This window comes from Bubalus kerabau, chromosome 18 (assembly GCF_029407905.1).
Source record: "Bubalus kerabau isolate K-KA32 ecotype Philippines breed swamp buffalo chromosome 18, PCC_UOA_SB_1v2, whole genome shotgun sequence".
Lineage (NCBI taxonomy): Eukaryota > Metazoa > Chordata > Mammalia > Artiodactyla > Bovidae > Bubalus > Bubalus kerabau.
In genome coordinates, this window is record NC_073641.1 from 2,145,577 (window position 1) to 2,215,977 (window position 70,401).

Below are 70,401 nucleotides of genomic sequence, written 5' to 3' on the forward strand. Positions count from 1 at the left end.
CCTGATGTTAATTTCAGTGATTGAAATTAACATCACTGGTAGTGGGACAAATAAAATTTTCTGTGCCTCGGGGATGCACTGAGAAACACACAACCACCACTGCTCTGGTATTTGTGGCTAGAAATGCATAATCTGAATCTAAACATGAGAAAACATTAGATAAACAAAAAGTGAGGGACATTCTAGGGAATAAATGGGCTATATGCTACAAAAAACTTACTCCTTAGAAGGAAGGTTATGACCAACCTAGACAGCATATTAAAACACAGAGGTATTACTTTGCCAACAAAGGTCCATCTACTTAAGGCTATGGTTTTTCCAGTGGTCATGTATGGATGTGAGAGTTAGACTATAAAGAAAGCTGAGCACCGAAGAATTGATGCTTTTGAACTGTGGTGTTGGAGAAGACTCTTGAGAGAATCCCTTGGACTATAAGGAGATCCAACCAGTCCATCCTAAAGGAGATCAGTCCTGGGTGTTCATTGGAAGGTCCGATGTTGAAGCTGAAACTACTTTGGCCACCTGATGCAAAGAGCTGACTCATTGGAAAAGACCCTGATGCTGGGAAAGATTGAGGGCAGGAGGAGAAGGGGACGACAGAGGATGAGATGGTTAGATGGCATCACCGACTCAATGGACATGAGTTTGGGTGGGCTCTGGGAGTTGGTGTTGGACAGGGAGGCCTGGCGTGCTGCAGCTCATGGGGTCGCAAAGAGTCAGACATGACTGAGTGACTGAACTGAAATGAACTGAATCAGTAAATATAAGAGGAATGAGAGAAATGGAAAATCACCATTAGATTACCACTGTAATTCTGGAATGAGAAGTCAAGTGGGCCTTAGGAAGCATCACTGGGAACAAAGCTAGTGGAGGTGATAGAATTCCAGTTGAGCTATTTCAAATCCTAAAAGATGAGGCTGTTGCCGGGGTCCAGCCCCTGTGGATCCAGGGAATTCGAAGCGGGGACGGCGTCGGTGAGGATCAGGAAACAACTGCTTAATTAAACTTTAATTAAGGATATAAAGAGTAATAGAATAAGGATAGCTCAGTGAGGAAATTCAGTGGAGAAAAGAGGCTGCAATAAGGATAGCTCAGTGAGGAAATTCAGTGGAGAAAAGAGGCTGAAATAAGGATAGCTCAGTGAGGAAATTCAGTGGAGAAAAGAGGCTGAATAATTCAGCCAGAAGGTGAGAGAAAGAACAACATAGGGAGACCAAGTTTCAGTGAACAAGGCCCGCACTTTATTTTCCAAAGTAGTTTTTATACCTTAAGTTATGCATAGAGGATAATGGGGGAAGGGGCAGAGTCATGCAGTAAGCCAGGCTTTCTTCCTGCAAACTTATCATATGCAGAAGTTTAGGTGATTTGCATCATCTTCTGGCCTGGAGGCCTGTTAACATTTTAAGACCCTTTCTTCAGAAAACTTATTTTTCTCTAAAGGTGATTAGTCAAGCGCCACCCTCCAAAAGCATTAGATAAAGTTGCATTCCTACAGAGCAAAGGTGTGGTGGGCTATAACAAGAAAAAAATTAACTCAAGGGTCCCAGGGTACAAACATTAAAGCTACTATTTACACCAATTATATTAATCAATACACTGCCAGGGACACAGCAGGTAAGGGATATGGAGACTTAGCAGCAAACATTGGCCCAACAAGTGAAAAACCCTTCACCAATACAATTTCTAATCAATCTTTTAACTGCTCAAAGGAATCTGTATTTAGACAGTTTAGAACATGTCATGCCTCTCACAGTTGGGAGGCTCTGAGCAATCACATGTGGCTGGAAAAACCTATTCAGGCAGGCTAGAGGATTTCCAAAGGAGTTTGTAGGTTGAAACACTGTCACACCCAGGAATTATTAACTGGAGCTGTAAGCTAACTCTTTTTTCAGAGAGAGGTAGTGAGGTACAGCCCCCTGTAAAGTCAGAGGTGTAGGTGAAAGCACAAAGCAGGAAGTAGGCAGACTCTGGTTTTGGGGGTAGATGCTCGAGAATTTCCAGGGGGACTCCTGAGGCTCGATCCCACCTTTGCGTATGCCGAGCCTCCTTCCTCATGACCTTTGCCACGGGCGGAGCTCACTCCCCGCAGGCTGTGAAAGTGCTGCATTCAGTATGCCAACAAATCTGGAAAACTCAGCAGTGTCCAAAAGACTGGAAAAGGTCAGTCTTCATCCAATCCCAAAGAAAGGCAATGCCAAAGAATGTTCACACTACCGCACAATAGCACTCATCTCACACGCTAGTAAAGTAATGCTCAAAATTCTCGAAGCCAGGCTTCAACAGTACATGAACAGTGAACTTCCATATGTTCAAGCTGGATTTAGAAAAGGCGGAGGAACCAGAGATCAAATTGCCAACATCTGCTAGATCATCGGAAAAGCAAGAGAGTTACAGAAAAACATCAACTTCTGCTTTATTGACTATGCCAAAGCCTTTGACTGTGTGGATCACAACAAACTGTGGAAAATTCTTAAAGAGATGGGAATACCAGGCCACCTGAACTGCCTCCTGAGAAATCTGTATGCACGTCAAGAAGCAACAGTTAGAACTGGACAGGGAACAACAGACTGGTTCCAAATAGGAAAAGAAGTACATCAAGGCTGTATATTGTCACCCTGCTTATTTAACTTATATGCAGAGTACATCATGAGAAATGCTGGGCTGGAAGAAGCCCAGGCTGGAATCAAGATTGCCGGGAGAAATATCAATAACCTCAGATATGCAGATGACACCACCCCTATGGCAGAAAGTGAAGAGGAACTAAAAAGCCCCTTGATGAAAGTGAAAGTGGAGAGTGAAAAAGTTGGCTTAAAGCTCAACATTCAGAAAATGAAGATCATGGCATCTGGTCCCATCACTTCATGGCAAATAGATGGGCAAACAGTGGAAACAGTGTCAGACTTTATTTTCTTGGGCTCCAAAATCACAGCAGATGGTGACTGCAACCATGAAATTAAGACACTTGCTCCTTCAAAGAAAAATTATGACCAATCTAGACAGCATATTACAAAGCAGAGACATTACTTTGCCAACAAAGATCTGTCTAGTCAAAGCTATGGTTTTTCCAGTAGTCCTGTGTGGATATGAGAGTTGGCCTATAAAGAAAGCTGAGCACTGAAGAATTGATGCTTTTGAACTGTGGTGTTGCAGAAGACTCTTGAGAGTCTCTTGGACTGTAAGGAGATCCAACCAGTCCATCCTAAAGGAAATCAGTCCTGAATATTCATTGGAAGGACTGATGCTGAAGCTGAAACTCCAATATTTTGGCCATCTGATGCAAAGAACTGATTCATTTGAAAAGACCCTTATGCTGGGAAAGATTGAAGGTGAGGAAGAGAAGGGGACAACTGAAGATGATATGGTTGGATGACATCACCGACTCAATGGACATGAGTTTGAGTAAGCTCCAAGAGTTGGTGATGGACAGTGAGGCCTGGTGTGCTGCAGTCCATGGGGTCACAAAGAGTTGGAGATGACTGAGGGACTGAACTGAATTGAATCACTGCAAGCAAAATGGTTGCTCAGTGGCAAAGAATCTGTCTGCAATGCAAGAAACACAGGTTTAACCCTGGTCCAGATAGATGCCCTGAAGAAGAAAATGGTAACCTACTACAGTATTCTTACCTGTGAAATCCCATGGACAGAAGAGCCTGGAAGGCTATAGTCCATTGGGTTGCAAAAGAGTCAGACATGACATAGCAACTAAACAACACCAGCAAGAGTCACTTCTGGAATACTAATATTATACTAAAATTATACTAAAATTCACTTCTGGATACTAAAATTATACTAAAATTCACTTCTGGATACTAAAATTATATTGTATATGCAATAGTTTGAGGAGAAACAGAATGATTTCCTAGTCTCAAAACATCCTCCCCAGGACTTTTGTTAGTTATAAAGGGAAAGATATTAACTTCATAGTAGCTTAATTCAGCAGATATCACTTGATGAAGTGACCAAGGTTAACATCACCAGAAATAAGACATGTTGATGTTGTATCCTTTGATATGGTTTCTATTTCTGTTAAGACAAAGTGGTTTTAAAAAGAGAGAAAATTTTATGCAAGCTTTCTCTCTAATAGTTTTTTGCTCTTTGACATTTTGTTTGTTTCAGTCATTAAGCTAAGGACATTTAGTAGATAGCAATTGTAAGAAAATCCAAAGGTATTTAACTTTCATAGTTACCCATAGGAATTATGGGTCAATAAAGAAAAGAAGACCATTCTTGTGGGTTTTTTAGCATTTACAATAAACTCAAATTTCAGTAAAATTTACAGAAATATAACAGCAATACAATTTGAAATTCATTGTATTTGTAGGAAGGAAGGAAATATTTAAATTTCCTTTTGATAAAAGGAGAATTCTCATGGTATTGCCAACTACAAATTGGCACTTGCCATCTACCTCTACAAGCATTAAATCATGTGCTACTGCTGACTTTCAACATCCCCTGAAGGAAATCAAGGTGGAGAGCAGAAATGAAGACTTTGTGCTCTGGGAAAACAGGCTGAACAGGTCTTCAGATAGATATTTTCAGGAACCAATTTTTTTTTATCCCAATTCTTATATCTCTTTGTATCTAGAAAAGCATTAAAATGCTTTTAGTGGTGACGACTGCTCCTCTTGACTAGTAACTTTCGTGAGACTAGCAAAAACCTTCTTCAAAATATATGTGCTTGATTGCATGGATTCCCCTTTCACCAAAATCACCTATATACTGAACCCCCACCCCAGCAGATTCTCAAAGCTATCTTAAATGCTGTTTCTTGGACTATAGTTCTCATTTTGCCCCAAATAAAACTTAACTTGCAACTCTCATGTTGTGCATTTTTTAAAAGTCAGTCATATCTTGACCAAGCTACCTTCAAACCCATTTCCAAAAACTCAGGTAATATCAGATTTATGTCCAAAAGCATAAAGAAGTTGCAAGCATAAGAAGAAAACAGAGAATTCAGGTTCTTTCAAGTATCCATAAAATATACATGAACATTGATAATCTATTAAGCTGGTGAGAAAATGTCAATTTCAGAAGTAGAAGAAATGTTATATGTTCCGATTACAACACAATAAAGCTAGAAATTAATTACCAGATCAGGAAAAAAATTTCTTTGCCCTGGAGATTTATTAAAATGTATTTTAAATAATGACTTGAGTCAAAGAGGAAACATCAAAACATCAACCAAAGTTGGACCTTTGAGATGGATTTAAAGCATAAGGGCAGTCTCTAGCCTCTGTGGTATCATTGTGTGGGTTAGAAAAAGTGGTTCCTTCTTCAAGTTAAAAAAAAAAAAAAAAAAAGACCAACACAACTGCATCTGTGGATAGTTATAAGGTGATGGCCCTGAGCCCAGCTAGCTGGAGGTTGAGCTTGACACTCAGGAAAACTAAGTCAAAGTGAGTTGGGAGCTGTGAAAGAAAGAAAAAACAAACAAACAAAAAAAACTGCTAAATAATGAGTTTTCCCTTAAGACTGGAGGCAAACTTCTAGTTAGTAAAGTGCCTGCTAAGCTGCTAAGTCACTTCAGTCGTGTCCGACTCTGTGCGACCCCATAGACGGCAGCCCACTAGGCTCCTCTGTCCCTGGGATTCTCCAGGCAAGAATTCTGGAGTGGGTTGCCATTTCCTTCTCCAATGCGTGAAAGTGAAAAGTCAAAGTGAAGTTGCTCAGTCATGCCCGACTCTTAGCGACCCCATGGACTGCAGCCCACCAGGCTCCATGGAATTCTCCAGGCCAGAATACTGGAGTGGGTAGCTGTTCCCTTCTCCAAGGGATCTTCCCAACCAAGAGATCTTCCCAACCAAGGGATCTTCCCAACCCAGGGATCGAACCCAGGTCTCCCACATTACAGGAGGATTCTTTTCCAGCTGAGCTGCCAGGGAAGCCTGCACTTGGTTTAATACTCAATTACTGTTCTATAAGCCACTGTAGGATTTAACAGTTTCAATACTTTAGGTAAATTTTGCTATTTTTAAAAATTTCTTGTAAAAAAGTAATTACATCTATAACACCTGATGCAAATGATTCAGAAGCAAGCTTACTAAGCTTGTCTTAAAGGATGCCTGCATTCAAACCCAAGAAATTCTCAATTTGTAATTGTGTTGTTAAAAACCATTCAGATATTCTCTGATTAGAGTAGAATATTTTTTAATGGAGCTATTCCTAACATTATCTCCCTAAAATCACAGAAAGACTAAAGCATTTTTTTGTGTTCTATTTTGTAAGGATTACTTTCTTTTGCAGAAGCACCTCTCCTAGAAGGGAAGCAATAAGGACTCCAGGCGCTATGAAAGAATAGGGACCCTCCCAAGGGACAACTTCTCTCAGCCATGCACTTAAGTGGTACAAAAACATACCACAGTCGAAAACAGGTTGTGTATGGTGGGGATAAGGGGAAAGTCAATGAATATGATGAATATGAAAGTCACTGAATGAGATGAATAAAATAATTCTCCCACCCTCCAAAAAAAAAAAAAAAAAAAAGGGAAAGACTGGTGTAGTTCTAGGTTGGTCTTGAGTCACCAGGTGGGAGTTTAAGAACCTTCTGTTGAGACCCAAAGGAGACAGAATCTAGAGACAGGCCACAATGGTGCAGTGACAGAATAAAGACCTGGTTGCTAGGGTCAGGGAATAACCACCAGAGGCCTGGAAGAAGAGAAATGGAGCCCTAGCTCCTAGTCCCCTTTCGCACCCTCCTTCCTCTTAGGTTGTGTGAGATGTTACCTTTCACCTAAACATCATCTTCCTGATTTCAGACCTTTTAACTCTGGTCTCTGAGTTCTGCTTAGTTCCACATTTTCTACCCATTTGCACAGAGGACCACCACCTCTCCTTTCTGGAATCGCTAAGGTTTTCTACTTCACTTGTGACCTGGTCATCAGCCCTACTAATTCAGCTAAGATGGAAGTGCCCACCCTCTCCAAAACACTTAAGCCTCCTGATCTCAATGAAGAGTCTTTGGACCCTAGGATTATGATTGCCTTATTTGAAATTGGATCAATTTCCCCAGTTTCTTGCAGTTCTCTTCCTTCACTAAAAAGTAGTGACCACGAAGCAATTGAACAGCGAATTGCAAAGAAGTTTGAAAGCCTCTTAAAAGAAATTAAAGATATTGTTAAACATGTGACAAGTTATGAACAGAAGGTCACAGAAACAAAAGAACCTTTTAAGGAAACCAATATGTTTGAGGTGTCAGAACTTAGAGAAAAAATCATAGAACTTGATGAAATAAATAAAGAACTAGTGAAAAAACTGCTTGCTAGTTCGGACCTAGGGAAAAAAGAGAATGCAAAGAAACAGGAGATGAGGTTGGACAACCAGAACTCTGAGGACACAGTGCAAGACTGTTCAGGGGATTTGCTAAATTGTTCAAAAGGACAAAAAGCCCTTCCTGAAACTCAGCTAAGTAAGGAAAAAGCAAAGCACGGATTCCCTCACATTCAAGAAGAAAATATCAGACTGAGGAACAACATGGAGCGGTTACTACAGGAAGCAGAACACTGGAGTGTGGAACATACTGAGCTCAGCAAACTAATAAAATCCTATCAGAAATCTCAGAATGACATCAAAACTCTTAAAAATAATGGCAACCATTCCCCAACTCAAACAAATAATGAGTCAGCTAAGCAAGAGCTGGAGGAACAAGTGAAGAGATTGAAAGAAGACACATATTCATTGCATTTGATTGCAACTTTGCTGGAGAATGAATGCCAAATCTTAGAGCAGAGAGTAGAACTGCTTGATGAACTCCATCATCAGAAGGAAGAACCTCAACAAGGGGAGCCAATGCAAATAAATCATGAGCAGAGCGACAGGGAACAGAAGCTACCAGAGGCAGAGAAGGTCAAAATACATGAGAAAAACATGCCAGAAGTGGAAGGTACATTTCACAAAAGAGATCAGTTCTTTACAAGCCTGGATATTTGTCATAATAAGAAAGCTCATAATAACAAGTTCAATACTCGTATTGCAAAAAGAGCTCTTGTGGTAAAGAGGCCAGCTAGCAGCTTAAGTTAAAAAATACCAAAAGTAGAAGAAAAGGCAGATCTTCAAAAAACTACATAGTACATCCAGCTCCAGGCATATCAATCATCAAACCTAAGAGAGACCTGTTCAACCAAGAAATAGCCATAGAACAAGAAGATTAACAATTAACATTATTCATTACCTTGATGGTTAGGTAAGTTTGGTCTTTAATGACCATCAATGTCAACTTTTGCTCACATTAGTCATCTTTACAAGCTGGTTTTGTAGTTATTACACAGAGATCTATGACACTTTAACCAAAAGTGAGAATTTACAGGTCCAAATAAGTAAAGATCTAAATAAAAACCACAAGCAAAGGAAGGGATTCTTTTTTCTTTATTTAATTATTGCCTTGGGGAGAGAAGTTCTGGGGGAGAAAGTATATAACACTTTAATTGTGAACCTTTCAAACTCCTTTCAAACACATATTCCTTTTCCTATTTATTATCCACTCAAGTGTGGGCTGTAGTGGAGTTTTAAAAAAGCTGATAAGTCACTCCTAATCTTCTCATAAATTTCCCTGTTCCCTGGATCTACTGTTACTAATATTCCCTTCTTGCTCCTCAACTAGTAAATGGTGGGCATACCAGGCAGCAGAGACCCTTGGGGAAGGACACCTTGGCTTCTGTAGAAGAATAGATGTGTCTCAAGATTTTGTTCTGTGCTGGAAAAATTCCTCTTATTAACCCAGGTGAGGATAATTATTCAGAATTACTCAGGGAAAAAAGCATTATCATCTGTTAAGAGGACTGAACTTCTGATTCCAGGAAAGATGGAGCAGAATCACTTCTCCCTGTTCCTCCCAATCAGTTCAGTTCAGTCGCTCAGTCGTGTCAGACTCTTTGTGACCCCATGAATCGCAGCACTCCAGGCCTCCCTGTCCATCACCAATTCCCGGAGTTTACTCAAACTCATGTCCATCAAGTTGGTGATGCCATCCAGCCATCTCATCCTCTGTCGTCCACTTCTCCTGCCCACAATCCCTCCCAGAATCAGAGTCTTTTCAATGAGTCAACTCTTCACATGAGGTGGCCAAAGTATTGGAGTTTCAGATTTAGCATCAGTCCTTCCAATGAACACCAGGACTGATCTCCTTCAGGATGGACTGGTTGGATCTCCTTGGTTGAGTCTTGGTTGAGTCTCCGAGGGACTCTCAAGAGTCTTCTCCAACACCACAGTTCAAAAGCATCACTTCTTCGGCACTCAGCTTTCTTCACAGTCCAGCTCTCACATCCATATATGACCACTGGAAAAACCATAGCCTTGACTAGATGGACCTTTGTTGGCAAAGTAATATCTCTGCTTTTTAATATGATATCTAAGTTGTCATAACTTTTCTTCCAAGGAGTAAGAGTCTTTTAATTTCATGGCTGCAGTCACCATCTGCAGTGATTTTGGAGCCCAGAAAAATAAAGTCTGACACTGTTTCCACTGTTTCCCCTTCTATTTCCCATGAAGTGATGGGACCAGATGCCATGATCTTAGTTTTCTGAATGTTGAGCTTTAAGCCAACTTTTTCACTCTCCTCTTTCACTTTCATCAAGAGGCTTTTTAGTTCTTCTTCACTTTCTGCCATAAGGGTGGTATCATCTGCATATCTGAGGTTATTGATATTTCTCCCAGCAATCTTGATTCCAGCTTGTGCTTCTTCCAGCCCAGAGTTTCTCATGATGTGCTCTGCAAACAAGTTAAATAAGCAGGGTGACAATATACAGCCTTGACGTTCCCCTTTTCCTATTTGGAACCAGTCTGTTGTTCCATGTCCAGTTCTAACTGTTGCTTCCTGACCTGCATATAGGTTTCTCAAGAGGCAGGTCAAGTGGTCTGGTATTCCCATTCCTTTCAGAATTTTCCACAGTTTATTGTGATCCACACAGTCAAAGATTTGGTATAGTCAATAAAGCAGAAATAGATGTTTTTCTGGAACTCTTTTGCTTTTTTGAAGATCCAGCAGATGTTGGCAATTTGATCTCTTGTTCCTCTGCCTTTTCTAAAACCAGCTTGAACATCTGGAGGTTCATGATTCACGTATTGCTGAAGCCTGGTTTGGAGAATTTTGAGCATTACTTTACTAGTGTGTGAGATGAGTGCAATTGTGCAGTAGTTTGAGCATTCTTTGGCATTGCCTTTCTTTGGGATTGGAATGAAAACTGACCTTTTCCAGTCCTGTGGCCACTGCTGAGTTTTCCAAGCTAAAAACCCTGAGTGTTATGTATTAATATGAAATGAATGCAAGAAGACTCTGAAAGATGGAGAAAAGGAGGTGTAATGGCCAGGGTCCCCGAGACTGAATGAATGACGTACTGTGTAGTTTCCTGAGTTTTCTTTTGTGTCTTATATATGCTGGGAGATGATAACCCAGAAATGCCAACACATTTAGACAAAAAAAGCAGGCACGACCCCCTCACCCCCCAATCCAGGCCTGCTTTCTCTTGACAGAGGATAAGAAAACAGTCTGGCAAGAAAGAAACTTTTTAAAAAATTGCCCTGCTCTGGCCAAACTGCATAAAATTGTCTTGCTTCCACTCTCATCCTTATCAGCAAATACTTAGCAAAAACACTAGGCTTTAACTGTTGCCTGCCAGTAATGAAGCACTCTTCTGTATTCCTTCCGAGGTGGTACGTACAGAGGTGGCAGAGAAGAAACCTTGGAGTTTCTCTCCCACCTGATGGTAACAAGTTGCTCCTCCCTCAGCCCTTTTCCCAGTAAAATAAAACATCATAGAAGGCCCTGTGGATAGCCTAGATTTCTATACTCTTCCCCTGTTTTAAACCTAAAACAAGAGGTTTAAGTAGGATCCACAGTCTCAGAACACAATGCCCCAAATGTCCATAAAAGATAGAAAAATAACTCACTCATTATACAAAGAGAAAATCTCAACTTGAATGAGAGAAGATGATTAACAAGTGCCAACAATGGCATGATACAGATGTTGGAATTATCTAACAAGAAGTGTAAAGCAGTCACAAAAATGCTTCACTGAGCAATTGCAAGTACTCTTAAAAAAACAAAAATAATAGAAAGTCTCAGCAAAGAAACAGAAAATATAAAGAAGAAACAAATGGAAATTGTAGAAATAAAAAATATAATATGTAAAATAAACTCAATGAATGTGCTCAATAGTAGAATGTTGATGTCAGAGGAAAGATTCCGTGAACATGAAGACAGAAAAATGGAAATGACCCATTCTGGCCAGCAGGAAAAATAGGCTGAAAAAACTCTCACAGTCTCAAAGCTTAAAATAAAAACTATCTAACATTGGTGTTATCAGAGTACCCCCAAAAAAGGTAGAATGTGGGCTAAAAAGTATTCATTGAAAAAAAATGGCTGAAAATTCTACAAATTTAGTGAGAGGCATGAACCTATATATTCAAGAAACTGAGTGAACTCTAAACAGTATAAGTTTAAACATATTTAAGGCACTCATAATCAAATTTCTGAAGCCTAAAGACAAAGTAAAAAAGCAGGTGCAAAGAACAATGATGGAACAATGATCCAAATGACAGTGACTTTCTAATCAGAAACCTCCAAGGCTAGAAGGAAACAAATATTTTTCAAGAACTGAAAAAAACATCAACCCAGAATTGTTTACCCAGTGAAAACAGCCTTTAGGAATGAAAGTGAAATCAATACATTCTCAAAGGAAAACTGAGAGGATTTGTCACTATTTGTTGAGAAAGCTCATTTGGCTATACATCTAATTCTCATTTTTTACGTTCAAGAAAATGAGTGTTCCTTTTAGCCTCAGGCTTTGTCTTATTCTATTCCCAAAGAGTAATTTCCTATCAGTTCAGTTCAGTTCAGTTCAGTCACTCAGTCATGTCCGTCTCTTTGCGATCCCATGGACTGCAAGCAGTCCAGGCTTCCCTATCCATCACCAACTCCTGGAGCTTACTCAAACTCATGTCCATGGAGTTGGTGATGCCATCCAACCATCTCATCCTCTGTTGTCCCCTTCTCCTCCCGCCTTCAACCTTTCCCAGTATCAGGGTCTTTTCCAATGAGTCAGTTCTTTGCATCAGGTGGCCAAAGTATTGGAGTTTCAGCCTCAGCATCAGTCTTTCCAATGAACATTCAGGACTGATTTCCTTTACGATTGACTGGTTTGATCTTTCAGTCCAAGAGACTCTCAAGAGTCTTCTGCAACACCACAGTTCAAAAGCATCAGTTCTTCGGTACTCAACTTTCTTTATAGTCCAACTCTCACATCCATACATGACTATTGGAAAAACCATAGCTTTGACTAGATGGACATTTGCTGGCAAAGTAATGCCTCTGCTTTTTAATATGCTGTCTAGGTTTGTCATAACTTTTCTTCGAAGGAGCAAGTGTCTTTTAATTTCATGGCTGCAGTCACGATCTGTAGTGATTGTGGAGCCCAAAAAGTAAAGTCTCTCACTGTTTCCGTTGTTTCCCCATCTATTTGCCATGAAGTTAATGGGACTGGTTGCCATTCACACAGGAGATGCTAAATGGATGAAATGAGAAACTACAACATAGCTGAATCAAACAATCGCTTCTTACACTTCAGCTTGTTTATATGCATTACCTGAACAAATTGTCAATATCATTTGTTTGTCAGATGTTAGGAGTTTAACTTTCTAATTCTTCATACAAGCACTGAAACTGCTAATTACAGGATTTTCAGATTTTTGAGGGAAACGCTGCAATATGCAGCATTTGTTGCATACAGCACAAACTCTAGATAGTCAGAGTGTCAACTTTAGATTTTATGTAGCACCATTGTCGTTGTTGTCCAGTCACGAAGTCATATCCAGCTGTTTGTGACCCCATGAGCTGCAATATGCCAGGCTTCCCTGTCCTTCACTATTTCCCAGAGTTTGCTCAAACTCATGTTCTTTGAGTCGGTGATGCTATCCAACCCAGAAGTAAAATTTCCATTGGTGAGAACTCAGTCACCAGGCCATACCTATCTGAAAGCAACTGGAAATTGAGGTTTTTAGCTGGGTAACTATGTCACCCAGGCAGAGGGAAAATTAATTTTGGAACACTGTGAGATGGAGAGAAAGTATTTTTGTGTTTCTGCACTGTTTGGGTTTTCCAGGCAAGTATTATGGCAACTTGAGATCCTAGACTCAAAGGAAGCTGTAGAAGATATTTTCCCACTGCATAAATAATAAGAGTTCAAAAGAGTTATCTAACTTTAGAGATAGATGTTAACATTTTAAGTTGGGGTGCCTCACCCCAACTGGGATTTGGAGACGTGTTTTGTAAAGCTGGAGACACTGAAGTTACCTAATCCCCCAAGAGATTTACATTATAAAAGGCTTAAGAGTGAGAACCCAGGATCCAGAGGGTTTTTTTCCTCTCTCCTCTTAGAGGGGGAGAAAACAGCTGTCTTTTTTTTTTTCTGCATAAATGCCTGGATTTCTTCCCTCATCTTTCCTCCCCCACATTATAGGCCCCAGTGCTAGGGTGACATCTGGTTCTCATCTCTCTCCAGGGGTAAGAATTGGAGCAAGAGGAACTAGCACAATTACGATGATGTAAGTAATAATCATCTGTCTCTGATTCAAGAACCTCATGTGTCCATTCAGGATAAAATAGAGATGAATATTAAACTCCAATAAAGTCGATCAGAATCTCCACCACAGGTCCTATTATAAATGAAGCATAGGGCATGAGAAATTTTCACATATTGTAAATACAGAAAATGTAATTTGAAATATTGCTTCCTACTCCATAAAAGTTTTTTTTTTCCCTCCTGTCTAGAATATGTATCATGTTATAAATAATCTAACAGAGGAAATTTTCCTATTACAGCCCTTAGTAAAAGAAAATGATTTCCAGTTAAACATATTGAGGTACCAAAAGAATCACTTTTTTTTTTTCCTTTTGCCTTTCCCTCTAATGGAAACTACCATCCACTCTATTCTATTTTCCAGCCATCTTGGTTAACAAAACACTGTGCATTTCTGCTATACTTTGTCAGACATGTGGTACATGTTATCAAGAAAAAAAATTTTTTTGCTTAAATAAATTACAGCTTTTTAATTATCAAATACAGTAAGTAATTTCTGCTATACCAGACCTTCTAGATTTGGTATTGACTTTAAGATTTGGTAAGTGTAAAAAAAAAAAAAAAAAAAAAAAAAAAAAAAAAAAAAAAGATTTGGTAAGTGTAATAAAATTATTCTTCTGCCACAAGGTCATATATATTTTTATCCAATCCTAAACATGTAAATGAAATTCCTGAAAACAAGTCATTTTTAAGGGTGTTTCATGTGAGTTCCAGTGGGTAATAATCCATTATATTCTTTCAATTAATGTAAGATTTATTTGGAGAAGTATCATGGCATTTTCTATGTGGAAGGATCTTCAGGCCATCACTTGTTGACAGTGAAAATCTGGAACGATAATTAGTATTGACCTTATTGAGTTCTTTAAGACAATATTTTCTCATATCTGTCAAAGTCCAATTAAAAATTGAACTATTTTTAATTGTTCAGAGGTCCAGTCTTATCATCAGTACACTTCTGTCCAACAGTGATAGTCACTTTTAAGAAATACATTTTTGGTTAATCCTCTTAGGAAAAAGGGGAAATTCATACAAACTTCCTAGTCAAATAAATTTTTCTTAATAAATTCTTCACAGTAATGAACTAGATTCTTGATTTCAGAGTGCTTGGGTCCCTATAAAGTTTTTCCCATCAAGCCATAGCAGTGCCACAGATCATTTAAAGTTCTTGACAACTTATGGGCTTCCCTGATAGCTCAGTTGGTAAAGAATTTATCTACAATGCAGGAGACCTGGTTCAATTCCTAGGTCAGGAAGATCCCCTGGAGAAGGGAAAGGCTACCCACTCCAGTATTCCGGCCTGGTAAATTCCATGGAGTAAAGTTTTCCCCATCAAGCCATAGCAGTTCCACAGATCTTTTAAAGTTCTTGACAATAGTAATAGTAATATTTTAGTAAAAACAAGCACCTTGTTTCCCCTTTAAAATATATTCCATGAGCCAAACATTATTTTTTTAAAATTTGGTTTCCATTCAGATCATTATTTACTACCTTTTAACTATTTAAAAAATTATGAAATATGACAAATATAGAAAGGCACATAAAACTCATATGTACAATTAAACAAATGATTAAAAATTAAAAATCTATGTAATCACCCATTTGGTCATATCATACTGTTTTCTAAAGTGTGGCCACCCCAGTTTATGTGTCATTATCACTCTAAGAGCATTTCTATCGCCCTATAGTCTCACTTAAATTTAGTATTGTCAGACTTTTTAATTCGATGGTCATGCAATAGTACCTCACAGTGGTTTCAATTTGTATTTCCTGATTACTGAGTTTAGTCAACTTTTTGTTTGTTAGCCATTTGCATTTCATTTTCATGAAGTGCCTATCTTTTGCTTCAAGTTATTGATACGTAGGAGTTCTTCATGTATTCTGAGCACTGTGATGATTATGAGTTGCAAATATTCTCTCACTCTGTCTGTGGTTTGGCTTTTTTACTTTTCTGCATTTCTTTTGCTGAACTGAAATTCTTAATTTCAATGTAGTCCAATTTATTAACCCTTTCCCTTTTAATTGTGTCTATGTTTTGTTTAAGAAACCCTTACCTATATCATGTATAAAATTATTCTAAAGTGCTTTAATTTCTTGCTTTTTCACCTATTTCTCTAATCTCTCTGAATTGGATCTAGACAGAGATTCATCAGAGTATTTAGGTTGGTTGTGCAAGGATTCTGTAATTATGGATATGTTCATGTCCTTTTCCCATGTCTATGCTTTGGGGGTACTTTTAATCTAATAAGAAAACTATTAGAACTTTTATATAAAAAAAATAAAGATGATAGAATGAAAGAAGTATTGCACAAAGAAGGAAGTGATTCTGTATCCTAACTCATCTGGTTCCCAACTGCTCCTTTACAAGGTGGAGATAGTAATTTTCTTTTGGACCAAGGACCAATGCTCAAAGATTCTCTGGCTGTCTCTGCTAAGGTCTTACTGCTCTCTAAGAAGTAGGAACAGATTAGATGAGAGCATTAGAAACAAACCAGAAGCAAGCATGGCCAAAAAGGAAGAGAACAATAGCAAATAATCTAAATATAGAAGATGTCTGGAAGTTGGGATCATGGATATTTTGAAAGTAAAAAAGAAAGATAATTGCATATAAAGGAGAAAGGTGTACCAGATCAAAGTGAAGTAGAGAAGTGAATTTATTGTCATCATACCATCATCATTATTATTCTTAAAATATTTTTCCATAAACCTGGTCAATGTAGCAAGTAATTTTTAAAATATGTCTTAACACAAGTAAAGGCCTCATACAAAGATTCATCATAGAAATGTCACAGTCAGTTGAGTGTTCTTTTCTAACAATTACAGTTTTCTCGGGGAAACCATGAACCACTAATCATATTTAATTGTCTTCTGTGAACAGGAAGGCATTCTGTACAGCATTTTAGTTGGCACTGGTCTGTTATGAAGCTTCATTGTGAGGAAGTAGGTGCTAATGTTTGCGTTCTATTTTAAAGAATCTTTATTTAAGAGAAATGTACCATTTAGTGATTCTCAGACTTTTCTGAGGAAATATCCTATTTTGCTTATTTATATCTTTATCCTTTTTCTTTTTTTTTTAATTTTATTTTATTTTTAAACTTTACATAACTGTATTAGTTTTGCCAAATATCAAAATGAATCCGCCACAGGTATACATGTGTTCCCCATCCTGAACCCATCCTTTTTCTTGATCTATCATACTAGTCTTTTCCAAAAACTGGATTTGGGTTTGTTAATCTTCACTATTTTCTTTATCCCATCGCATGTCCTTGTCCTTATTCCATCTCCTTACGGGATGTCCTTATTATTTCATCTCCATGTCCTTGTTTTGAGCCTATCCCCCAGTTTTTAGTGATTTGTTCTGCTTTTTAAATTTCTTGAGTTGAATCCTTACTGTGTTTATTTTTAAATCTTCTTGTTTCCTCAAAAAACATATTAAAAGCTATAAATTTCCCTTTACAGACTATGGATGGAGATCATAGATATTCATAGGAAATGCTTTCATTATTATTAATTTTAACTTTAAAAATTATTTTTAAATTACTTCTTTTATAATTCAAACATTATTTTAAGCAAGGCAGTAGATATACTGGTATGACACTAAGTATTGTTTTTTAAATGATGCATAGATATCATACGATGTTTGTTAGTATGTTTGACATATTTCATAGGAAAAAACTTACAAGAAAAGAAAGAATATATGCTTCTAGACCATAAAATTTATTTATAGACACTATAGAAATTCTTGCACATGAGCAAAAGTAGACTGTATGATATATAATATTCTTTGCAACTTTGAAATATTTGGGGAAATAAAACCTAATCTATTAGTGAAGAATAGATAAATTGGGCTATATTTATGAAAACTAATAATATATAAATTAAAATGAAGTAAATTTACATGTATCAAGATGCAGAGATTTTTTTGGACATCTTTGGTCATAACCCTGGGCTGGTATCAATTATTATATCTAATCAAAAGAACATTTTCTTATTCTAAGAATTTTAAATTACAAACTTTAATAAAACTAATTACCTAAAGTTTTATATATCAAATGAATATAGTATTTACACAATTATTTTCATAGCACTATCATTTTTTTGTTGATTTTCTTATTATATATTTCTGTCAACAGTAAAATGCTATTTAATATTCTAGCATATTTAAACTCAGTTTTTTAAAAGAGAAAATTCTCTGAGGAAGAAAAGAGAGTGGCAATTTTAACCAGTCATTGTATTCCACATATATTGCTGTCACTTGTGACTAAATTTAGCTTTTCCAATAGTGTCTTTTGAACACACCATATTTAAAAAGAGGACATTACCACCTCAAGTAAATACACCCAAATGTGCCTATAGCCTTTTAAAATTAGGATACAGGTCTATTCAAGGGAAGCATTATATCTATAATGGCATTTTTTGAATCCCACACGCTGCAATAAAGATCGAAGCTCCTGTGTGCCCAACAAAGATCAAGTGCAGCCAAATAAATAAATTTTAAGAAAAGAATAGGGACTTCCCTGGCAGTCCAGTGGTTTAGACTCCACACTACCACTACAGGAGGCCCAGTTTCAATCCTTGGTTGGGAAATTAAAATCCTGCATGCCTCGCAGAAAAATAAATAATTGGTTTATTTGAATTCTCTGTTTTCAAAAGATGAAACCTGTATTAAGTATAAAGAGAGAAAATTATTTCTAGGCTTTTTTTTTTTTTTTTTTTTAATTCCTAGGCTTTAAGGACTTTACCCTTTGGTTCATTAGCTATTTAGAGGTCATTTAGTACATCATGCAAAATGCCCCGCTGGATGAATCAAGATTCATTCACAAGCAGGAATCAAGATTGCTGGGAGAATATCAACAGCCTCAGATACACAGATGACACCACCCTAATGGCAGAAAGCGAAGAGGAACTGAAGAGCCTCTTGATGAAGGTGAAAGAGGAGAGTGAAAAAGCTGACTTAAAACTCAACATTCAAAAAACTAAAATCATGGCATCTGGCTCCATCACCCCATGGCAAATACATGGAGAAAAAAATGGAAATGGTGACAGACTTTATTTTCTTGGGCTCCAAAATCACTGAAGATGGTGACTGCAGCCATGAAATTAAAAGACACTTGCTCCTTGGAATAAAAGCTATGACAAACCTAGACAGTGTATTAAAAAGCAGACACAATACTTTGTCAACAAAGGACAGTCTAGTCAAAATTATGGTTTTTCCTGTAGTCATATACAGATGTGAGAGTTGGACCATAAAGAAAGCTGAGCACTGAAGAATTGATGCTTTCAAACTGTGGTGCTGGAGAAGACTCTTGAGAGTTCCTTGGACTGCAAGATCAAACCAGTCAATCCTAAAGGAAATCAACCCTCAATATTCATTGGAAGGACTGATGCTGAAGCTCCAATACTTTGGTAACCTGATGCAAAGAGCCTACTCATTGGAAAAGACCCTGATGCTGGGAAAGATTGAGGGCAGGAGAAGGGGGCAAAAGAGGATGAAATGATGGGATGGCATCACCAATGGACATGAGCTTGGGGAGACTCTGGCAGATAGTGAAGGATAAGGAAGCCTGGAGTTCTGCAGTCATGGGGTCGCAAAGAATTGGGCATGACTAAGCGAATGAACAACAGATTCATAAGGAAACCCTATTCAGATTTGAATTTTACTGACTGCATTGCTTATTTATGGTAATTATGGTTTTGAATTGGGATTATTACAATGGATACTACCTGTGATTATTAGGTATTTGGATGAAAAATTGTGAAAACAAAATTAGACAGGATGTCTAATAACCTGAGGAACTGAATTAAAATTCAATGTGACCCTAAAAAATAGTACTAGTGAGGTGAAATTTATGTAAAATATACTTAACTGGAAAACTAAAACAGGAATAAGAATAGAGTAATTTGCTTACAGGGGCTTCCCTGGTAGCTCAGCTGGTAAAGAATCTGCCTGCAATGCAGGAGACCCTGGTTCGATTCCTGGGTCCAGATCACCTGGAGAAGGGCATGGCAACCCACTCCAGTACTCTTGCCTGAAAAATCCCCATGGACAGAGGGGCCTGGTGGGCTACAGTCCATGGGGTGGCAAAGAGTTGGACACAATAAGAAGCTAAATACAAGAACAAGCACAATATGCTTCTGAAGGAAAAAAAGGTTTAGAGGAAAAAAATGAGGGGGAAATGCTATTGTATCACATCACTTGAAATATATTTTGGGTGATTCAGAGATCTTGTATAACCATGTTGAAGTAATGTGAAGTAAAAACCTATTTAATACTAAAAATATTGCTGTCATCATTCTAGATGCTAAGAACATAAGCCCAACAATATATCCATCATTCAAAGACAGCCACAATTAATGATGTAATATATTTCATCCCAATCTTTTTGTCTATTGATTTTATTTAAATAGCATAATACCATATATTCAACTTTTGGTTACCTGTGTATGATATATATATTTTCTGTATTATATACAGAAAAAAATTATCACAGTTCATGTTTTCTTTCATAATAAGCTAAGCTCTTAATTGTTATTTATCAAAAACTATAAATAATTTTAATTTACTTATAAATTACCTACCATCTTGCTGTGGCTTCTTCTTTGTCTTTAGACGTGGGGTATCTTTTTTTGGTGGGTTCCACCATTCTCCTGTTGATGGTTGTTCCACAGCTAGTTGCGATTTTGGTGTTTTTGAAGGAGGAGGTGAACATGTCCTCCTGCTCCACCATCTTGAACCAGAAGCAGACTGCCTGCTTTTGTCTTGTTTTGTTTGTTTATTTTTGGCTGTGCTGGGTCTTCATTGCTGTGTGTGGGCTTTCTCAAGCTGTGGTGGGAGCTTCTCTTCATTGTGGTGCATGGCTTCTCTTTCTTGTTGCAGAGCACAGGCTCTAGGCACGAGGGCTTCAGCAGTTGCAGGACATGGGCTCAGTAGCTGTGGCACAAGGGCTTAGCTGGTCTGCATCATGCATGATCCTCCCAGTTGCTGTTATTGTTCAGTCATTCAGTCGTGTCCAATTTTGTGACCCCATGGACTGCAGCACACCAGGCTTCCCTATCCATCACCAACTCCCAGAGCTTGCTCAAACTCATGTCCATCGAGTCAGTGATTCCATCCAACCATCTCATCCTCTGTCATCCCCTTTTCTTCCTGCCTTCAATCTTTCCCAGCATCGGGGTCTTTTCCAATGAGTCAGTTCTTTGCATCAGGTAGCCAAAGTATTGGAGCTTCAGCTTCAGCATCAGACCTTCCAAGAATATTCAGGACTCCCTTGGTATCTGAGGGACTCTCAACAGCCTTCTCCAGCACCACAGTTAGAAAGCATCATTTCTTCAGTGCTCATCCTTCTTTATGGTCCAACTCTCACATCTGTACGTGACTACTGGAAAAACTATAACTCTGATTATATGGACCTTTGTCTGCAAATTAAGTGTTAGTTGCTCAATTGTGTCTGACTCTTTGTGACCACTAGACTGTAGCCTGCTGGGCTCCTGCATCCATGGCAAGAACACTGGAGTGGGTTGCCACTCCAGGGGACCTTCCCGACGCAGGGATCTAACCCAGGTCTCCTGCATTGCAGGCAGATTCTACTGTCTGAGCCACCATGGAAGCTCTACAAAGTAACGCCTCTGCTTTTTAATACGCTGTATAGGTTTGTCATAGCTTTTCTTCCAAGAAGCAAGTGTCTCTTAATTTCATAGCTGCAGTCATCATCTGCAGCGATTTTGGAGCCCAAGAAAATAAACTCTGCCACTGTTTCCGTTTTTTTCCTCTATTTGCCATGGGGTGATGGAACCAGATGCCATGATCTTAATTTTTTGAATGTTGAGTTTTAAGCCAGCTTTTTCACTCTCCTCTTTCACTTTCATCAGGAGGCTCTTTAGTTCCTTTTTGCTTCTGTCATAAGGGTGGTGTCATCTGCATATCTGAGGTTGTTGATATTCTCCCAGAAATCTTGATTCCAGCTTGTGCTTCATCCAGCCTGGCATTTCTCATGATGTACTCTGCATATAAGTTAAAGAAGCAGGGTGACAATATACAGCCTTGATGTACTCCTTTCCCAATTTTAAAACAGTCCGTTGTTCCATGTCTGGTTCTAACTGTTGCCTCTTGATTTGCATACAGGTTTCTCAGGAGGCAGCTAAAGTAGTCTGGTATTTCCATGTCTTTAAGAATTTTCCACAGTTTGTTGTGATCCATACAGTCAAAAGCTTCAGCATAGTCAATGAAGTATATGTTTTTCTGGAATTATCTTGCTTTTTCTATGGTCCAATTGATGTTGGCAATGTGATCTATGGCTCCTTTGCCTTTTCAAAATCCAATTTGTACATCTGGAAGTTCTCCATTCACATACTGTTGAAGCCTAGCTTGAAGGATTTTGAGCATTCTCTTGCTAGCATGTAAAATGAGTGCAATTGTGTGGTAGTTTGAACATTCTTTGGCATTGCCCTTCTTTGGGATTGGAGTAAAAACTGACCTTAGAAGAAATGGAGTAGCCCCATTTGTCAACAAGAGTCTGAAATGCAGTACTTGGGTGCAATGTCAAAAATGACTGAGTGATCTTGGTTTGTTTCCAGTGCAAACCATTGAGTATCACAGTAATCCCAGTCTATGCCCCAACCAATAATGCCAAAGAAGCTGAAGTTGAATGGTTCTTTGAAGATCTACAAGACCTTTTAAGAACTAACACCAAAAAAAGATGTCCTTTTCATCATAAGGGACTGGAATACAAAAGTAGGAAGTCAATAGATACCTGGTGAGTAAGGCAAGCTTGGACTTAAGAGTACAAAGTGAAGCAGGGCACATGCTAACAGAGTTTTGCCAAGAGAACGCACTGGTCATAGCAAACATCCTCTTCCAACAACTCTCCCCATGGAAACTTTCTCTAAATCCACTTTATTTATTTATATATCCACATTATTCAGTTATAATGTTCTACGCAAAGTCTTAGTTTTCCTTAATTTATTGAAACTGAAACAGAAGTCTCCTACTAATCTATAGTCAGAAAGGCATGCACATTAAACTTTTCCAAAAGTAACTGGTGAAAAAGTGAGTTGTGCATGGCGATTTCCTTCCAAAGAATGAAAAGGGTCAGAGGAGAATCACTTTCCAGTGGAGAAACCTGAGAAATGCTACTTTGGTCAGGTGATCAAGGCTGATATCAACAGCCATAAAGTATGCTGATTCTATGTATCCTTGATATGATGTGATGAAAATGGCACTTTACCTTTGTGATCTTCCTTTCATAAACCCCTAACCCAGTCTAATCATGAGAAAAATAGCAGATGAGGTTCAGTAGTGGGCTCATTAAAACTGTCAAGGTCATCAAAAAACATGGGGAAATAATGAGAAACTGTCACAGTGATATGAGCCTAAGGAGACACGGCAACTAAATGTAATGTGAGATCCTGGAACAGAAAAAGGATATTAGGTTAAAAACTAAGAAAATCTGAATAAATTATGGACTTTGGTTAACAGGTAAATAGACAGATGATAGAGGCAGTGGTTTGTTCACTTATCTTGTATTACTTTGTAACATGCTTTATCAGGAAATATACAGTTAACAGTCTGTGTCTTTGGGACTGAGTAACAGTAATTAAAAATTCTTCTGGTCATAAAAACCATGGCTATTGATCCTAAATATCACTACTTTAACCAACAGAGCTAGCTCAGGACTAGAAAATTATTTGCATCCAAGGTGCTTTCTTCTCAGAAAATGACTTTAGCTATTTTTATTGAAATAGTTATCAAAAAAAAAAAACCCCAACATGCTGCTTAAAAAAATATTATCGAATCCAGTGACCAAGTGCAAATGCAAAAATTATAGATCACATTTTATTTTTTCATGGCATCAAGTTCCTCATTTTAAAATGTTTATTACAGTAAGGCCAATTAAGAAACAATAAACATTGAGAGGAGGGACTTCCCTAGTGGGGCTTCCCCAGTGGCTCAAGGGTAAAGAATCCACCTGCAGTGCAGGAGACTCAGGTTTGATCCCTGGGTTGGGAAGATCCCCTGGAGAAGAGAAATGGCAACTCACTCCAGTATTCTTGCCTGGAAAAATCCCAATCCATGGGGTTGCAAGAGTTGGATACAACTGGATGACTAAACAACAAACAAACTTCCCTGGTGGTGTAGTGGATAAGAATCCACCTGCCAATGCAGGGGACTACAGTTTGATCCCTGCTCTGGGAGGATCATTTACCGGGGTCCAGCCCTGGCAGGATCCAGGGATACCCTCAGGAGGAACAGTGTCGGCGAGAGAGGAAAGGTAAAGGGGAGAAAAAGAGGCTTGATCTTCCTTGGTTTACACAGAAAGCCAATAAAGTCCGTGACACCAGACTTGCTCTGTTCACGGAGGCCACAGGCGCCCTCTTGGTGGGGTGAAGACGCAGGGCGTCCCCTCCCCTGAAGACGCTAGGCACCTTCCCAATTGAGTCTTAGAAGCCCGGGCAGATAAGTGAACTCAGAGAGCCTCTGTGCTCCAAAGAGTCATCCTGAAAAAGAGAGAGAAAAAGAGAGAAAAGGGAAAAAAGAATGACACGGGGAGACAAAGCTTCGGTGAGCAAGGCCCATAACTTTATTTTTAAAAGGAGCTTTTATACCCTCAGTTGTACATAGAGGAAAATAAAGAGTGTGGAGTCATGCAGGGTCAGAAGTCCTTGACCCTTATCGAGACCAGGCTTTCTTTCTGCAAACCTATCGTATGCAAAAGGCTTTAGGTGATTTACATCATCTTCTGGCCAGGAGGCCTGTTAACATTTTTTCTCTGATAAAGGTTAGTTAACCAGAAAACTTATTTTCTCTAAAGGTGATTTTTCTAAAGTTTGGCGCCACCCTCCGAAAGCACTAGATAAAGTTGCATTCCTATAGGGCAAAGGTGCAGTGGGGGATAACAAGGAAAGAATTTATTAACTCAAGGGTCTAAGGTTGTTAACATCAAGGTTACTACTTATTTTCTCTATATACTGACTATATCAATTAATATACTCCCAGGGACACCGTGGGTAAGGGATATGGAAACTTGGCAGCAAGCATTGGCTCAACAATGAAATCCTTCACCAGTTCTATTCTAATAATTTTTAACTCCTCGAAAAGCTCTATATTGTTAGAATGTCTTAAGCTTTCCATGCCTCTCGTGGTTGGGAGGCTGTAAACAATCACATGTGTAGTTGTAAGAGTCCGGATAAACCTGTCAGGCAAGTTAGAAAGCCATCTGAGGGGTTTGAATTGGAACACTCCTATTATGTCCAGGAGACTTATTAACTAGAGCTCTAAGTTGATTTCCTTCAAAGAAAGACAGTTGGGGATAGCCCCTGTTAATGTCAGAAGAGTTGGTAAAAGGCATGATATAATAAACAGTAGACAGACAGATTTTGGTATCGGGGTAGATGCTCGAGCAGATCCAGGGAATCCCTCGAGTCCTGATCCGCCTTTGCCTGTCAGGTCTTCTCCACATGACCTTTGTCATGGGTGGGATCTCCCGTGGTGGCTCCCGGCAATCATTCTTTGGCATTGCCCTTCTTTGGGATTGGAATGAAAACTGACTTCCCAGTCCTATGGCCACTGGTGAGTTTTCTAAATTTGTTGACATATTGAGTGCAACAGTTAAACAGCATCATCTTTTAGGATTTGAAATAGCGCAGCTGGAATTCCATCACTTCCACTAGCTTTCTTCATAGTAATGCTTCCTAAGGCCCACTTGACTTCACACTCCAGGATGTCTAGCTCTAGGTGAGTGATTATCTGGGCCATTAAGACTTTTCTTGTATAGTTCTTCTGTGTACTCTTGCCACTTCTTCTTAATATCTTCTGTTTCTGTTAGGTCCATACCACTTCTGTTCTTTATTGTGCCCATCTTTGCATGAAATATTCCCTTGGTATCTCTGATTTTCTTGAACAGATCTCCAGTCTTTCTCATTCTATTGTTTTCCTCTATGTCTTTGCACTGTTCACTTAAGAAGCCTTTCTTCTCTCTCCTTGCTATTCATTGGAAGTGTACATTCAGATGGTATATCTTTTCTTTTCTCACTTGCCTTTCACTTCTCGTTTCTCAGCTATTTGTAAGTCCTCCTCAGATAACCATTTGCCTTTTTGCATTTCTTTTCCTTGGGGATGGTTCTGATCACCACCTCCTATACAATGTTATGAATCTCCATCCATAGCTCTTCTGGCACTGTATTAGATCTAATCCCTTGAATCTACTTGTCACTTCCATTGTATAATCATAAAGAATTTGACTTAGGTCATACCCTAATTGTCCAATGGTTTTCCCTACTTTCTTCAACTAAAGTCGGAATTTTCAATAAGGAGTTCATGATCTGAGCCACGGCAGTTCCCAATCTTGTTTTTGCTGGTTGTATAGAGCTTCTCCATCTTTGGCTGCAAAGAATATAATCAATCTTCTTTTGGTATTGATCATCTGGTGAAATTTATTGACTAATGCTATGGCCTATACATGATCAACTTTTGTACATGTTCCATGTGTGCTTGAGAATAACGTGCACTCTCATTGCTGGGTGCCGAATTCAGCTTAACCCTGTTCAAGCCCATAGTTCACTGATTTTCTGTTTTCTTGAACTAGCAATACTTGAGAGAGGTGTTGAAATCTCTCACCATGATGAGTCTCATGCCTGAAAGTTTCATCACTTTTACATTTATCTTCTATTTATTTAGCCATTTAATTACTTGCATATATATTTTAAACTGTGATTGTCTTCTTGGTTCACTTTATGATTACATAATGAACTCATCCCCTCTGATGGCTTTTATAACTACATAAACTGAACCAATAACTTCCAGATGTTCAAGCTCGATTTAGAAAAGGCAGAAGAACCAGAGATCAAACTGCAAACATCTATTGGATCATGTAAAAAGCAAGAGAATTCCAGAAAAACATCTACTTCTGCTTTATTGACTATGCTAAATCCGTTGACTGTAAGGATCACAACAAACTGTGGAAAATGCGGACTACCTTACCTGCCTCCTAAGAAATCTGTATGCAGGTCAAGAAGCAACAGTTAGAACTGGACATGGAACCTGGACTGGCTCCAAACTGGGAAAGGAGTACATCAAGGCTGTATATTGTCACCTTGCCTATTTTACTTATATGCAGAGTACGTCATGTGAAATGCCAGGCTGAATGAAGCAAAAGCTGGAATCAAGATTACCAGGAGAAATATCAATAATGTCAGATATACAGATGACACCACCCTTATGGCAGAAAGCAACGAGAAACTAAAGAGCCTTTTGATGAAAGTGAGAGGAGAACGCAAAATCTGGCTTAAAACTCAGCATTCAAAAAATGAAGATAATGGCATCTGGTCCCATCACTTCATGGTACATAGATGGGAAGTGACAGACTTTACTTTCTTGGGCTCCAAAATTACTGCAAACGGTAACTGCATGCATGAAATTAAAAGCCGCTTGCTTCTTGGAAGAAAAACTATGACAAAACTAGACAGCATATTAAAAAGCAGAGACATTACTTTGCCAACAAAGGACCGTCTAGACAAAGCTATGGTTTTTCCAGAAATCATGTATGGATATGAGAGTTGGACCATAAAGAAGGCCGAGCGCTGAAGAATTGATGCTTTTGAACTGTGGTGTTGGAAAAGACTCTTGAGAGTCGGAATACAAGGAGATCAAACCAGTCAATTGTAAAGGAAATCAGTCCTGAATATTCATTGGAAGGTCATCACCTTCCAATGAGCTTCCACTGTAGCTGAAGCTCCAATACTTTGGCCACCTGATGTGAAGAACTGACTCATTGGAAAAGACCCTGATGCTGGGAAAGATTGAAGGCGGGAGGAGAAGGGGATGACAGAGGATGAGATGGTTGGATGGCATCACCGACTCGATGGACATGACTTTCCACAAGCTCTGGTAATTGGTGAAGGACAGGGAAGCCACAAGTCAGATATAACTGAGCACCTGAATTGAAATGACTGAAACTTTCTTTTGGTTAGTGTTTGCATTTTTTTTTTTTTTTAACCCTTTTGATTTCAAACTGTCCAGATCCTTTTACTAACATCTTTTACAAAAAGCTTACTGGTTTTTTTTTTTTTTTTTTTTTTTGTGGCACCCCATAACTAATAGGATCTTAGTTCCCTGACCGATGGTCAAACCACACACCCTGCAGTGGAAGTGCAGAGCCCTAACCACTGGGGTCTGCCAAGGAATTCTCACTACTGTTTTAGTTTCAAACCCAATCAATTTCCTTTAATTGGCAAACTTAGTCTGTTTATATTTGTTTATGGAGATACTTATATTTAATCTGTGATTTTTCTAGTGTACTTATAGTTTTTCTATTTTGGTTTCTCTTTGGATATTATAACCTATTTAAAATTTTTATTTGTATAAAATTCTGCTGCTTGCCCAACAGGACGAGGATTTTTTTTTTTTTTTAAAGCACTGTAATGGGATGAGAGAGACAGTTAAGTTTTGGTTCTGCCAGGTACCTGTATGTGACATAGGACAGTCTGACTTCTCTGCGCTTTATTCGTCCCTATAAAATCGTGAGCTTAAACCAACAGTCTGAAAGTCCTCCTAACTCTTGGATTCTCTATGCCCAAACTCGGCTCTTGGTGTATGAAAAGATTCTAGGACATCTCTAATCTGAATTTTGGTCTTAGACTGTTTAAAAAAAAAAATTTCCAGCTTTACTGAGTTATATCTAAGATGCAAGATAGCCTTCCTTTCTTCACAGCACTGGGAAGATTTCAGATTAAAGTAGCATTATGGAAGAAACCCATGAAAACACACTAATGAGTTTTCTTAAGTGTCCAGAATTGGCTGAACTATAAATTTCATTGAGTCAGGAGAGGGAATAGGATATGTTGACATAAGTGTGAGTGGTTATTATTTTTTTCTAAAAGCCATTAGGAACATTTGTGATTCATGGCAAAGGCTCAAAATATCTACATTACCAGGAGTTTGGAAGTTGATTCCAATCCTCATGGATGACTTTGAGTGGTTCAAAACTTCAAGGGGTGGGGAGGGGAAGTTAACTGCCAGTGTGTATAAACACGATGTGTGGAAAGAAGAGAAACAGAAGTGGAGCCTGGAGATGGGACTAAATCACTGAACTCTCATGATAAAATGTTGATGCAGAGTTGCTTCTTATGGATGAGGAAAAAGTGGTTTCCTTAGATAGAATCTATTCCTAGTGATTATTCAAACCACAACAAAGCATTCAGAATTATTACCTAGTTGATAAAGCAGTGGCAGGGCTTGAGAAGACTGATTCCAACTTTAAAGAAATTTCACCTTGGGCTTCCCTGATACTTGAGTTGGTAAAGGATCCACCTGAAAAGCAGGAGATTCTGGTTTGATTCCTGTGTCAGGAAGATCTGCTGAAGAAGGGATAGGCTACCCACTCCAGTATTCTTGGGCCTCCCTTGTGGCTCAGCTGGTAAAAAATCCGCCTGCAATGTGGGAGACCTGGATTCAATCACTGGGTCAGGAAGATCCCCTGGAGAAGGGAAAGGCTACCTTCCTTCAGAATAGTCCAGTATTCTGGCCTGGAGAATTCCATGCACGTGGAATTGCAAAGAGTCAGATTCGACTGAGCAACTTTCACTTTTCAGAGTGCTACCAAACTTCACTGTTGTCTTATTTTAAGAAATTGCCACAGCCAGCCCAACCCTCAGCAACCACCACACTGATCAGTCAGCAGCCATCAACATTGCAGCAAGACCCTCCACCAGATTATGACTCAGTAAAGATGCAGATGATGATGGTTAGCATTTTTCAGCAATTAAGTATTCTAAAATTAAGGTATTCACATTTTTTTTTGGACATAATGCTATTGCACACTGCACTGGGGAAACAAAATTCATGTAACTTGCTGTGTTGCAGTTGCCTGGAAAGAACCTAAAATATCTCTGATGTCTGCCTGTAGTAGCTCTAGAAAGCCTTAGAGGTGGGAGGAATGGAGGACTGGGAAACGAAAAAAGGGTACATACTGTACAAGCCCACTTACATGACAACTGTAGAGAAAATAAACTGAATCTAGTAACAGAGCAGATCAGTGGTTGGCAGGCGATGGGGTGGCAAAGGGACTGCCTAGGACAGAGGCCAAGAGAACTTTTTGGAATGATGGAAGTATCTTGGAGGGGTGGTTACGTGAGTACATAAACTTATCATGTTCACTTAATTGTAAGAAGTGAAGTACTACTGTACTTCAGGAACTTCCCTGGTGGTCCAGGGAAGACTTTGTGTTCTAAATGGGGGAGGCCCAGTTGTAATCCCTGGTCAGAGAACCAGATCCCACATGTTGCAACTAAAGATCACACATGCTGGTACAGCCAAATAAACATTTATATATGCACACACATATATATTATTGTACTTAAAACCATATCTCAATAAACTTGATTACAAAAAAGAGGTCAAAAACTAAACAAAAACCAGTAGAAGTAGTTTAAATTTCACTGAAATAAATTTTTTGAGGTATTAAACAGTTGTCCTGAAAACCTGAAGAGGTGTCTAGGAAATTTGAAAACACAGGGGATCAGGACTCTTTATTAAAATTGTTAAAATACAGGAGTCAGGTTTTCTAAGTTTATTTTAGAAAACAAAACTTAAAAACTCCTATAACCAGAAGCATAGCAATATTTTAAAAGTTTATAAAGCTTTTTGCATAGGAGACTATCAAGACTTTTAGGTGCAGAAAAATTAACCATATTCAATACACAATAGAAGCCTTTAAAGAACATGTCAACAGAAAAGAGATGTCTTCCTTTCAAAATGTATACAGCTATACATATAAAAGCCAACATAAGGCCTTTCTTTCCCTCCTGGAATAAATTTATTTTGAATGAAACACTTAAAACTATGTATGTAGCCTTCAGCTACAGATGATCTTTGTAGTTAATTGCAGTTAAAACCTTGTATTTAATTGAAGTAGAAATGTGGGAGTAAAATACCTAAAATAAAGAAGCAAAAAGATAACATGGTAAATAACTTAGAGAATTTATTTGCAAAGTAGGAAATAAAAAGCATGATTTTAACATTTATTTAGAATATGAACAAAACTAGAAAAAGTTAAACTATAGAAGGTAGAGAGTACTTAAGTTGGCCAATTAATACAACAAGCAAAACCCAAGTTTCCTTCATGCAGATAAGACTTAAGGAAAAGAAAAAGGGAATGTTTATAGAACAGATCACAACAAATATTTTAAATTTTTACATAAACTGTACATAAATGAAAAAATAAATTAGATGATTTACAAGAAATGTTTTATAGGTTACAATAGGCTATAACTTAGTTTATTATGAATAAAATTTGTAGCACATCATACATTTTTACATCACAGGTTCAGTGTTAGAATAATTTCAACATAACAGAGGTTAGACTTGGCAAGAATAATGCAATAGACAGAATAAGGCAACTGAAATGGAAATGGCTTGTATAAGCATAATTAAACATATTCTAGGTATGATTCGACTCTGTAAGTGGACAGAATTAAGACAAGTGCCATTCAACTTCAGTTAAAAAGTCAAATCACTATATCATTTCACTTTAGTTCAAATAAAAAGTCAGAGCACACAATGTATTTTTAAAAAATGACAAAACATCTTAACCCGACTTACATCCATATTCCATTAATTATATTTGAGACAAGGAGACCAGAATATGATGTTAGGTCTATCTAGTTATCTTTTGTTTCTAAATGTTAACTAAAAAGGGCACCTCAGAAAAAAGTAGCAGATTTCAAAATGGCTTAAAACCTGTGCTGACTACCTACTTTGCTAGGAATGAAATCCATGATTCAGATACGATGTATAGCTAAAATAATCTCAGACTATTGATGTACATTCCACAAATTATACAAAACAAATGTTTTCTCTGAAAGCTACTGAGAACTGTAAGCACTGCAATGTATGAAAGATGTTAAGAAATAGAAAAAAAAAAAAAAAAACAAACGAGCAAATCTTGAAACTTGGTTGCATATTTATACAATTCAAAATCTTGAATTTTAACTTTATTCACGCCTTTGAAAATATATTCCTCATTAGTTCTTTAAACACAAAATTAATGGCAACTACAGCAAAAAAAGACTGAAAATCTAAAAAGAGAGATAACCTCTTGACTGCAAAAAGAGCCAGAATGTTAAGACTTAGGGGGTTTCTTAAGGGAAAAAACATTGACTTCCTCTCAAACACATCATTCAGTACCAATTGTAGTACCTGAAGTCCCAAAATCAACTCACTGCTAAATTTATTAAGCTGGAAATGTCAGATACATGCCCAGTCTGATTATTCTCAGGTAATCCAAACGATAAAGGTATTTTAGGTCTTTATCATATTTGATGTAGATAACTATAATCCATGATATTTCAACTCACAGGTAATATTGTGTTTTATAAATCCCACTATGAATTGTGTTTGACAAAAGCAATAAATAATTCTAGGAGGGGTTTATCCCACATCTGTATCCACTCAAAATGATCAAAAATCTGGTGGCTCAGATGGTAAAGAATCTGCCTACAATGCAGGAGACTTGGGTTTGATCCCTGGGTCGGGAAGATCCTCTGGAAAAGGGAATAACAACCCACTCCAGTATGAATCCCATGGACAGAGAGGAGCCTAGTGGGCTATAGTCCAGGGGGTCAACACTAAAGAAAAGGATTACTGAAGAAAATCCCAAATGTATTTAACATTCAAACATCCATAAATTTAGTGGTATGTTTCTTTTTGTACAATGTAAAAGTTCTAATAATGCCCATATAATTTTGAAGTTATAGCACAACAAAATCCCAGATAGCTTAACAGATTAAAGCACACACACACACAGACACATATACACAAGTTTATATATATATATATATATAAACCCTTGATAGTACTTTAAGGTGTATCTATTACTTGGCCATTACAGGCGATAACAAAACTAATATCATTCTGTTGGTGAGAATCCAAAAGTTAGTATCTCTTAACAGACAGAAATAAAATGAACTTTATAAAACATGATGCCACATAGCTGAACAATCTCAAATGCTGTCATCTCAAATGCTTCCATGAATGGAGCAACTAACTATCTTTCTCAGGATCCTGATGATTATCCAGTCATTCCCCAGTGTTAACAAATTAAACCTTCATTTCACAAATAAGATAACATTCAAAGACGTTACATCAGCTCCTGGTGCTATTTCTAATACAATGCCAAGTTATGATCCCACACCCACTGAAGACACGAGACAGATAACGGATTTAAACTTTGTGGAAGTGGAACTCACTGAAAATGTATATGTGTCTGACGTGTACCCCAATGTTCATCGCAGCACTGTTTATAATAGCCAGGGCATGGGAGCAACCTAGATGCCCATCAGCAGACGAATGGATAAGAAAGCTGTGGTACATATACACAATGGAGTATTACTCAGCCATTAAAAAGAATACATTTGAATCAGTTCTAATGAGGTGGATGAAACTGGAGCCTATTATACAGAGTGAAGTAAGTCAGAAAAACACCAATACAGTATATTAACACATATATATGGAATTTAGAAAGATGGTAATGATGACCCTGTATGTGAGACAGCAAAAGAGACACAGATGTAAAGAACAGTCTTTTGGACTCTGTGGGATAAGGCAAGGGTGGGATGATTTGGGAGAATAGCATTTAAACATGTATATTACCATATGTGAAACAGATTGCCAGTCCAGGTTCAATGCATGAGACAGGGTGCTCAGGGCTAGTGCACTGGGATGACCCTGAGGGATGGGGTGGGGAGGGACGTGGGAGGAGGGTTCAGGATGGGGGACACATGTACACCCGTGGTGGATTCAAGTCAATGTATGGCAAAAAACACCATAATATTGTAAAGTAATTAGCCCCCAATTACAATAAATTAAAACAAAATTTTATGTCTGAAAAGATGTGGTGGTTTACTTTTCATGGAACCATTATTTTCAATAGGTTATTAAAATATCTTTAAAAAAATTACTCATTTTTTGAGGCCTTTGCTAATCTTTTACTAGGCTCAGTAGAAATATAAAGCAACTGTCTCCAATACTGAAAACAGGCAGTAATATAGATAAAGCACATTATTTTCTGAGATTATTATCTCATGACAGAAACAAAGTTGGCTGAATTCCTTCCATATTACAATAAAACACCCTAATCAACCTTATTGGGAAAATAGGACATCAGAGACATTTCATGACAAATCATGTTAAATTAAGGTCAAAAGTATTATTACAAAAATGCAGTACATTTCTAATATTTTGCTTATACATACCACAAAACAAATAAGTTAAATACAAAATAATACATACTCATTTTTCTAGTGATAATCCTTTATCAGTTTTTACATGGCTTTTAGAAGAGAAAAAATTTCTAAACCACTCTCAAATGCAACAGACTAAAAAGCATAAAGTGCTCAACAGAAAAAAAATAAACAAGATATAAAAAACTTTGCATATAATCAGCAGAGTGGTTATAAAGGACATTTGGAAACTATTGCCTCGCTAAGCTTTCCACCTAAGAATGTAATCTTAGAAACCAAGGCAAGATGTGGTAGACTGCTCTTAGAAGGCAAGAGTACCGCTGAACATAGAAGAAACCTCTTCCCTTTGAGCTACAGAATTTTTCTTACAGAAATGGTCTTTTAGGAACTGGTACTTAAAGTACAACAAACACATTTGCACACAAAGGTAAAAAAACTCAGCAATCTTTATAAAGTCTAACATTTGGCAAACAATCTGAACTTCTAGAAGGACTGTCAAGACACCACATATATCACTGGCACAGTCCACCTATTTAAACTACAGCAGCCGAGTAGGGGACACCCATGTCAAGAAACAAGGAGGTCTACAAGTACGCTGTCTTGGGAGAAGTTAGGGTGTAGAAGAGAAGGCCATTAATTCTCCAAGTCGAGTTAAAAGGTACTCTTCTGTGGGAACGGATGGTGGTAGTGGGGGTGGAAGGTTCAAGACCTTGTGCTCTTTACCCAGCCCCAAAACAAACTGGCAGTGCCCCCTGCATTTGAAAATGTTATTGCCGGGGTTTAAAAACAAAAATCAAAGACAAAAGTTATAAACGCAATTCTCTTTGTGTGTACGGAACTCAGTGAAGAACTAAAAGGGTCTGTTTTTAGTTCTTTAGAACTGGCTCCTCAAAGTTCAGTTAGACAAGATGTCAGGGGTGGCGGGGGGGGGGGGGGCGAGGGGAGTTTAAGACACTGGAATCATCACATTTACTTCAGTGAAGGAAATACACATTTTGACAGACTGATGAGGATGGTCAGCATGTGTCTTGGGTAATTTTATTAGTATCATTAGAAGACTGATACATACTATAATGAGATGGCAGGATACAATGTAAGATAATTTTTGGAATGGTCAGAAATACAGCCTGAGTAAAATAAACTAGGCCAAACAAGGTACTTCTTTTCCCTCTTTTTGTTTTTTTAAAAATTAGGTTCCCATATTCATAGTTCTAAGAGCTAGTTCCAGAAACTGCACTAGTACAGTAACCACTACTCAACTGTGGTTACTGAAAACTTGAAATAGGTTAAACCGAGTTGTGCTCTAAGTGTGAAGTATATGCTGACTTTGAAGACTAAGGAGCAACAATCCTTTAAAAAACTCCTAGGTAACTTTTTAAATGTATTACATGTTGAAATGGTAACATACACTGCATTAAATAAAAATATTTAATTTAAAAGAATCTCATCTGTTTCTTTTTATTTTTTAAATGTGTCTACTAGACATTGATTTCTCATATTGATTTCTATTCGCACTGTTCAAGTACTTAGGAGCTCTGCAGCATTAAGTTGACTGGGATTAGAACCAAACCTAATTTACCACTGTATGCTTACAAGCATTTTCTTGGGATTGTAATAAAAAACTAGAATCTTGGCAGCCTTCATCACAACTCTATGTTCTTATTAGAAAATACTTATTAGTTATTCCAGTCATTCTAGACTGTACAAGAGAAAAGCCAAGTCGTTCACTTTATATGCATTTTAGCAGGCAGAGCTTCAGGTTCAAAAGACAAAAAGTATGAATCATAGTCCCAAATTAACCAAAGTATTGATCAAACTAAATTTTATATACTTTTACCATTCCATTTCTTTTAAAGACAGCCCCAAACCTATAACTGCTAACATATGATTTGTCACAAGTGTAAAACTTAAAGCTATCATTTTAAAGCAAAATCTTTTTGTACAGATGCCCAAATCACAAAATTCTAAAATAAACAGATAGCTTTTGGCTGAAATATCTAGTCACAAAATGCAAACATTTAAGCAGAAAATGTTTAATCATTGTAGATTTTCAAAATGACCACTGACTGAAATGAATTCAAAGTTCCAAACATTCTAAATTCTAAAAAATTACCTTCACATGCTTTCCCCTCTGAACATTACTCTTATTCATATATTCATGTCTACAGAGAAAGAAAAACTGAATTTTAAGTATTTGAACGCAAAACTTGAGAAATATCTTTATCAAGCAGCTCTTGAGAGTCAGCTGAAAATTGTTCTTTATGGAGCAAAACTGTACTGTAAAAACATACTGTAACACTTCTTCCTTTCTGTAAACAAGTTTTAAGCTCTTCAAAGTACATCCAGATTTTCAAAATACATCCAGATTACATCCAGATGTAATTTAAGGAAGTGAATTATTTTTTCCTAATTTCCCCAAGTCTTTCAACTACCTAAAATCATCACTAACAGTCTCAGAAAACTTCGCTGAACTATTATTGGATCTCCAAAACGTTACTGCAAAAGTAAACATCTGAAAAAATTTATAGCATTATTTAAAAATGACTTCAAAATATAGAATTCCAAGGCAAACAGATATACAAATTTTGGAACTATAATGTTTTTATTACCAGAATATACAATGATCCTTTCATAATTCTGCAATACTGCCTCAGATTCCCTGTTTCAAAACCATTGTCCTTTAGATTTCCTTAACATCCATTTAGAATAAATGATTTTGTTGCTGCTCATAAAAGAAGAAAGTCTTTAGCTTTGATGCTTCAGACGTAAGTAAACAGAAATGGCTAACTCTGGACCTAAGATAGATGTGGTGTAGAAAGAGCACAGAACCCTACCAATACACATCAACTAACTACGCCCCATTTGAAGCATCCTGGGACCTCAACGAACAGATTTTCAAGTAAGTAATTAAGCCTCCAATTAAAAAACATTTTTAAATGTACTGATAAACATATAAATGTACTGATAATCAAAATACAAAAAATGCAGTATAGCCAACTATGTGGTGATTTCCTAGGGTTCACTCTGAAATTCCAGGTAATGTTTAACAATAGTATTTCTATTAAATTATGGCATTTGAAAGAGCTTATACTTCTGGGGGTAGATCACATAAACACGCTTTTTGGGAGAAGATATGTTTTTGGAAAACAATAATGAATAATTAATATTTCTTTAACATTTCTAAAATCACATAAAAACAATCATTTCTAATTGCCATTTCAGTAAGATTCCACACAGGGTATGTTACTATCCATGTATTAGTAACCAAAACACACACAGAACAGATTTGTAACAAATATTCAGAATCAATTATTTTCATGAGTGAAACATTTCTGAGACTTTAAAATTCATGTTTGAACATACAGTACTGCAATGCTGGCTACATAAAATAAATAGAAAGTCTTTTTGAGAGGAAGCTCAATCATCAGAGGCTGTATTGCATTTAAGGATTTAACACTGGCTATATACAGAAAGAAAAGCAATCCAATTAGAAATATTTCATGTTACTGGAGCTCTCTTTTTAACATGGCAACATTTAGCAGCTTACCATTCTGACATTTAAAAATCAACAGGAAGAGTGCTACTCTTTTATCCTTTGGTTCCCAGTGAAAAATAACTCAGTAATAATGCCTCTGGTTTTCAGTTCCTCTTGAATGACATTAGCAGAGATAAACCTGATACTTTAGCTGAAATTTGGCAGACCAAGAAGTGCACCGACTGCTCCAAAATATCCCTGTATAATTTAAAAACAATTGTTCATGTAGTGCAGCTTTAAGTTAGCATGTACTATTACCATTATTATAAACACATATTTGGTATAATCTATTTAAGAACATCAATTCAGAACGGATGGCTTCCTCGGGGTGTGAAGAAAGGTAGTGGCTATAATGCAAGGAACAAGGGGTTTTAAGCAAAGGTGTATGTTCTGTTATCCTGAAGATTTCAAGGGCATTTATGACAGTAATCAAACATCTTAACAGCTGACAGGCAGCTGGATGGATGCTTGGGATAAAAGAACAGACAACTTATTTTTTTTAAAGCTTATTTATTGGCTGCTGCTCCACACAGCTTGTGGGATCCCAGTTCCTTGATCAGGATCAAACCTGTGCCTGTAGCAATGGAAGCTCAGAAGCCTAACCACTGAACCACCAGGGAATTCCCTAACTTTCTAACAAATTTTTATACACTTAAAGAAAAAAAATAAAGAAAAAAAAAAGAAGAAAGCTACCAATCTGTTATCAGCTATTGAAAAAAAATTTTTCTTCAAGCCTGTATTCTCAAGATATAGACCTCTGAAATATATAAACAGTGACTTCTAGATACTAAAGCTTCCTGTACTATTACGGCAATTCTGTGCTCTCCTTGCTTTTCCTGAACAAAGCTCCTGGGGCTCTGCTTGCCGACAGCACAGGGCATGCCAGGTGGACCTGCACAGAAGTGCCCGTTCTCACCTGTACAGCAAGAGCTACGGCAACAACACATGGGAGCTCCTGAGAGCAGAACAGACACTCAGAATCTGTATTATTAAGATGGTTAATAAAGTATCTAACTGATCAGAAACAAACCAATTCAAGGTAAGTTTACATAATTCAAAACATTTTGTGAACTGATATTTGGCCAGGTCAGAAAGTAACTGGATATAGTGAAAGAAAAAAAAAAAATCTTGAAGAATGAAATCCAAAAATGTTAACAGTGGTTGAGGTTACCTCTGGAGGTAGGGGTGAGGTTGTGGTGGGAGGAATAAAGAGATTTTCATTACTAAATTATATATATATTTTTACTGTTTATATTTAACATTTGTTCTCTCAGGGAGAAAAAAACAAAACAATTTAACAAATCCACTAAGTATAAAAGCAGCCCCAGAATTTAATGAGCTCACAGATCTGACACTGCTCTCTCTTGGTCAGAACTGTGAGATTCTCATCCTAAAGGGAAGCCTGCAAGGTTTCAGTGACCCCCACCCCCGAACACAACTGAAGTGCGGGAACCATACATTATTCAGGTAAATCACATTTTTATACTTTACTTTAAAAGTACCAGGCAAGGAACAATATACGACACCTGTATACAAAAGCATGCTATTAAAATTCACAAAACTTGATTCTTCATATCATACCTCATGCTCCAGAAATAATGCTTTCAGTTGACCTTTTGACCAATAGTCCAGTGCATATGCCAAAAGTTTCATTGAGAGAGTATTGACACGCAAAAAGTTTCCAACAAAGACAACTCTGTTTATTTTCTAAAAGAAAACAAGACGGAAGGTAACTTGAAAAAAGAATTATCAGGTAGATTTTACAATACAATACAGATGAGAGCTCTATTTACAAATATAAACAATTACTACCTTTTATTAGTGCCTTCTACATTCCTGCTATATGCCTTCATAATCCTGAACACTTAAAAAATTATTTCAGGACAAGTCATTACACTTGCCAAAATTCACGGAATGTACACTAAGAGTGAACTATGGACTCTCAGTGAGGTTCACCAACTGCAACAACGGACCGAACTGGGCTGGACACTGAGAGCGGGGGAGGCTGAGCATCCGCAGGGCCAAGGCTGCATGCGAACTCTGGACTTTCCACTCGGTTTTGCTATGAACCTAAACCTGCTCTAAAAACTAAAGCCTAATCAAAAGAGAAATGGTTTAGAAAGTCTCTAGCTAAATGATCTAGAGACAGACTTGTTTTTGAAAATGGCTATAAATAATACATTTAGCAAAGAAAGTAATTTGGAGAAACATTACTGATGAGATAAAAGGAGACAAACCAAAGAAAGTATGTCAGAGGTGTTTAATTTTTTAAAAAAGCTGTAAACTTGGTCAGCATGTTGCAGCTTATGCTCAGCAATATGAGAACTTTATCTTTAGCACTGGAGATAACACGGACTGGAATACTCGCATAGCCATCCAATTCCCAGGGTTCCAGCATTCTCTGTACCCAGCCTAACCCATCAAGTCACTCTTTAATTTGGTTCCTTAGGTACCTCTAAGATTAGAAAATCACTGATGGAGAAAGCAATGTTTGAATTTCCAGAAAAATCTGTATCTACTCTCACAATAATAGAGTATACATTTTTGCATACTGAATTTGTGAATAGTGAAAACTATGCCCTTGATTGGCTTCCCCAATGGCTCAGTACAGTCTCTATACAGTCAGCAAAAACAAGACCAGGAACTGACTGTGGCTCAGATCATGAACTCCTTATTGCCAAATTCAGACTTAAATTGAAGAAAGTAGGGAAAACCACTAGAGCATACAGGTATGACCTAAATCAAATCCCTTATGATTATACTGTGGCAGTGAAAAATAGATATAAGGGACTAGATCTGATAGACAGAGTGCCTGATGAACTATGGATGGAGGTTCATGACACTGTACAGGAGATAGGGATCAGATCATCCCCAAGAAAAAGAAATGCAAAAAAGCAAAATGGCTGTCTGAGGAGGCCTTACAAATAGCTGTGAAAAGAAGCGAAGCGAAAAGCAAAAGACAAAACGAAAGATATACCCATTTGAATGCAGAGTTCCAAAGAATAGCAAGGAGATAAGAAAGCCTTCCTCAGTGATCAGTGCAAAGAACTGATCAGAGGAAAACAACAGAATGGGCAAACTAGAGATCTCTTCAAAAAAATTAGAGATACCAAGGGAACATTTCATGCAAAGATGGGCTCAATAAAGGACAGAAATGGTATGGACCTAACGGAAGCAGAAGATATTAAGAAGAGGTGGCAAGAATACACAGAACTGTACAAAAAGATCTTCATGACCCAGATAATCACAACAGTATGATCACTCACCTAGAGCCAGACATCCTGGAATGTGAAGTCAAGTGGGCCTAAGGAACCATCACTACAAACAAAGCTAGTGGAGGTAATAGAATTCCAGTGGAGCTATTTCAAATCCTAAAAGATGATGCTGTGAAAGTGCTGCACTCAATATGCCAGCAAATCTAGAAAACTCAGCAGTGGCCAGAAGACTGGAAAAGGTCAGTCTTCATTCCAATGCCAAAGAAAGGCAATGCCAAAGAATGCTCAAACTACTGCACAATTGCACTCATCTCACATGCTAGTAAAGTAATGCTCAAAATTCTCCATGCCAGGCTTCAGCAATATGTGAACGGCGAACTTCCTGATGTTCGAGCTGGTTTTAGAAAAGGCAGAGGAACCAGAGATCAAATTGCCAACATCCAATGGATCACTGAAAAAGCATGAGAATTCCAGAAAAACATCTATTTCTGCTTTATTGACTATGCCAAAGCCTTTGACTGTGTGGATCACAATAAACTGTGGAAAATTCTGAAAGAGATGGGAATATCAGACCACCTGACCTTCTTCTTGAGAAACGTGTATGCAGGTCAGGAAGCAACAGTTAGAACTGGACATGGAACAACAGACTGGTTCCAAATAGGTAAAGGAGTACGTCAAGGCTGTAAATCATCACCCTGCTTATTTAACTTGTTTGCAGAGTACACCATGAGAAATCCTGGGCTGAGGAAGCACAAGGTGGAATCAACATGGCCAGGAGATATATTAATAACCTCAGATATGCAGATGACACCACCCTTATGGCAGAAAGTGAAGAACTAAAGAACCTCTTGATGAAAGTGAAAGAGGAGAGTGAAAAAGTTGGCTTAAAGCTCAACATTCAGAAAACTAAGATCATGGCATCCAGTTGCATAACTTCATGGCGAAATAGTGGCTGACTTTATTTTTGGGGGCTCCAAAATCACTGCAGATGGTGACTGCAGCCATGAAATTAAAAGACACTTATTCCTTGGAAGGAAAGTTACGACCAACCTAGACAGCATATTCAAAAGCAGAGACATTACTTTGCCAACAAAGCTCTGTCTAGTCAAGGCTATGGTTTTTCCAGTGGTCATGTATGAATGTGAGAGTTGTGCTATACAGAAAGCTGAGCGCCAAAGAATTGATGCTTTTAAACTGTGGTTTTGGAGAAGACTCTTGAGAGTCCCTTGAACTGCAAGGAGATCCAACTAGTCCATCCTAAAGGAGCTCAGTCCTGAGTGTTCATTGGAAGGTCTGATGTTGAAGCTGAAACTCCAATACGTTGGCCACCTGATACGAAGAACTGACTCATTGGAAAAGACCCTGATGCTGGGAAAGGTTGAGGGCAGGAAGAGAAGGGGAAGACAGAGGATGAGATGGTTGGATGGCATCACTGACTCAATGGAGATGAGTGTGAGTAAACTCCAGGAGTCGGTGATGGACAGGGAGGTGCAGTATGCCACAGTCCACGGGGTCACAAAGAGTCGGACACGACTAAGCAACTGAACTGAACTCAGTAGTAAAGTGGTAAATGGCTCAGTGGTAAAGAATGTGCGTATAATGCAGGAGACAAGGGTTTAAGCCCTGGGTCAGAAATGGCAACCCACTCCAACATTCTTGCCTGAAAATCCCATGGACAGAGGAGCTGGTGGGCTATAGGCCATGGGGTCACAGGAGTTGGACGTAACAGAGCAACTAAACACAGTATTTCGGAACCTGTGACTTGGTGTCTTGTGGTGTATGGCCTTAATTACTGTTAATTCGTCAGTGAAAATGGACTTGTAAGAGCTAATAAAAAAGGTCCCAGATTACTGTCAGCCCCCCAAAGTGAAATATTTCCCAACTTTAGGTTAAAACACCTGCTAGTAGCTCCCTCAACTAACTTACTACACTGTTATAAAGAAACTTAAAAGACAGAATTCTGATTTTAAATTTGGAATAATTCAGAGCATTAATTCAAGCCTTTGCATAGTTGTTCTCTCTCCTGGAGCCTCCCTATCCCCAAAGATCTGCACCCATGATTCTCTCACCTTATTCAAATCTTTGCCTAAGAGTCACATTTTCAACAAAGGCTTCCTTTAACTACCTAATTACTTAATTTTTCCTCTGCCAGTCTTTGGTCTACTCACAATTCTGTTTAACCTGTTTCATTTTCTCTCTCTCTTTTTTTTTTGCTGCACCTGGCATATAGGATCTTAGTTCCCTGACCAGGGATTGAACCCACACTCCCTGAAATGGAAGCTCAGAGTCTTAACCACCTGACCCGCGAGGAAAGTCCGTAATTTTCCCTTTTTAAAAAATAGCATTTCCTACCTAATACTAAACAATTTACTTATTTACTGTATCACTAGAACAGCTGTAAGCTTCACAAAGTCAGGGATTTTTGTTTTCTTCACTAATTTACCTCAAGTGCCCAGAATAATACCTGGCAAATGATACTCTGCAAATATTTATTCAATGAATAAACGAAAGAGTGAACAAATGAAGAAGTCCTTTATAAAGTACAATTTCCAACTATATTTACAAAAACTAAATGGGCACATATACCTACTACATGAAGGCAGAACTGTAGAATCTTCTTTAATAAACATAACCAATTATGAGGTAAACCCAGCAGTACATGAATTCTGTAAGTGTCCACCACTCAAACGTCGTGTGAAGAGCAGGCCTCAGTGCCCTCATAGCCCTGTACAATGCTGCTTGATCCATATGCAACAAGGCAGCACTGTAAAGAAGCCGAGGGCAGCAAGGAAACCTCCAAGTTCTAATCAAGTGCAACATTAACAGGAAGAAAAACCACAAAGCACGCACACTTTCAGTATTTAGTTACCTCAAAATGTTTTACTGTTTAGGGGGAATCTCTCTTTTACGATTTCAAGATATTTAGGCCATACATTTCCGAAAAGGTTGCTGGATAAATGTAAATATCTCTTTGTCCTAATTTCCGATTTGAATGATCTGCTCCTTTCTTTAAATGAACTATCACAGTTGGGTAGGTAACATATATATTAGTGTACCTTTGGATTTAATGGACTAAGAGATCTAAATCCTAGAGGCCTCCTTAAGAATCCTGCTACATGTACAGAAAACTCCAACTCACATTTTTCATGTAATTAAAAAAATTTACCTCATTAACAGCACACATTCGTGCTATAGAACCAATGTTATTGGTGATAGTAACTAAAGTAGCTCTTGCTAGATCTTCTTTACTAACAGATTCTCGCTTCTCCTTATAAATCATATTCCCAAAACTGCAGAGAAATGAAAAACAAAATCAAATCTGCTGATTAACAAGCAACATCTCATACATTTTGCAACTATAGCCTACAGATACATCTACACATGTGCAAAATAAGGTATACATGTACAAAGTTACTTAATGACCCAAGGACCTGCACATAGCAGACACTGGGAACAACCCAAACACACATCAAACTGATTGTCACGCCATGAAACACCATGAAGCTATTCATGAAAGAGAGAGAAGGAAGGAGGGGACGCAGAAAAGGGAGGACAAAGAGGAAGATGGAGGCAGAAAAAGAGGGAAAAAGAGAGAGAGGTAAGGGAGCAGGCAAACAGACTAGCAAATACTGCTGTTACAGACGATACAACCACCCCTCTTATCCATGAAGGACTGGCTCCAGGACCCTCCCTGGACACCAACATCAATAGATGCTCAGGTCCCTTGTACAAAATGATATAGTATTTCCATATAACCTATATATATATATACATCATCTCCATATTACTTAATACAATATAAGCACTATGTAAATAGCTGCCCAGGCACAGCAGATTCAAATTTTGCTTTTGCAACTTTCGGGACATATTTTTAACCTGAGGATGGCTGACTGTGTAGGTGCAGGACCGTGGTAAGGGGAGCGAACTGTATACTGTATGCTATAAAATGCTACAGAATGGCATTTTAATGTTATCTTCTAAAAGTTACCTTTTATAAGAGGAGGATAAGGATATGTATTTGTATTTGCATAGAGAAACACTGGACGGATACTCAAGAATGAATAGAAGTTTCCTACAGTGCACTGAGGGGAGACTTCGTAATGTAAATTTAATTTTGAAATCACACAGATGTTCAAAACTTATAACTGAACTGGGTAAAAGGAAGCCCCCTTACAACTTCCTGATACACTGCTTTCTAAAACCTAAGTAAGCAAGCTTAATTACAGTGTAAATGTTAAACTTACCTAGATGCCACAGCCCAGCCAGGCAGACCAAATCTTTCATAATCTCCCCCGTAAATATCACGGACGAGTTTGTCAGCTTGTGTGCTGTCACCTTTCGATGCCATTTCAAGAGCCTCTTCAAAACTTTCACAGCCAGTCAACAAGCTACATAAACCCAGAAAGGTACCCCCTCCAAGGCTAAAGAAAACAAACAAAATGTGGTAAGTTGCATTTACACACTGCATTCTTTCTCCAATGTAAAAGGATGGAGCACTCACTTATTCAATTAAACACATGAATAGAAAACATTTACTAAACCTAAGAAAAATGCAAAGCAAAACCAAACTTATCAGGTCAAAGAATAAACCAAAGGAAAAAAATCCTGTTGCGGAAACAACATGACACAGGAGACCTTCTGTGTCTCCTGTCCTCACCTGGTACTGCACACTGTAACTGCTGAAAATGCATGTCACTGTGTGCGTGAAAGACGAGTGTTTAAAAAAAAGTTAGCACCACACAAATTAAACGGAGGAAAACTGTAACTCTAAGTCAACACATAAACATTTACATGACTCTCAAATGAATACAGTGAGATCATTTAAAGACAGAAATTAACTTGGTTCTAATACTCTTTGAATATGCTCATAAAATGAAATCATGTTTCTCTAATCCTGAAAATCAAAACCTTTGCTCCTTTAATCTCACCTGAACTTTGAACAGGTTCTACTCCTGAATCACTGTTGGAATCTAGTTAACAGACTGAAGTTCTATCTTTTTGAACTGACTTAAGTAGGTAATACTTCCCTGTAATTCTCTGGCATAGAGTTACAATGGAGGTAGATTTTCAGTCACCATAGAAATAGAATACTAATTAAATTTAAGTACCATTCAAATAGGCATACTATACTGAAATTAAAAGTTTTTCTGGGGACTTCCCTGGCAGTCCAGTGGTTAAGACTCTGTGCTGCCAAAGCAGGGGCTGTGGGTTTGTTCCCTGGTCTAGGAGCTAAGATTTCACATTACACCGAGAGGCCAAAAAATAAAGTGTTTTCCACTCCCACACCCTCGCTGCCACAAAACAACCTAATTTAAGAATCCTAAAATCTATCCTCATCAAGTTTCCTTAAAAGTTGATAAAGTACATATTAGAATCATAAGGTAAATTTAAAAATCTCATTTCACATCTGTATTTCAGGTATTATAGAAAAAAAGAAAGTTGCTCAGTCATGTCCGACTGTGACCCTGTGGACTGTAGCCTGCCAAGCTCCTCTGTCCATGGAGTTCTCCAGGAAAGAATACTGAAGTGGGTAGCCGTTCCCTTCTCCAGGGGATTTTTCCCAACCCAGGGATTGAACTGGTTCTTCTAAATTGCATTGCAGGCGGATTCTTTACTATCTGAGCCACCAGGTAAGAACTCATGTTAAATTCATCCTATTGAATTAATTACAAGGTTGCTAAATACTTCAACTTAAAAACAAAACACAACTATTATTTCTGGCTACACTGGGTCTTTGTTGCTGCATGGGCAACATCACAGAGGGGACAGCGGGGTCTACTCTCTAGCTGTGGCACAGGCTGTTCCCAGTGCTGGCCTCTCCTGATGCGGAGCGCCGGCTCTAGCGCGCAGGCTCCGGTAGCTGTGGCTCCCACGCTCTCGAGCACAGGTTCAATAATGTGGTGCGTGGGCTTAGTTGCTCAGCAGAATGTGGGATTTTCCCAGATCAGGGATCAAACCCATGTTTCCTGCATTGGCAGGTGGATTCTTTACCACAGAGCCATCAGGGAAACCCCAAATACTCTGCACTTTAAATATGAATCAAATAAGCAGGTGGTAAGCTTTAGGCTTAAATATATCTATATAAAAATGAGAAAAATGTTTTGGAAAATAAAAGTATTATTGGAATTGTTCCAGATAAAAATTCACGCTTCATTATGGAAATTTTAATGACAACTGACACTACCCAATACAAACATTTCATGATTTTAGTTTGAGTCTACACACATGCCGTATAAAACAGTACTATCTGCAACACTACAACTTTTACTTACATATCTACATTTCTAGCTATTGCACAATACACTTTTTCTGATGAAGCTACCGTATAGATAGATAGATAGATTTCACAATTTCTAAGAATAAAACAATATGAATGCTGCTCTAAGAACAAAAATGCTACCACCTTGTTCCGGTTACTCGTTTATAGTTGTCTTTGGAATGGACTGCTAACATGCTGACTCCCGAACCAATGTTCACTACCAGGAGCGGATAGGGGTCGTCCAGGTTAAAAGGCATCTTTTGGCACCTCTCAGGTTCTGAGGCATTAGCAAAATAATAGCACTCTGCTTGTCCATTGAAACTGACAGAGTCTATATACAGCAAGCCCTTCACAAGGCAGTCAAGTTCATCCAGTTTGTGCAGGTGGAGGTTTCCAATCTGTAAACAAACCCCAAAACAAGTTTTATAAAGTGAACAAAGAATAGCACTCAAAATACTTAACTATATAATTTTCATGTACTTCACAAAACTTCAAAACCAGCTACAACCCCTGCATTTTTACTTGCTTGATTTTGAAGCCCCCAAATCTCTCAGGGGCTTCATTTAGCCCAGTGGTTCTCAGGAGTGGTAGTATTACTTCCAGAGGCATTCTGAAAATCTGTCGGGACATTTTAGTTTTCACCAAGATGGGGAGGAGGGAAGAATCAAACTAACACTTAGTGGGCAGGGACTTGGGTGGGGTACCAGATATCTGGAGTGGGTGGGCAGCTGTGCAAAACAAAGAATTAACCCTTTTTCTGCATTATCTTTGAACATTCTGACAGATATTTTTGTTTAGACAGTAGTAGGAAAATGTTTTTAATAACCTGAGCCTATGTAAACAAGTGTTTTATCTATGTATGTGTATAAATACAAGGTATTTTTTACACGGTTTTAAATACATCCTAAATTTGCAAGGAATGCAACCATCATATAAACTAAGAAGTGTTGCACTTTTGTTTGGAACTTTATCTTGTGTAATATCACAATAGCAACACCACTTACATATTTGATTCTCCAATAAAATTTACTGTATCAATCTAGCATGTGTGGCTTTAGAAATTAAGATCTATGTACACGCATAAGTGGGTGCTCAGTTGCTCAGTCCTGTCCGACTCTTTGTGATGCCACGGACTACAGCCCGCCAGGCTCCTCTACCCAGGCAATTTTCCAGGTGAGAATACTGGCGTGGGTTGCCATTACCTTCTCCAAGGGATCTTCCCGAACTGCATCTCTTGCACTGGCAGGATTCTTTACCACTGAGCCACCTGGAAAGCCCTAATCTATGTCCATACAAGCATCTAAATCTAACTACTTCATTATGCCCTCCCGTGTAACCCTACCAGAGAATCTACCTACTTCTACTTACCGATATACAAAATTAATCAGTTATACCTTAATTTCCTATGTTTATATTATAGTTTCAGTACTAATGTGAAATTATTATTTGGTTAGTAAAGAGTAGATTATATTTGCTATAAAAGATCTCAGCTTTGATAATGCTTTCCCATTCTCTAAGGACTTATCAGGTATCACTCCTGAGGATACTTATCAGGTATCCTCCTTGAGTTCCCATGGCATCTCTTTTCATAGCAATAGTATTAACTATAATGCACTATACTTCTATTTGTAATTCACTTAACCATGTGGTCTAGGAAACTGTACTCTTTGACAGCCTAGTCTGTGTCTTATTCCTAGCTGAGTTCTCAGTGTCTAGCACAATAACCTAATAAATACTAGATGCTCAAATATTAACTTAATAAATGACTGAACACCAACAAAAACAAATATTATAAAACCTCATCACTAGAAAATACTTATATTTCTTTTAAGAAAAATTAGAACTCTCCAATTTGAATACCAGTATTTCCAATGGCTTGACAAGAGGTGGATTCAAGGACACTCCTTTTGGCAAGAACACTGGCAACCATTAAGTATCACACATCCAAACAAACTGGTTTCAAATTCATGAAATTTATGGTCAGATTACTCAATAAACTGAATACAAATCAGTACTACTCATCATAAAAATTTTTAGTAAAAACTTATAGACTTTTAAGCTACCCCAAATTACAAGGTATTCACTTCTGTGAGCCATATAAGTGATCACTTATGCTCTATTAATAGATTTTTCTTACATGACTTTGAGAAAATCACAGGCATATTTAAATGGTCCTCTTTCACATTTCACTTTCATGCATTGGAGAAGGAAATGGCAACCCACTCCAGTGTTCTTGACTGGAGAATCCCAGGGACGGGGGAACCTGGTGGGCTGCCGTCTAAGGGTCGCATAGTCGGACACAACTGAAGCAACTTAGCAGCAGCAGCAGCGTGCATATTTTCAAGAAAAACAAATTTCAGTAAATCTAAGTATCAACTTGTTAATCTTTGTTCTAATGGGAAGGACTGGAAGCTTGGCAAACCCCTACTAGCACAGAAATCAATGCTTGCATAATCCTCTTGCCACATCCAAATGACCCCCTCCCCCCACTTCAAGATTCAAATGTGGTGGGGTTGATGATATAAAACCCAAGAAAAAAAGGGGTAATAGGAACTTCATTCAGGTGTCTATTAATCAAAACATACAGACTTCAGCTGGAGTCTGGGAAGATGGGTGTCCTTAGGAGAGATGACTAGATCAATACTCAAAAAACCAGGCAAACACAGAATAATAATATGCAAATATTTCAAGCCCCATTTATATCTGGCTTTGCACACTACCAAATTCACTGGAGTCTATGTCTACTGTAACTTTGTAGCAGTTCCTAAACTTACTAGATTTTACCAAATATTATGTATAACAGGCCTAACTCTGGCCAATTTTTACTCACTGTATAAAGGTTTTTAAATGGTCTAATCAAAAGTAAGTCATGTAGATGAATGGATAAATTAAGTTGTACATATTTACAATGGAATATTACTCAGTCACAAGAAGGAAGAATTTGATCAGTGGAGGAAGCACAAGCTGGAATCAAGATTGCCAGGAGAAATATCAATAACCTCAGATATGCAGATGATACCACCCATATGGCAGAAAGTGAAGAGGAACTAAAGAGCCTCTTGATGAAAGTAAAAGAGGAGAGTGAAAAAGTTGGCTTAAAGCTCAACATTCAGAAAACTAAGATCATGGCATCTGGTCCCATCACTTCATGGGAAATAGATGGGCAAACAGTGGAAACAGTGTCAGACTTTATTTTTCTGGGCTCCAAAATCACTGCAGGTGGTGATTGCAGCCATGAAATTGCTTACTCCTTGGAAGGAAAGTTATGATCAACCTAAACAGCATATTGAAAAGCGCTTTGTCAACAAAGGTCCGCCTAGTCAAGGCTATGGTTTTTCCAGTGGTCATGTACGGATGTGAGAGTTGGACTATAAAGAAAGCTGAGCACCGAAGAATTGATGCTTTTGAACCGTGGTGTTGGAGAAGACTCTTGAGAATCCCTTGGACTGTAAGGAGATCCAATCAGTCCATTCTAAAGGAGATCAGTCCTGGGTGTTCATTGGAAGGACTGATGTTGAAGCTGAAACTCTAATACTTTGGCCACTTGATGGGAAGAGCTGACTCATTGGAAAAGACCCTGACGCTGGTAAAGATTTAGGGCAGGAGGAGAAGGGGATGACAGAGGGTGAGATGGTTGGATGGCATCACCGACTCAATGGACACGGAAGTTGGTGATGGACAGGGAAGCCTGGCGTGCTGCAGTTCATGGGGTCGCAAAAAGTCGGACACAACTGAGCGACTGAACTGAGTGAGGCAGATGAACCTAGAGCCTGTTTTACAGAGTGAACTAAGTCAAAAAGAGAAAGACAAATATCATGTATTAACATATATATATGGAATCGAGAAAAATGGTACTGATGTATCTATTTGCAGGGTAGCAATACAGACACAGATAGAGCAGACTTGTGCACACAGCTGGGGAAGGAGAGGGTGGGAAGAACTGAGAGAGCTCCAATGAAACACGTGCACTGTGTGCGTGCTGTCGCCTCTGCCTCTGCAGCTCTATGGACCACAGCCTGCCAGGCTCCTGTCCCTGGGATTTTCCAGGCAAGAATACTGGAGTGGGTTGCCATTTCCTACTCCAGGGGATCTTCCCAACCCAGGGATTGAACCCCTATCTCTTGCATCACTTCCACTGGCAGGCGGATTCTTTACCATGCCAATGTAAAACAGATAGCCAGCAGGAATTTGCTGTACAACACGAGCTCAACCTGGTGCTCTGTGACAACCTAGAGGGGTGGGAGGGAGGCTCAAGAAAGAGTGGACATATGTACACCTATGGGGAATCCATGCTGATGTATGACAGAAAACAACACAACATTGTAAAGCAAATATCCTATTAAAAATTAAAAAAAAAAAAAAAAGGGCAAGTCAAGAATATATACTTCCTCTGCATCAGCACAGAGAACCAGTCCAAGGAACATACCAGACAGAAACCAAGCCTCATATTTTAAAAATTGAAGAGAACGGGTATCAATTTTTGCCTCTGAGTGAAATACCTACTGTGCGAAAATCTTTTTCAAACTTGTAAGCACCACCTCCTGTAGCACATAGCACCGTGTGTAATGTTGAGAAGTTTTTATCTCTTCCCATTTGGATAAAAGTAGGCAGGTCCTGGGTTGGAAATCTGATAAAGTGCAAGTTCCCTCTCCGGCCAAAAAGTGTTAAATCTTTCAGTTCAAGGTGTACATCCCGAATACCAGTGGATCCATATGCTACATTAGAAGTCAAATATTTCCGGATACTTTTTAAGCTCTCAACTTCTTCTTGTTCTTCCTCTGCTGTGATATCAATAGGTTCAAAATATGATAGCTTTACCAGAGTTCCCCCGATGTCCATGCCAAACCACGGGAAAGCTGTGGATAAAAAATTAAAATATATATCTTGATTTTGGAAATACAAATGAGGAACTAGTTAATTAGCCACAAACTTTATTTACTACGAACCACGCACTCAGTCAACTTATGAGGTAAGACACATCTTCCATATGCAACTCACCCTTTTCCCTTTAAAGTGTTACTCTGTGCATTTTCTAAAAACCCTGAAACCTAGGATTCCTGGATCCCAAGGACCTTTTAATTCTTGCTCTGTGACAATCTAGAGGGGTGGGAGGGAGGCTCAAGAGGGAGTGGACATATGTATACCTATGGGTAATCCATGCTGATGTATGGCAGAAACCATACATCACACACCTGTCACAAGTAGGCATTTCTTTTCATTTATTATATACTTATCATGTGCTCCAGGAGATTAAGGCAAAAAATAGGACCAATTTTGTCTTAGTAGTATGTCATCACCTTTTGAAAATGTTTCTAAAAAGATTTTAATGTAATAAAATTGGTCTAGAATCATGTCAAGTAACCCAAGAGAAAAGAACCTCCTTATAAGAAACTTTTTCCTTTGCCCATTAAACTTACTAGGCTTCTTTAAGGGCCTCTGGTTAATAAAAATTAGCTGTTGATAACGTTGAAGGCAAACCTACCTGGAGACAGGCACACTTGGGTAGGGAGCATCATCTGGATTTGGGACTTGGTACTCTTACTAACTGGGCTGTATGACACTGGAGAAACCACTAACCTGTCAAAACCTTAGTTTCCTTAAGGTCTCTTTCTCTTCTCTGGAATCTTAATCATCATGACAGTGAACGAAAACTAATTTCATAGTTAAGATACATAGATTACAAAATGCCTAACAGCAGGTATTTAACAGTTCATTATGCATAAGTTGTCAAGGATAAGTAGTTCCCTCTAAAATTCTACTGTTTCTTCAGCATTCATATTTACTTGATATGAGTGTACCGTTAGAAACTGGGAACATCAACTCAATGAGAAAGGATTCTGTACATTTCTCTGTTCAGGCACTATGCTCTTGTCACCTATAGATTTGTATAAACAACTAAGATGCTGAAGAAACTAAATTTTCTCAGTTTTGTCAGGTGGCTAGCAATGGAGGCCATCTTAAATAAGTAAAAAAAATAGAGTCAGCTCTTAAAGGAGGGGTAACTGGAGACGCTATAATGCAGATCATGACGTTTTAGTAACCATAACATACAAACTAGAACATGATAGCTCCCTGCTTTCCTGCACAGAGATCCCTTCAGTTCAGCAGAGTTCTAGAATTTATTTCCTTATGCCAAAGAAGCAATCACCATTCAAAAAGTATGGAGGAGGCCATCAGAATACAGAAAATACATGTTCTTAATTATGATTCACTCCTTTCATTCTAGCAAGTGATCTAACTGCCAGTGCCATTAAAGCAAATATTTAAGCTGGTTATTTTGTCATTAACCAAAGGGAGAGGGAGAATGGCCACGAAATTAAAGTTTCTTTACTTGCAATAAAACTACAAAGTTAAGTACAACCACAGGCCTACTGATAGCTCCAAGAGGTAAGAAAAATATCACTTTCTAAAGAAATCAGGCAAATCTATCAATAGCTTTGTTGCTTCTAGCCTAGAGACAGGTTAAAAGTAGGTTACAGTGCAAAAGCATCCTACTTCCTACATATAGCCTAAGCATTTCTCATTCTTTTGGGAATAAAACTCTCCACTGTCGGGGGGGGGGGGGGGGGAGAGGAACCAAAATACACATCTAATGAACAAAATACACAATCTATAAATATAAATCACTCCTCTGATGATGGCAAATAAACATTACCTTCTCCAGTCTTTTGAGCATTTCCTAGAATTTCTCAAGATCTATTTGTGACCCTCCAAAAAACAGGAGCTTCTACTCTATTTCTGACCTAAGCCCAAGAGAACTGCTCTATCAGTCCCCCATAAGTAACAAAAATATCCAGAACCACCTTAAGCAGAGTGCTACCTACCAGGCAGATTATGTATGCAAAAGAAGAAAACTGAATGTCTTTTCAGATAATTAAACAGAAGATATTCTAGCTACAAGGGCAGACTGTTCATTTCCAACAAGCTGTGCAGGAGTTTCCTAGTGGCCAAATGGTTAGGATTCCCAGCTTTCACTGCCATGGTCAGGGTTCAATTCCTGGTTGGGGAACCAAGCAAAGCAAAAAGCTGCTTGGTGTGGCCAAAACTAACTAACTAAATAAAAGTTTGGTCTTTCCTTAAGCGTTGGTAAGGGTAGGGGAGAAGCCTTAAAGAGCTATTTAATTGCGACTGGCCCCATGCAGATTTTAGCCCAAAGGGATACTATGCCAAACTAGATTTAATTGTTCTTTAGCAGAAAGAGAAGGCAAAAGCTGAAAATGTTCAAAGCATTAGTGGATTGTTTTAAGGAACAAAATTCTAAACTGGACACATGCACTAGTAAATTCCAGATATGGCTCAAGTTCTTGAATAAAAGGCATTTCACTCTTCCCAAGAATCATTCCAAATAAAAGTGCTGTTTTAAGACAGACTAAGAAAATAAGCCATTTTCACACCTTCAGTATTATAATTCCTCAGACAAGCTTCAGAAGATATTCCCCATTTTGATAAATTAGTGACATCTCAGGGGATATCAGAAACTATCACCTTCAACTGCACCTTACCATCCATTTGAAGTGATTCTTCCTAAGTAGTGACTCAGTTTATAAACAGGCCAAATTACACAGAAGCAAACAGCACACATATGCTACATACTTCTCTCTGGTCTCGACAGAACCTTCAGGTATCTGACTGCTTGGATCCGCAAAGCACGCATACAAACCTATACCGCACCACATTATAATATGTATATAAACGGGGCGGGGGCAGGGGGGATGTACTGTACTGGGTCTTCTCTGCGGGGTGTGGGATTAGTTGTCCTGCAGCAGGTGGGCTCTTAAGTTCCCCAACCAGGGACAGAACCTGGGCCCACAGCAGTGAAAGCTCAGAATCTTAACCATTGGACAGCCAGGGAATTCCTTTATATATAAAACTTTTATTATCACCTTGTTAATCATGTTGCATGCCATACAGGTAACCAAAACAAAGGCTGACCCTTAACTTAGAAAGTTACATGAGCTGAGATACAGAGGACCACCACTGTTTAGACCTTTATTACCTATTATTTAAGTAGAGTGAAGAACACAAGTAAAGGTAAAGCAAATATTGCCATCGTTTTGGTTTTAGCAAAAAATTTTCATTAATGTTTCACTTCATCCTTCCCCTGGAGTTAAATTAATACACAATATCAAATGCTCACCCTTTAGTTATACAATCTAGAAGATGAATTCCTTTTCTTCTTTTCTGCTTAAATACATGCATGTGGTTTATAAGCTGGTATATTATTAGTGATGCATCAAAAAACCAATGTTTTCTAACACTTATCTAACTGTTAAGGAAGTGTGCCACACCAAAGTCGCTTGCTTACCTAGTATGAGACACACCCCATGAGTTATTAGTGCCCCTCTAAGGAGTAAACAACGCAACGCATGGACACATGCCTTACATACCAGGTGCTCACTAAAGTTATAATCAAAGAAAGAAGCCCTACACAGGAACTCAAAACAAAACAAAATAAATATTTCTTTAGCTAACCCAAGTGGTTTGAAACATCAGATATACTGTCCAGGGATTTCCCTGGGCGTCCAGTGCTTAAGACTCGAAGCTCCCAATGCAGGAGGCAAGGGTTCCATCCCTGGTCTGGGAACTAAGATTCCACATGCTGTGCAGCTTGGGCCAAAAAACAAAGAAAAGAAATAATACGTTCCAGATATATATATGTATGTATGTATGTATGTATGTATTTATCCACAACAGTTCATAGTTGAAATACTTTCTTTACCACGGCACAAAAACAAGACGTTCTTTATTTTTATTGTAAAGAACTGAGTAGACAGTAAAGTCATCTTCCGCATATTAGAAACTGGAAATGTTATTTCAGGCTTCTAAATCATATTAACTGACTTTTTCAGCATAATTAATGGTCTCACAATGTACCACAACGTAGTAATAAGTAAATTACTTCTAAAAAACTAGGTGATCTTATGGTTGCCAGGGAAGGGGGAGAGGGATTCCTAGGGAGTTTGGGATGGACACATACACACTGCTGTATTTAAAATGGATAACCAACAAGGATCTACTGTACAGGGCATGGAATTCTGCTCAACGTTATGCGGCAGCCTAGATGGGAGGTGGGTTTGGGGGAGAATGGCCGAGCTGCTCTGCTGTGCACCAGAAACTACCACAACTTTGTCAGAGGGTTATACCCCACTACAAAAAAATTAAAAGATAAAAAATAAACACATAAAAATAGGTATTAGTCCTCAAACCTGTTTATTTTATAAACTCTAAATTATCATCTTTGCTAAATATGAAACACCTTTGACAGAGATGGTATCCACACCTGATTACAAGTTTGCCCAATCTAAGTAATCAAACTGTTGTTGTGGCAAAAATAAAATACCACGGGGTCAGAATATATGCTTGTCATGGCTAAACTCACTTTCCTAAATGGAAATTCTAAAACAGGCTGAGAAAACGTATGTGTTGAAGGAAGATGTCCAACTGTTCTACTTTACAGCATCTGTTTAAGATTCATTTGATTTAGCAAATGTTAAATTAGAAGTGTTTCTATATTACTGTCATTAAAGCCTTCACATCACTATTGTATACACTGATGAAGGAGAACTCTTTATCTACCATTCTTTTAAAAAAATCATTGTTTAAAAAATGTTTTAGGGGACTTCGCTGGTGGCTCAGTGGTTAAGACTCTGCACCCACAATGCAGCAGGCCAGGGTCCAACCCCTGCTTGGGAAACTTAAGACCCAGCTGCAATGATGACCCAAAGCAGCCAAATAAACATTTAAAAAAAAAAAAAAAAAAACCCAACGTGTTTTAGTTGGCAGATAAAACTACTAGATCAGAAAGGTTTGTGCTTCCCTAAGTATTCAGACTATGCCCTACAGGTGCAAAAAAACAAAAAAACAAACAAACAAAAAAAAAACCGCAGGACTACGAGTCAGGAGCCCGAGGGCATCGAACCTCATTTAGCATAGAGTAGGTCGGTGCAGCCTCGGAAAAGTTACTCTGGTGCCCAGTAAGTTCAATTTCCTCAGCATTAAATTAAAACTAAATTATCTCACATTTAAATGACAATAAGCAGATTTCAGAGTGCTTTGGTATGTTGACTCTCCACGGAGGTTTTCAAAAAACAGGAGGGGCGGTAAAAGGCAAGATCGCGCTCCGTTTTTACAGCAAGAGATTTCCTAGAACTGTTAAGAGAATCACATGACACTGTAAAATGGCAAAATACCAATACATTTCTAAGACAGAGGCATGCATCCCGTATTCCTAGCGGCCCTGAAGAATGGATTTCAAGTATGACAATGGCTGAGTGATTAAATTAGGCATTTATAGAAGTTTTAAATAGTCTAAAAATAAAAGGAAGCAAATAAAAGCGACCTACTCTCTTTAAATATGGGGAAAAAAATTTTAAGTACACGCTCTATAGTCTTAAAAAATCTCTATATGAGTAGTCACCAAAACATTCTTAGAGGTCTGCTCTGAGTGGCGGGAATACCGGTAGTTTTGCTCTTTTAACAACGAAGAACTATTTGTCATTCTAAATAAAAGCACACTATGGTAATCACCCACCGGTAGGTTACACGCGCGTGTGTTTAAAAGCTCTAATTATAACAACAGTGACAACTCCCGGGAACCTTGGATTTCAAGGACACAAGCAAAAAACTCAGAGATTAAAAAAAAAAAAGTTATAAATGTCCCCGCGCAATTTGACAGCCGTGACCACCAGTTTGCAGCTTTACTTCAGAGGAAGCTGGGAGCGCGGACTGGTAGCTCTAATCTTGCCTGCCAAACCCCGAAACAAAAATTCCCGCTTGCACCTCCCAGATCTCAGGGAGGAAGTGCGAGAAAAGGCCAGGGGGGCGGCAAGCGCTCGCCAGTCGAGCTTAGGGGGATGGGAAGAGAGCCTGGAACCTGGTGCTGAAAACGTCCCTCCGCCCCCATCCCGCGCGGTGCCGGCGGGAGCAACCCGTTTCGAAGCAGGCCGCCCGGCCAAGGGCTTTCGAGACGCGGCCTGATGTGCTCTCCCAACCCGACGAACCCAAACCCCCATCTTACAGGGTTTCTTGGCATCCTTGATCTTCATGGCGTCTGCCTGAGGGGCGAGGGGTAGCCTCTAGTCCGGCGCGCGGAGGGCAGTAGCTACGACTCCAGAGGTGGCTCTGGGCCGCGCGGGGAGGCCGGGCCGGTTCCTCCCCTCGGGCCGGGCTGGGCGGGCCAAGGGCGGGGCGGCGGCGCCTAAAGCTAGGCCCGGCCCAAGGGGCGGCCCCCCCACCCCCTCGAGGGGCGGCCGGGACCGAGCAAGCAGGGGCAGGCCGCCGGCCTCGCCAATCCGGGGCCCCCGCCGCCGCTCCAAACAAAAGGCCCCGGTCCCCTGAGCCGCCGCCGCCGCACCGAGAACCAGCCCGCCCAGGCCCAGCTCCCACGTGATGCAAGCCCCCCCTCCCTCCGCTCTCCGCCCGGCTGCTGGGGATTGTAGTTTCCCAAGTGGCGAGGACCCACTCTCAGGCTACAGTCCTGTAGATGTACTACAAAACCCAGGATGCATGGCGGGCCGTCCTCCGAGGCCCCTGTGCTTCCGTAGGTGGCCTCAGAGTGGGCCCAGAGAGAAGGGGGCGGGGCTTTAATCACGCCAGCGACGAGGCAACCAATGGAGACTGATGTGGGCGGGCTTCGGAAGTCCAACTCGCTAGCCTCGCCCGGCAGTGGCGAGAGAAGGGGAAGGAACTCTTTGCTGGTGCTGTCATGGCTGTCCTGCAAGTTGCAGACTTCCCCTGGAGGCAGAAAATGTGGTCAGTGTGCCAGAAAAAACGCTATAAGTACAGGGCTCTAGAGTCGCTCTTTAAAAAGTGCTGGTGAATACATTTGTTAATTAAAGTTATTCACGAAGAAATCCGCTGGCTTAATAGACACTTCGAATGCTGGAGTTGGGATGATGATGATAGTCATGGTAATGGCAATAACAATAAGTACCATTTACTGAATGTTTACCATTCAGTAACCATTCTACCAACAGTCATGCGCACTCTGCTAAGCACTTTTGGGGAATTATTTAATTCAGTATCTTTGTGAAGTGTGTGCAATTATTTATCACTCATTTTGAAGAAGAGAACAGGATCTGAGAAGTTGTCACTTGCAGAAAACGCGCCCTTTGCTGCGGTTCCAAGTCCCCTCAGCTCCCTTCTTCCAAAGGGAAGACTAACTCCCAGGGAAAAAAGTGCCCTTGTTTGCACTCCTTCCCCTGTGCCTTCTAGGTTCTGAGTCCTCTGGAATGGGAAGGGACAGCTTGCGGGGGAGGGTCTTCTCCTGGCCTCCCCTTCCCCAGTTAGCTGATCAGGAATTTAGTGACTGTGGCAGTAAATGGTTTGAGAGTTGGCAATGGAGGACTGAGCCTTACTGCACCTTCTTTGTGGAGATTATGACAAGGATTGTGAATAAGAACTGGAAGGGACACAAACCATCATTTAGGGAGCAGATACGAAGAGCTAGCACTTTACAAGTTGCTTTTCTTAAATTTTAACTTAAGTTTAATCCTCATCACCCTTTGAAATATAATGATTAAAAATTCAAACTTGTTCACTTCTTGGTTCTACAAATTGATTATAAATTTGGGCAAGTTACTTCATCTCTTTGATTCTCCTTGGGAATGCTGCTGCTGCTGCTAAGTCGCTTCAGTTGTGTCGGACTCTGTGCGACCCCATACACGGCAGCCCACCAGGCTCCCCCGTCCCTGGGATTCTCCAGGCAAGAACACTGGAGTGGGTTGCCATTTCCTTCTCCAGTGCATGAAAGTGAAAAGTGAAAGTGAAGTCGCTCAGTCGTGTCCGACTCTTGGTGACCCCATGGACTGCAGCCCACCAGGCTCCCCTGTCCATGGGATTTTCCAGGCAAGAGTGCTGGAGTGGGGTGCCATTGCCTTCTCCGCTCCTTGGGAATAATGATGCCTAAAAAATAGGATAGGGATGAGGACTGAGATGGAAGAACGCATGTAAAATGCTTACCTCATTATCTGTCCAATAGGAAGTGATCGGCAAAGGATGACTGTGTTTTTATTGCCATCATTATGCTTATTGTAAAGATAAGGGAGAAAGGTTAAATATCTAGACTCTTTGTCCAAGGTAATTACTTAGAATTGGATTCCAGGTCTGATTGGTGCTTTGCAGTTCCTTATCTTTTGTTATTTTGATCCCTGTTTCCACGTTTATTATTTAGAAATATATTTTTATGTGTATTTTTAGTAGATACATTTTTCTGAGCTCCCAGATATGTGACCTGGTAACTTAGAACCTTGAGTAGTAGACTTTAACCTCCCCCACCCCCCATCACACACACACACCCCTGAGGTGATCTTCCCTGATAATTCAGCTTGTAAAGAATCCACCTGCAATGCAGAATTCTATCTAGAATTCTCTTACGCTTGAATAGTCCTGTTTTCCCACTTTTTTTTTTTTTTTTAAGTGAGAGCCATGACTTCGGGTTGACATGGTTCCAAGGAGTGTTCACTATCTAATATGATTCACTGTCTGCTTAAGCCTAGTGTGCATACTCTGTTGTCTACCAACAGACATCTTTCGTTGGTTCAGGCCTTATTTCGTGGCATCAGCTTGGAAGTCAAAGGGGAAGTGACACCTTTGCCTTGTGATAGGCTGCCCATGGACCAGAAGGAAAGCGAGCTGGAAATGAGAGTCATAGGAATTTGGATACAGGCTTTTGCTAGTTTCTGTGGCCATACATGAATGGCTTAGTTTAATTTAGCTTTAACATTAGGCTTACATTTGTGATGTCACTCACGTGTGAGAAAAACACTTGACTTTCAAATACAAGTAGAATTCTAGTCTTAGATCAGCCTTGGAATTTCTGTATGACCCTGGGAAAGTCCTTTCTCCTCTCTGGGTTCAAGTTACTCATCCGTAAAATGAAACAATTGTTTGAGATTTCTTCCCTCTCTGAATTAAAGTTCATTAACATATATCCCTTTTTTAGGACTAATAGGAGGTAAGTTCCACTATGTTTTTCTTTTAAGTTTTCTCCAGTGTTACTGAAACTGACAGGTCATGTTGCTTCAGTTTCTGGCCAGAATCTTCTGCAGCCCCTTCGGCTGTCGGCCCCAATCCCTCCCTCAGGTTTTCGGGTTCACTGCATTTTTCTCTTTTCCCTGGCGTGTCCTCAGCACCCATCCTGGCAGAGTAAGTGCAGGAGCTGCAAGGAAAATCTAAAGGGTCCAAGAGAAGTTCTTTTTTTTTTTTTTAATATTTGTTTATTTAATTTGGCTGTGCTGGGTCTTTGTTGCTGTGAGCAGGCTTTCTGTAGTTGTGGCAAGCAGGGGCTACTCTTTACTTATGTTTCACAGGCTTCTCATCGTGGTGGCTTCTCTTGTTGCAGAGCACAGGCTGTAGCGCTCATGGGTTTCAGTAGTTGTGGCTCCCAGGCTCCAGAGCCTGGGCTCAGTAATTGTGGAACAAGGGCTCAGTTGCCCTGCAGCATGTGGGATATTCCCAGACTAGAGATTGAACTGGTGTCCGCTACATTACAAGGCAGATTCTTAACCACTGGACCACCAGGGAAGCCCCCAAGAGAAGTCCTTGACCTGAGCACTTCCTGTCTCAATATGTATTGTCTCCTGAAAACAATCCACCCCATCATGCACCATGATAGAGGTGACCTGACACACCCTCATCCTGCTTTAATGAGTGTGTCTCCATGGAGACAGGTGGTAGGTGGTACCTAGTGATGATTATGGGGTCTCCTGGTATGAAGAAAACACACACACACACACACAAATACACACACATTCTAGCTTCAAAGCCCAGACCAAGCTTGTAACAATGGATTCTGTCTCTAATTAGATGGTTAAGAACAAGCTCCAGTCAGTCCTTGAATCTACAGAATCAAACCAGCATCTCACCATGCGGAGCATCATTTGTATGAGCGTCATCGGCATCACCATAATCACCATCATGATAGTGGAAACACAGTTCTGTCCAACAAATATTAATTGAGTTTTGACTATGTTCTGAATACTGCAGTACATGCTGGCTGAGGGGGAGGTAAGAAAGAGAGAAACAATAAGTTAAATCAGCAAACAGGAATATGCTGTGATAAGTGATGTGAAGGAAATAACCAGGATAATGTGCTGGAGGGTGCCTGGGGTTTCAGGAGAAGAGGAGGGCTGCATTTTAGTTTGGATTGTCAGAGAAGGCTTCTCTGAGGAGATGGCATATGAGCTGAGATTCCTGTAAATTGCTCCGGAGGACAGAGTTGTAGATGCTGCTAAAGGTAGTTTTGGTTGGAGAGACAGAAGCAGAATGTGGGGAGTAGAGAGCAAGAAGTAAAGTGATTAGAAGTGGAGTTGGAGACATGGGTGTGCTGGGCTTGGAGGACCTCTGGAGGACTTTAAGCAGGGGAGTCACATGACCTATGATTATAGAAGGCTACTCTGAGGGCTGCTTTGTGAAAAATGGGTGGATTGGAGACGTGCCATGACTTGTAAAGACTGGTCACCTCAAGCTTCTGGAATCATGGAATCAGTTACCAAGTCTATAGTGAAGTAGGGAGCTCCCAGAGCACTCTGGGAACTGTAGGGGAGGATAAGCTTGAATCTGTGGTGGCAGCAAAGAGGGAGAGAAGTGCTCCAATCAACAACTTCATTTAACCAATGCTTATGGAGCTCCTACAGTGTGCCAGGCACAGTTCTAGCAGTGAGGGATACAGTGAAGATCAGGAAAAAGCCCCCACTGTCCTGGAGCTTATACTCTACTGGGGGACATAGACGGTAAACAAGGAGGCTGCTATATAGTAGTATGTTCGAGAATATAACTTTGAAAGTATATTTAAATAGTATGGATCTTCCCTGATAATTCAGCTTGTAAAGAATCCACTTGCAATGCAGGAGACTCTGGTTCGATCCCTGGGTCAGGAAAATCTGCCGAAGAAGGGATAGGCCAACCCACTCCAGTACTCTTGGGCTTCTCTGGTGGCTCAGATGGTAAAGAATCCGCCTGGAATGTGGGAGACCTGGATTGGACCCCTGGGTTGGGAAGATACCTTGGAGAAGGAAATGGCTACCCACTCCAGTATTCTGGCCTGGAGAAATCCATGGACTGTGTAGAGTTGGACATGACTGAGTGACTTTCATTTTAGATAGTATAAATGCTATGAAAATACTAACACAGTATGAGGGATCGAGAATGATGGGCTGTTTGAGACAGAGTGGTAGTTGAGGATAAATTAGATGGAAGTGGATAGGGAGAAGGAAAAGGGAGGCTTGAAGGGTAAGTTTTATGGTTTGGGCTTGAGCTCTGGGGTGTATGGTAGTGTCACTTTCAAAGAAAAGGGTCATGAGGAGTAAATGGATGAAAAATTAGGAGTTCTGCCTTGGCCTGTTGATCCTCCAGGATCATCCTCTCCTCAGATGGGAGATGTAATGCAGGCTTTGTCATAGGTTTCAGTAGTTGATGGTTTGCATTTTAGAGGCTTCCCCAGCTAGGGTGTCACATACTCCTGCCCTGCCCAGGGACAGGTCCTCCTGTGTATTTCCTTGTGGGAACAGGGAAGTGCCTTTCTCTGGAGCTCTGCTCTGCCTGCTGATCCCCACCCCCTGGCTCATTAACCTCAACAAGTTCAGATAGGAGCTCATCATCCTCCTACCACCTCCTTTCTTGCCTGTTCACTTTCCTGAAGGCCCTGCCTCAGTTGGTGGTACCAGCTTCCACCTGCTCGCCCAACACAGAGAGTTGGGAGTCATCCTGGACTCCTCTCTCTCCCGCACAGTCCGCATCAGCCACTCAGCCCGTCCTTTTGCTGTTATCCTCATATCTATTCCTTCCTGTCTAACCTCAATGCTCTCGCCTGAGCACCAGCCTCTGCGTCTCACATTTATACTCTTAAAGGTCCTTCCTGCCTCTTGGCTGGCTTTATCCCATCTGCCCTCCTTAGAGATGCCAGAATGAGTTTTCTCCAAAGCACACCAGACAGTTTTATCTTCGGGGCTTAGAACCTTGCCTGTCCCATGGTGCATTCCTCTGGATAAAATCCCATCCTAGGGCATAAGACACATCGTGATGCTGGGAACCTCTTTAGCTGTATCTCTTGCATCTGCGCAACCCTCGCTATATACTCTGATAAGACAAAACTGCTTGTAGCAAACCGAGTACATGCTGCTGCCCAACGCTCTGCATGTATAGCCTCTCTTCTTGAGTTCCTATTGACCACCTATTTATACTTTAAAACCCAACCCAGAAATCCCCTCCTTTGGAAAGACTTCCTCTTTGCTACTTCCAGTCCCTGTACAGGCTTCAGTCTTCACTACTCATTGCATAATAATATAGTGATCCATTTACTCTCCTGTCTATTTAATACCTGATGAACTCTTCAAGGGCTTGGGTTGTGGCTTATCCTGCTTAGTATCCACAAGCCTAACATGGAGTCTCATCCAGAAAGTTGGCTCACAAATAATTAGACTGGATGAGTTTGGGTTTAAGTCCTTCAGATGCAACCTGGCAACTCTCATTCTTCTAGAAACTTCCAGCAACCAAGAGTTATTGGCAACGAAGGCAATTTAGTAGGAGTGAATCATTGTACTTTATGAGGGAGAAGAACATATGGCCTGGGAGCCATCATGTATTTCCTAACACTGTGTTTAATCAGGGCCAACTCTAATTACAGATGGGTCTCTTCCACGCCTGGGACACCTACGCAGGGGTATTCATCAAAGCTTTTTCAAAATTAGAGCAGAGTGCAATGGTTAAAATCTAGATATCACAATCCAACAGGGCTAGGTCCTGATCTCTAATTGGTTGTGAAACTTTGGAGTGGCAGTTTTTCCTCTCAATGTCTTGGTTTCCTCATCTGTAAAATGAGGATAAAAATGACTCTCAAATCTCTGGGTTAGGACTCTGCTGCCCTTTTACTGTCAGAGGTGCAAGTTCAATCCCTGGTCAGGGAACTAAGATCCCACAAGCTGGGAGGCAAGCCCAAAAATAAATGGTTCTTCAGCCTTTGTGAAAATGAAGTGACTTCCTACATCTAAAGTGCTTGACACATGAGAGCTTTGTTGGTGACTATTAGAAGGACAGAGCATTCATGCTGATAGTTAAGTCTTTGTTTAAATGTCTCTTCTGACTTCCCAGGTGGCCTAGTGGTAAAGAATCTGCCCACTAAAGCAGAAGACATAAGAGACTCGGGTTCGATCCCTGGGTCAGGAAGATCCCGTGGAGGAGGGCATGGCAACCCACTTTGGTATTCTTGCCTGGAGAATCCCATGGATAGGGGAGCCTGGTAAGCTATAGTCTGTAGGGTCGCCAAGAGTGGGAAACAACTGTGGTTTAGCAGTCACGTTGCTCTTACTGGTGAACACAAGCAAACTAGACTAGGGTGCCTGTTTGGCTATCTTAGAAAACTTTAGGATCCTTGTTCATAGCATGCATCATGATACTATTTGCGTCATATTTCATCTGACTTCTTCACTCAGCTCAGAAAGATCCCAGAGGGCAAGGACTATATCTTTTAATCCTTAAGACGATTCCTCACACAGAGGAAGCTCTCACTGAATATTTGAATGAGCAAATCTTTCTTACTGGCACGCTACCTTGACATGGAGTGTGTGTGTATGTGTGTGTGTGTGTGTTTTAGAAGAGAAAGCATGTGTAGAAAGTCCACAGTGATCAAAAGGAGGGGCAGGCTCTGGTTAGGGAGCTCTGCACCAGTATAATGAGAGATTAAGAGCACTTAAGGACAGGCCCCAGCATCACAAGATTTTTAAAGCTGTCACTGCCTTAGGCTGTGAGGCCAGTGTGTATAATAAGAATAGTTTGCACAGTTCTGCTTCAGAAATCAGAGCTCTGACTGAGAGCTTAGCCAGCTAGCCAGCAAGAATAGCTTTCTGAAGATTGGAGCCTTGTGAAAATTCCAAAACTGGGTAATTATTAAAAAAAAAAAAAAGGTTTATTTGCTGTCTTTGAAAAGCAGGATTAAAAGAAGAAAGAAAAAACCTTCTCAATATTCTCTTCATCTGCAATACAAATGATCAGGCACTTCCTGTGCACAAGCCCACAGATGAGAGGAAGCAGGAGCAAGGAATAAACCAGGTGCTTCATAGGAAGTTATTGGCTAAGACGTGAAGAGTAAGGAGTTCAGTGTGGTCACCAGACTAATGCTAATCTAAGTGTGGGGCACAGGTGGGTGCCAGCCCCACCTGTCTGTGATGAATTCCCAATGTGATAGGAGCTTACTGCAGAATGTACATCAGCTACACTGCTAGGCACACTGTTTCTGGTTCAGTGGATATTTTTTTTCATAGCAAGACGTGCTCAACATGCTTCCCTGATGGCTCTGTTAGGTAGGTAGAATAGGGAAAAGGAGTCCAAAATGGCGGTGGCTAAAAGACAAGGAAGGTCAAAGGAAGGTCCGAGGACCAGAGTGAAGACTTCAGGCAGAACAAACAGAACAAACAGCACTCCTGGCTAAGCCCAATTTGCATAGGGCAGGCCCAGGTGGAAGAAAAAACATATAAAAGAAGGAGCCAAAGTGCTTTTTCTGGGACTCTCTCTCCCGCGTGCATGCGCGCGCTCTCGCTCGCTGTCTCTCTCTCTTTCTCCCTCCCCACGCACTCCTCCACTCTCTTCTCTTCGAGTCTTGGATTCTCCTGCTATCTCATAAATAAAATGGAGCTGTAACACTGATTTGCCTAAGAGCTGTAACACGGTTTGTCCAAGACCCGAGAGCTGTGATGCGCCTAGGGCTTTAATGTCCATTGCTCCAAATCTTTGTTGTGATGAGACAAAGAACCGAGGAACATACACTCGTGTGACAGCTCCATGGCAAAGAATCTGCCGGCAATGCAGGAGACACAGGAGATGTGGGTTCCATCCCTAGGTCGAGAAGATTCTCTGGAGGAGGGAATGGCAAACCACTCCGGTATTCTTGCCTGAAGAATCCCATGGACAGAGGAACCTGGAAGGCTACAGTGCAGAGAGTTGCAAAGAGTCAGACATGACTGAGCGACTGAACAATCACGCACAAGCTTGATGAAGGCAGCATTGTATTGTTCCCCATTTGGGCACAATCTGTCACTGCCTTAGGCTTATACCAGTAACAAGTTGTTTGTTGACCTGCTGCTTTGAGCAGCACTGGTCTAGATCCTGGATTTCAAAATCAGACTTGGCTCACTGCTGCTTTAAGTGAATCTCCTAAGCTGTCTGATTTCAAGTCTAGAAAATGGAAATTCATTCATGCCCAACAAAATTTTTGAGCACATACTGTATGCTAAGCACTGTTCCTGAGTTGAGGATAATGCAGTGACCCTGGCTGATAGGATTCCTGCATTCATGGGGCCTGCAGATAAAGAAGTGAGATAATTACAGCTTATAATAAGTGCTTTTGTTACTGAGTCCAATTTCACTCTGCTCGCTGCACCACAAGCCAGTGAATCCGAGAGGTGAGCTGTTGAGACAAAGAATATGACTTTATTCAGAAAGCCTGCTGACCAAGAAGATGGCAGACTAATGTCTCAGAGTAACCATCTTGTTGGGGTCTGGATACTAGTTTCTGTTACAGAGTCTTAGAGAGAAAAGCAATGAGGAACCAAAGTGAAAAGGCAGAATAGAGAGGGAGAAACAGTGAAGAAGTAAAGTAAAAAGGGTCTTTAGTCTTGCAAAACATCTCTAAGAAGGGTTAGCCATTGAAAGGGGTGTGTTAATCTCTTTTTTTGTTGTTGTTGTTGTAGCTGTACACAGGTGGGTAGGGTCAGATTATCTCTCTATGAGGTGAACAAAGCACTTCAGTTTACAGTCAGGCAAAGGGGCAGGGTCCTTTGAGGCAAGCCATTATGGAGGATTATAGTAACAAACGTGATGAAAAGCAAGTTCAAGAAACAGTTTCCAACATGGAGTCAGAATTGTCTTCTCTGGAGCAGAGTCAGAAATGGCTCCTGTGCAACACAGTTAAGAAAGTCAGCTGACTCTTTGATGTGTGTGTAACAGATTGCGTGGTTCGGAAGGTTTAAGAAGGAATCAGCTATGCAAAGAACTCAAGAAAAATTCTCTAAGCAGAGATGAGAGCCAGTGCAAAGGCTCTGAGGCATGTTAGGGAAAGAAGATGGTCAGTGTGTCTGGAATTGAATGAGGGAGGGGAGAAAGAACGTGGGGAGAGGTGAGGTCAGAGAGGATCCAGTTCATTTGGGACCTGGTAGGATGCAGGGACGGAGAGTGCAATGTCACCCCACTCCAGTACTCTTGCCTGGAAAATCCCATGGGCGGAGGAGCCTGGGGGGCTGCAGTCCATGGGGTCGCTAGGAGTTGGACACGACTGAGTGACTTCACTTTCACTTTTGACTTTCATGCTTTGGAGAAGGAAATGGCAACCCACTCCAGTGTTCTTGCCTGGAGAATCCCAGGGACAGCAGAGCCTGGTGGTCTGCCATCTGTGGGGTCGCACAGAGTCGGACATGACTGAAGTGACTTAGCAGGATGCTGGGAATAATTTGTATTCCATTCTAGAAGCAAGGGCTTCCCCAGTGGCTCAGCAGTAAAGAATCCACCCGCAATACAGGAGACACAGGAGATGTGAGTTTGATCTCTGGGTTAGAAAGGTCACCTGAAGAGGGGCATGACAACTCACTCCAGTATTCTTGCCTTGGAAATCCCATGGACAGAGGAGCCTGGCAGGCTACAGTCCATGGGGCCAAAAAGAGTCTGACTCCACTTAGCAACTGAACACACAAACACATACTCAAAGCAATGTGATACCATTGGAGGGTTTGAAGCCCAGACTGTAAAGTTTTTTTCTGAACTGTGTTAAAGAGTTTGGACTTTGTCCAAAAAACAGGGACCCACCAGAGATTTAAAAGCTTGGGAGTGTCAGGATTAGAATCATATTTTATAAACTCTACTTGGGCAGAGGTAAAGGTAACAGCTTAGGTGGGACTTGAGACAAAGAAACCAGCAAGGGAACACATTCTGGAAGTGGAATGAGTGAAGAAATGTTAAGAATGACTAAATTAACATCGAACTGGATCGTATGCTTCCTTATGTTATGAGCCCCACTGCTTCTTGCTTTGGATGTTCTGTGACATAAACTTCAGGACTTTGTGAAAATTCAATATTTAATTGAAGTTCTACTAGCTTGTTTAAGGAAAGAGCCAATTATGACTCCCTGTTGGAACTGTTTCTTTGACTTGCTTTTCTAATTTAATCATACATAATGGTACACGTCAGAGAATCCTGACCCTTTGCCTGACTGTTAAGCTAAAGTGCCTTTGTTCATAACCCTGTCCACTGTAGACAGCAGGAAAGGAGAAATTAACATATCCCCTGCCTGAAGCTCCCCTGGTGGCTCAGATGGTAAAGAATTTGCCTTCAATCGTGCGAGACCTGGGTTTGATCCCAGGGTCAGGAAGATCTCCTGAAGAAGGAAATGGCAACCCACTCCAGTATTCTTGCCTGAAAAATTGCATGGACAGAGGAGCCTGGCATGCTGCAGTCCATGGGGTCTCAAAGAGTCTAGTACAACTGAGTGACTAACACTATACACTGCCTGAGGCCTGCCATTCTGAGATATTTGCAAAATTAATGGCTTTTTACTTTATTTCCTTACCTCCCTGCATCTCTGATCAATAAAAGAACCTGGCATCCAGACCTCATAGGATGGTTATTTTGAGACATTAGTCTACCATCTTCTTGGTTAGTTGGATTCATCTCCTTAGCACCTCGTTTCTGATTTATTGGTCTGTCGTGAAGCAAGCAGGGTGAGCTTGGACTCAGTAACAGCTGAATTGGGTAGCTAATGTAAAAATCACACTAGATCCTCCATCTGCTCTTTAGAAACTGACTCCATTTGTACAGTGTTGATCTTGTCTGTGGTATAGAAGTCTGTCTCCTTTACCTTGCTCGCTTCTCACCTGTTTACTTTCATACCCACCAATGCTCAAGTTCAGAAAGTGTGTTTATTTCCAGTAGTAACTGTTCAGGAGTGATTTCCATCTGGACCCAAACAAATGGCTAGGCCCTGTTTGGACTGTGTATTTCCAGAGTCTTCCAACCAGTGTTGCACAAGGCAAATTGGCACTTGGCCAGCCCACTTAAAAGAATTGTTAGAGCTCTTATATGAGAGAAGGCCTGTTCACTATGTCGACTGAAAAAGATGCACAACTTGAGAATTGTTAAGTTTTATTTGGGGAAAAATGAGGACTGCAGCCCAGGAGGCAGCACCTGAGAGAGTTCTGAGAGACTGCTCTGAAAAGATAGTGGGGGGAAGTCAATATATAAGGATTTGGTGAAGGGGAATGTCAATGCAATCAAGCATTTATGTTATAAGAGGTTTTCTCCTAGTCACAAGGATCTGATGTTATCATGAAGAATCCCTTCATCCCTTAGTGCTTTTCTAGATATGAGGAGATGCAGGGATTGGGATCATAAAATCTTTCCCTAAAAATATCCAACTATCTAAGACCTGTCCCACCATATTCCCTGGGTCACAGAGTGCCTCACTCCACCCTCAACTCCCTCAGGGGTGCTGAAGGTCAACAGCTGCAGAAGCACAGGGTTCAGTCTCCACAGAGGCAAATGGCAAATCCCTTGTTCAGTCATTGGCAATGCTCTTGGCAAGTGCCAGTTTGTAGTTCACAATTACCAGAGGCCTGT

At 39.8% G+C, this 70,401-nt stretch overlaps 2 protein-coding genes across 2 annotated transcripts; one reads left to right on the plus strand and one right to left on the minus strand.

Moving 5' to 3' along the window:
* The first annotated feature begins 6,894 nt into the window (after nucleotides 1–6,894).
* On the plus strand, nucleotides 6,895–8,271 carry SPZ1 (spermatogenic leucine zipper 1). The gene has a single exon (XM_055555226.1). The coding sequence runs from the start codon at nucleotides 6,901–6,903 to the stop codon at nucleotides 8,014–8,016; it is 1,116 nt and encodes a 371-aa protein (XP_055411201.1). The 5' UTR covers nucleotides 6,895–6,900; the 3' UTR covers nucleotides 8,017–8,271.
* A 22,242-nt stretch (nucleotides 8,272–30,513) lies between these two features.
* Nucleotides 30,514–58,162, minus strand: PANK3 (pantothenate kinase 3). Its single transcript, XM_055555278.1, has 7 exons — nucleotides 57,824–58,162; nucleotides 51,310–51,662; nucleotides 46,951–47,204; nucleotides 44,792–44,968; nucleotides 43,714–43,837; nucleotides 38,914–39,039; nucleotides 30,514–37,530 (listed from the first exon to the last, which is right to left on the minus strand). Exons 1-7 carry the CDS (start codon nucleotides 57,849–57,851, stop codon nucleotides 37,480–37,482), a joined length of 1,113 nt encoding a protein of 370 aa, XP_055411253.1. The 5' UTR covers nucleotides 57,852–58,162; the 3' UTR covers nucleotides 30,514–37,479.
* Between the last annotated feature and the right edge of the window lie 12,239 nt (nucleotides 58,163–70,401).

Coding starts and splice junctions, on each gene's coding strand:
- SPZ1 (XM_055555226.1), top strand. CDS start 6,901: ATGGAAGTGCCCACCCTCTCCAAAACACTTAAGCCTCCTGATCTCAAT.
- PANK3 (XM_055555278.1), bottom strand. CDS start 57,851: ATGAAGATCAAGGATGCCAAGAAACCCT. Junction 47,205..51,309: donor TTGAAAAAGATTTTCGCACA/GTAGGTATTTCA, acceptor GTTTGTTTACAG/ATTGGAAACCTCCACCTGCA. Junction 43,838..44,791: donor GGCTGGGCTGTGGCATCTAG/GTAAGTTTAACA, acceptor ATTTCTCTGCAG/TTTTGGGAATATGATTTATA.